This window comes from Drosophila obscura, unplaced genomic scaffold (genome assembly GCF_018151105.1).
Source record: "Drosophila obscura isolate BZ-5 IFL unplaced genomic scaffold, ASM1815110v1 contig_179, whole genome shotgun sequence".
In the NCBI taxonomy this organism is placed as follows: Eukaryota; Metazoa; Arthropoda; class Insecta; order Diptera; family Drosophilidae; genus Drosophila; species Drosophila obscura.
In genome coordinates this window covers 5,958,045-6,029,617 of record NW_024542766.1, presented here as the reverse complement: position 1 = coordinate 6,029,617, position 71,573 = coordinate 5,958,045, and the positions used below count along the sequence as shown (strand labels likewise).

Genomic DNA, 71,573 nt, shown 5'->3' with positions numbered 1-71,573 from the left:
CCGCCACCATTTTGTGGCATGTTGAAGTTTTGGCTGACATTTCTGCTGCTGCCTCTGCCTCTGCTGCTGCTGGTGCTTTGCGGTTGGCTGAACTATTTGCTGTTCTTTCGATTCTTTTGATACCCAAAGGGCTATGAGGAGTGCAGAGGGTATGCTGTTTGCCTTGAAGATCTTACCAACAGCAAGAAGTACCTTCAAAGCTGTCACTGATTCCCAAATATATCGTAGATTATTTTCTTTTCTTAATCAAAAAGTAACTAAGCCTTGGAAATGCTGTCACTTTTTCCATTTAAAAAATAAATAAATCTTCGATTAAATTGGAGCGTTAAATTTACAAATTTACTAAAAATCATGGATAAACCAGTGGTTCATGGTCGCGTTATTAAAATACTTGGCCGCACTGGCTCTCAGGGTCAGTGTACACAGGTCAGAGTGGAGTTTCTGGGCGAGCAAAATCGTCAGATAATACGCAATGTGAAGGGACCCATACGCGTGGGTGACATTCTCACACTTTTGGAGTCGGAACGCGAAGCCAGAAGGCTTCGCTAGAAGAGCACAATGCAGCAGATGCCCTGGCAGGCTTCAAATGTATTTAAAGGTAATTTCGAGTGACTAAAACACACACAAAAGAAATCTCCGCTAATGGAATTTTCCAAACACTTTTTAGATATCTTTGGCGCCTCGGGCAATACAAAAACCATAAAACAAATGCGGAAATCGATAATTAAAGACACCGATTAAGTATGTCTCCCAGTAAGAGATAGTCAAAGATTATCATATTTAAATGATTGTTTTATTACTCTCATAATTCATAGTGCTCCATCATAAAGAATTAAAAATGATTGATTAATTCAATTAAATTTTAATAATTGTTTTTGTTTTTGCGGCGAAGATAACTTGCTGATAACTTTGCTGATAAGACAGCAGGGCAATGCACGTTTTTTGCACCTATGGGAATAAAGTATTTAATTATCTTATCTACCAGATTGAAGAACTCTTTATTATATAAATTTTATTGGCAATACAATTAATGGGTTTCTTAGAAAAATTATGATAAGAAATATATATTTAAAGCTTAAATTGAAGGGCATTCGGTAGTCAGTCGTCAGTCGTCAGTGGTTTATAATGCAGTCAATGTGGTGGATCTACGGGTTGTTAGTGTTTTTTCTATGCAAAAGCAGCACGGGACTAGCAGATGTCGAAGTGGTAATGTTTCGAGTGTGTTCTCCTGAATTAAGAAATAGCTAAGAAAAAAAGTCTACTTACAGCGTGTCATCAACGAAACGGACAGTACTGATATTCAAAAATTATATTTGGATAATCCGTATAGCCACTGTCCTAACGATCCCAGTGCCCATGGTATATATACCGTACAGGTAGGGGAACTAGATCCCTTCCAAGTGTCCTGCGATGCAAAGATGGCGGGTCCTGGCTGGACTGTGATCGCACGTCGAACCAACAAGAAGCTACATTTCTTCCGCGACTGGGAGGAGTACAAGAGAGGATTTGGTGACATCACAGGCGACTTCTTCATAGGATTGGTTAGGCTGCATGCCATTACTAAGTCACAGACCCAAGAGCTATACGTACACCTGGAGGATTTCGAGGGGAACACGAGATATGCCCAGTACGATGAGTTCCACATCGAAAGTGAAAATGAATCCTATCGAATGTCCAAGTTGGGCGCCTTTACTGGCGATGCGGGTGATTCAATGACTTATCACAAGAATGAAAATTTTTCCACCTACGACAGGGACAACGATAATAATAGCGGTAACTGTGCAGTTGAACGCATGGGCGCCTGGTGGTACGACAGTTGCACGAGCAGGTATGTCTGTATATTAAAATAATGATTTAATAATAATTTTAATCGCATAATTTCAGTAACCTTTTCGGCATGTATTTAAATGGTAACGTACCGTCAGGCATGGAAAAAAAGGGAATAAATTGGTACAGTTTTCGCGGAGATCGCTATTCACATAGAGCAATTCAAATGATGGTCCGACCAAAGTGCAATTGTTCTTAAAATAAATCAAATAAAATAAATATTGCATTACATTTTTGTTTTTTATTCTTCCTCATAGCTATACAAAGCAGACAAAAGTTTTCTTAATCCTTTCAGAGCGCAATAACCCTCAAGGAAAAAGTACTTGAATCAAATGTAGAAGCGAAGCACTGACAACCCGCGTATCCTCTGTAATCTCTTTCTGAACATTGCTTGCCACCTCATTATTGTCTGTTTCCCACGCAATTCCATCACTCTGACAGACAGACAGACAGACAGACAGACAGACAGACTGCTGTGCGAATGTCAACGAACTGGCAATTTTTTATAATTTGCCAAGTGAAAAGGAAGGTTTCCCTTTTTGGATTTTACAGAAAACAAATTCATTAAAGCGCAGTCGCCCAAGAACAACGGAACATATGAAGAGTAACGATCCCAAACACAACAATTGACAGTGACAAAGGGGCAGAGAAACAGAGAGACAGAGAGAGAGACATAATGGAGGGAGATGGTAGATGGTAGATGTGGGTGGAGATGCCGCCAGACAGCGGCAAGGCAGAATTTTCTAATAAATCTGCGAGCACTTTTTACTCCAAAACAACTGAGAATTTAATTAAAACTAAGCTCTTCATTTGACGACCACGACAACCGTCCGCCCTTATCCATCCCCCCAATCCATGCCGCCACCCCCCGACCAACCTTCATCTGGGGTCAGTGGGCGTGGCAATTGGCAAAGCAGCTGCAACAGCTGTTGCTGGGGCTACAAAAAGATACAATACAAAGGAAAAGCAAAGCAAAGAAGGAAAAACTTTCGCTTTTCATGGAGTTGGCAAACGCAGAAAATTGTGGGAATTTTTAATGAGTCTCCTCTCCATCTTGGGCACTGGCAGTGGGACACTGGGGATGAATGTTCTTGGGCACTGCCAGCCAGTGGCCCATCCATATGCTAATGATTATTGTCATCATCTTTCAGCATTTAGTTATTCATTATTTGAAATATGTAGGGCTTGTCTCCTTCTGGGCAGGCAGCACCCAAAAAAATTAACGTCAAATAATATGTTTCCATTATGATTTTGTCTTTATCTTTGTCTTTGTCTCTGGTTCGGTTCGGTTCGGTTATCTCTGTGCTTCTCCCTCATTTGGCCATTTAATTAATTTCACTTCATTTTGTTATTAATGCACCCCAAATTATGCTACTCACTTTTTCTCTCTCTCTCTCTCTCCCTCTCCTGTTTTTCCTCTTCTCACGCCATTTTTGCGGTTAAATGACCAGGGAACGGTAGAAAATTGTAGGAGATTATGCATGAAAATTTCGGTGTGTTTTTTCTTGCTTATTTTTTGAAAAGTTTTGCGTTTTTGGGGTCTGGCTGGAAAAAGTTAGCGGTTGTTAAGGAAATTATCCAGAAATTTTTCATGTTTTGAGGTAAGCTTGTACGCAATTTAATTTTTTCTTTTTCGATTTAAGTTCGGAAAAATAGGTCCTTAAAATGTAGGTCAGATCTCGAAGTTGGCCATCTCTAGCCAAAGGATTTGCATAGCAAACACAAAGAACATCACAAAATAAAAATTAACAACACGCAGCGACATGCACACCAATGCAAAGCAGTTCCAGCAGAGCATCCAGCAGAGGATCCGTCAGCAAGGCAGAGAAGCAACAGCGAAGCTCGTTTAGCGGGCAGATGCAAAGCGCAGCGGCGACAAAAATTACGCACCAAAGCGTCAAGCTGGCAGAGGATCGTCCAGCATAGCAGAGGTCACAGACAGAGAAACGACGAAAACGAACAGCAGCGTAATTGTCACGAAGAAGGAAGAGAAAGCCAGCAGCGAAGCTATGCCAAGCGGGCAGAGGCAGAGAGCCGAAGCGCCTAGAGCAGAGCAGAGTAGCAGTACACGAAGATTGAGCAGAAGCACCAAGTACAGGCAGCGACGTCAGCTCATACGCGGGCAGAGACTGATCTGGAGTCAGCAGCCAGAGCGAGAGGAAAGAACGGAAAATTAAAAACTTATCTTTATATAGTTTTTAGAGGATTTTCTAAAGATATAAAGCAGAATATAATTTGCATTCCATTAACATTAAGTTATAAAATGTTAAAATCACAAAACTCCTACAACAAATCCATTAGAAAACCATTATTGCTCCCATTTCACATGGGAGCACTCAGTTAGAGCAAATTGGCCTACAGCCTGCACGCCAAAACCCCTGCAAAAGATTCCAAAATAGCAGCCATGACGACCAGAATACAAAACCCAAAACAATCCGTGCAGCCATCGCCATCGCCATAGAGGACAAAGGACCATACTATGTAGAGGGGGGCGTGCCAACGCCCATGTTATGGTTGGGCATCGATGTCAGCAACAATTTGCCCACCCACAACCAAAGCGAATTCGCAGCGTGACTTTTACTCCCCCCGCTTGTCGCGCCCAGTGGCGTGTCGAATAAATTTTATTTAAATAAATAATTTTTCCATTAACCGCAAACATGGATTTTGGTGCAATTGCATAAATGGAATGTAATAAATGAAGTGCAGTTGCAGTGCAACGAGTTGGTCCAGGGGTCAGGGTTTAGAGCAGGAGGAGCAGGAGGAGGAGTAGCAGTAGGGCAGGTCCCTTTTTGGTCCTTTGTCGTTGTTGTTGCGGTTGATGGCGTGTTGACGCGGTCGCTTTTGGTATTCCGATTTCCAGGTTGCATTGTTGTTGTGTTCCGCATCTACGCTTCAGTTCCGCCATAAATTCCGCCCACTCCCGCCCCCCAATAGTATTTTTTTTTTTATTTTTTGCTGTACTGGAAATTAGTTTGTAATTTGTTTAGTTTACACAGAAAATGGCCGCACAATGCATTTACATATTGCACATTATGTTGTTGCGGTTGCATTGTTGCCGTTGCCATTGCCGTTGCAGTTGCACTTCCATTTGTGCCCAGTTGTTGTCGTTGCTTTGGGCCATAAAGAGCATAAACTATCGGCGGTGGGACATGGGTTGTTAAATTGTTAATGCCGACTTTTAGGCCTCCGATGGCTGCCTTGCCCCGGTATCTATCTGATCTGCATGACTGTCTGACTATGGGGTTTAGTCTATTTAATTAATTAGCTGATTTTGTGGCACAGAGAGAGAGAGAGAGGAGATGGTTGCACTTGTGTTAAATAATAATAAAATGTGAATATGCCTAGAATATGCCACTAGATTAAATTGATTCCAAGTAATTGATTCTATATTCCACTAGATTGAAAGTAATAGTTTTTGATTCAATTTTCATTGTTTGAGGCGAGTTTCCCCGGGATTATTTAAAGATCTTCCCACTCTGTTTGCTTCTATTTTCAATAATGACTGCATAAACAAGTCAAAACTTTCTCTTTCTAGTCTAAATCATTTCCAAATTAGTTGATAAAAGATGCCTCTTCGCGAACACCATTCCACCCTCCCACTTTTACTCATTTTTGATTTATATTTCTATTTATATCTCGAAGATCTTCTCCTACATTTCTCTTCCGTCATTGCCTCGCTGCAGATACATATATTTCTCATTCATTCATTAATTCGAAAAATTATAAACCACAAAAGTTTTCCTCAAACTTTGCCACTCATCACTGAATCTGCCAATGCAAGAAGTTTTTGTGTTTATTTCAGAATTCACTCAAAGTTTTTGTGCCACAGTTATCCAAACAACATCCACCACAAGCGACGACTTCCTAGTTCCATTGCCCTGCCTGCGTGCGGATGGATGTGGATGGGGGTGTGGGTGTATGGGGGTCTGACTCTGACTCTCTCTCTGGTATCCATTTGACAATTCAATAGAAAACTGACCGACCTCACGCAGAAATAGCAGCCACAGCCAAAGAGCCGTAGAGCCATAGAGCCACACAGCCACAGAGGCGCAAACCATTCCATAAACAAAGTGATTTCAATTGAAAAATTATACAAAAATAAGAGAGAAATACCAAAGGCTGAGATGCGAAGATTTAGATACTCTAAGACAAAGATCTTTCCTATACATAGGGCTTCGTTCTTCCAAAGGTTCTGTACAACGTTTCTAAGAAAAAACTCTGAGTATATCTCTTGATGCTCCTCAAACTCGACATACCCTCTCCTAGAGTAGCCCTAAAACATTATCACTGGTTGAGGCATTTCCACAAATTTCATGCTCGAAAGAAATGTCTTTCAAGCAATCGTAAACAAAACAAAATTTAGCTTAAAGGCAGAGCTCTCCAGCAACGGGGGCTCTCTGTCGGGTTCTCCACCCACTTGAAGCCATCGTCGCCTCATTGCCGACATCCTGCGTGTAGCATATTTTTTATTTGTATTATTCTATTTTCTGTTATTATCGAAACGTGCAGTGACAATTTGTTCATCGAATTTATGGGCCATTGTGCAATAGAAGCCAATCTGAAACGATGCGACACGATAGTCCGACAGCTTCAAGAAATATTTTAATAATTTTATACGATTTTTACAGCGTCACGTTCGAAAAGCGTTTTCAGCGAATGGAAGACAGAGAGAGAGAGAGAGAGCGAGAGAGAGAACTTTTCCTTCTGGTCGCTTTTTATGAATTTCTAATTAGACAATTTCCAACGCACATTTCTGACACCTCTTCTGTCTCGAACGGGTTAAGACACCACGGAAAAGTCGTAAAGCCCGCAAGGCCCATTGAGGCGCACCGTTTTTACGACATTTTTATTTAATTGCAAAAAATATAAGCATTAAATGCCATCGACATTTTACGACAGCTGTCGACCATTTAGAGCGAGACGCATCACTCTCTGGCCCCTAAAGTGTTGGCCAAGTCATTACATTACAAGCTTTACTGTAATAATATTTAAATTTTTCGTTGAGAATTTCACAGTCTTCAAGGCAAAACGGAAGTTGAAATTGAACATCTTTTGATGATTAATGTGGATGGGGAATGTTGCAAGAAACTTCACTTTTTGATGGGTAGAAAATTTCCGATTTTTTTCCGATTTTTTTAATTGATATTTCCCTGACCAAATATTACCCTTTTTATCTCCTTTTGTTTCTACTAATTTCCTTTGAAATTTCCTAACCGAAATTCTCCACCAACAGTTTACCGCAAATTTTTGGCTGGCTTTCAGCTAATGGCTTCTGATGCTGAGCGGCTGCTGTTCATCATGCCGCTCATGCATTTGAAGTTTTGACAGTTGACTGTCATTATTCCATCCCCAGTCACAGCTTCACGTAACCGACCTCCACCACCCCCACCCCCACCCCCTCGTGGCATTCGCAGTCAAATTTTGCAGTGCGTTTGCGTTTTACGTTAACATTTCGCCGCCTTGCATACTAAACAAATCCTCCAAAATGGCACCCAAAAAAGTGGACTGGGTGGACTGGCTTCAATTGTTGCCTGTTGCCTCCTGATGCCACATCTCTGCTGCTGCTTCTGCTGGTGCTGCTGCTGCTGCTACTGCTGCTGCTTTTGCTCTTGCAACAAAACCACAAAATGGACAAAATGTGTTCAATTTCAGGCCTGTGATTTTTCAATAGACAACTGGATGAGGGTTGTGCTATGGGTGGGGAATTGGATTTGGGGTTGGGACTAGGGGGACTGGGGGGTCAACTGGCATCTGCTTTGGCGAATTAACATTGATGCCGTGCCTGGCCCGAGCCATCATTTTGTTTGTTGGCCGGCTCTGCTCTCTCCTGCTGACTGGATGACTGGTTGGTTGGTTGGTTGGTTGGTTGGCTGCCTGGCTGGCTGGATGGCTGGCTGCCTGGATGCCGGAGCCTGGTCGTAGGATCTGACGTGCAAACGTTCCCGTAGAACGTTCATTAGCACGCACGTCGGCGCCATTTTGCAAACGCATTTCCGCTGCAGCTGTACGTGCAGTCGTGCAACGTTTACCGTTAGTGGTCCAAACGAGAGAGATGTGCGCGTTACTGGGCGAATCAAAGAGATGTGTAGGCGATGGATATCGCTTGAAAAACGATGGTAAAATCCCGAAAATAAGTCGGACTATCATACTGGTAAGTCCCTGCATTTTAAATCGATACAAAAATTAATCGAAGTATAATCGATAGCATTTAAATAATCGACAATCACAAAAATTACTTTTCATAGATATTTCCGTTAAAATAGCGATATGTTTCGTTTAAAATACCGATAAATTATCGATCAAATATTCGATAGCTGTTGAGAACCTCGCAAATTATAGACTTATTAAATGGGGCAAGAATTTCTACTGATTTAACCATGAATTATAATTAATCTTCGGCTAAAAACGGCCGAAAGCCAGAGGGACATCGTCGTGACTCACATGCCCATCTCCATTCATTTGCACAATAACTGTTTTCCGGCAGTTATCCTGTTAAGGCCAGGTAAATGTTATAGCTGCTCTATTTTTCCTCCTCTGTTTTTTTTTTTTTGCCTCCTCCCATCATCATTTTTGCGACTGCCGGGCCTGGCCCCATTCAAAAGGCATTTTTAATTGGCGATGTGTACAGCAGCTTAACGCTCTACGGATAGCAGCCGGATAGCCGGCTGGCAGTGCCGGCCGTGTTCAGGAACAGACGACCTCACCGTACCGTAGCCGTTCGTTCAGTAGATGCAACAGTTTTCGCATCGGCATCAGCATCAGCATCAGAATCGAAGCGAATCGAATCGAAATCCAAAAGCCAAAAACCAGAGAGCCCGAGCCAGGGCCAGAGCCAGAGCCGGAGTGCAGTCTAGTCGATAATTGGTAACGCGTCACGTGTAATGCTCTCAAAAGCCAAAAATGGAATTTCTAATTAAGTTTTACAGGGATTTAATATCGACCATCTCTGCTGCAGTTTCCATTACAGTTAGCCTTCTGCTTCCTGCTGCTTCCCCTCCACTGCACACCGCTCTTCAGCAACAGCTACAGCCATGTCGCCCTCCAGCTACTAGTGTGTACGAAATTTTGGTCAATTAACACATCAACGAGCTTAGGAACAGAAGCCCAGAACAGAGCCACAACCCCAGTCAAATAGCCGGAACACAAAAAAAAAAAAAGAAACGAGAAAAACGGCAACGGAAAGGGTGAGAAGAGAAGGGAAGAGAATTTGACTTACTTTCTGGAACATTTTGCTGCTGTTTCTGTGCTGTTTCTGCTGCTGATGCGCTTGAGGGATTAGCAAGTAGTCGAAACGAGCATTGGCTATAAAAGGGAGAGAACTGAGTTCCGAGTTGAAGTTGCAAGATAGAAAACATGGGCTGTAGCTGTATATAGCTGTATAGCTTTGTGGCCAAGAGATGTCTGTCTACCTAAAGGATGAAGGCTGAAGGCTGAAGGCTGAAGCTGGCATCACTCCACCCCACTTGATGAGTAGAAAATTGCTTTTAAAAATCTGATCTGCAGCAAAGTTCATTCATTGGAGAGTGTTTTTGCTGTAGCAACTATGCCTGTCAGTCAGCTATGTGTGTTGAGTCTCCAAATTGGTTTAGGATTAGCAAGAAAAAAAAATAGGTAAGTTTAGTGCAGCGTTTAGATCCAGTTCTTTCCAGAGAGTTATTAAATGGATTTTCTACTCATTTGTTCTTCTCTGGCGCAAAACTTTTTGCCCTCTCTATGCAACAGATACCTGCCCAATGGCGGGCGGGCAGGCAGACAGGCAGGCAGGCAATACAGTCAATATGCATATAAAGAATCCATATCATACACAGACAGGCAGCAGTTGCCTGTCGATGCCAAAGTTAAGACAACCTTACAGCCAAAGCTGGCAACCCGTCACTCACTCACATTCATCCCATCCATTCCAGCCATTCATTTCATTCATTCAGTGGCTCATGCGCTCGCTCTCTCTCTCTCGCTCGCTCTTCGGTCTGTGCCTGGGCCCATCATTTGCCAGAGCCCTCGAAGCAGTAACAATTGATATGCGTGTACGTGAGGCGAATGGCGAATGCTGCAGGGGCAACACCATCATTCGAGGAGGCAATTGATTTGATGTAAGCGGAAGGTAGCAACAGTTCGGGTGCGGAGGCAAACTTCTGGAAACTTCTGAAGTTGGCACGCGTTAAAGTCAGCTCTCCCAGAGATGTTTGTTGTTAAAATGTATCAGTGGGCTGGCGGATAAAACTTCGTTAGTTTTGAGTTGGTATTAAAGATCGAGAGAGAGAGAGAGAGAGAGAGAGGGTGGCAGGAATAAGAGTGGATGAAATATAATTGCTGATGAAGATGGGTAAAAGTCATTTCACTTATGGGACATCTGTACACGTTTTTAGCGTAAAAAAAGAAAAGTTAGAACTAAAAGAAGACTTACAGCTGTATAGGAAATTCTACGCGCAATGTACAGGAAATGGGAAAATGTCTCTCTCTATCTCTCTCTCTCTCTTTTAGTCGCCTGGCCATGTCTATTCTTATCAATTAGCAATTTATCATTTATGCAAACAAACAGCCGAACACAACCGACAGCCGACAGCCGACTGCCGACTTCATTCAATAACTCTTCGCCGAACAAAACTGTTGCGCCTGCGCGCTGCTGCCTGTCTGTCGGAATGTTTGCCTGTCAGCGAGTGCAGAGCGTGTGGAGAGGGTAGAGAGGGTAGAGGAGAGTCCACAAATGGTTATGGCCAAGGGAATTTACACAAAAATGCAATCAGCCTGCAAGCAGATAAATATACAAATTGTCGTGGCAGCGGACAGACAGAGGGTCCAGAGTCCGGGACTGCAGAAGACTCTGTGTCTCTGTCGTCTTATCATGAATGAATATTTACACAGCCAGCAGCGACGTTCGAGCAGCAGAATTCGATAAATTTATCAGCCAGATATGCGATTAGCACAGCATTTGTTTGAACTTCATATTTAGCTGTCAGTTTCTGTTGAGTTGTGTTTGCCTGCCGCGACCCATGGCACAAAAACAAGACAAGATTGTGTCGCGGTATGGCATGGCATGGGATCGTTTGTTTGTTCAGGGAAGAAGCTACATACATATTTGTTTGTAGGATGAGGCATTGCTTCGAAAAATGTGCAAATGTTTGAACAATATCAAATCGATCGTTGTTTACCAGAGCATTCAATTATGGCATGGATGCACATTTTCATGGATTAAATCTTTACATTGGAAATCATTCAAGTTCTGACGGAAAGCGGAAACTTTAATTACCTTTCGAAGAAATATCATTCTTTAGTAATTCCGTTTTCTATTTGCCTTCCTGTCGCTAAATGTTGTTGGATTATCTGCTTTGCATTTAACAATGCAATTCCCATTTACTTTAAATTACAGTCTTTTTTTTCACTCACGCTTGTTGAATGATCCGTTCTTGCCAAATTCCACGCGTAACTAATCTGCGTACAGCATAAACAGAAGCTTCTGTGCAGAGAGTAAAAAAACTCTGTCTCCTGTGTCTCTCTTTCGACGATTAACCTTGAAACTGGCTTGCAGTGAGCATTGAAAACAAAAACAAATAATCTACGCAGCAAAATGCAAGTACCGTTGGTTACTGCTTGAGCTTCGTTCATGTGTGTTTTGCTGTGAGAGAGCGCGTGGTCAGCGATGAGAGTGCAAGAGCGCGTTTCAGTCGCAGCCTCTGCCGACTTTGTGTGTGTGTGTTGTTGTTGTTGGAAGAGTTGTGAGCAGTTTGTATTGCGTGCGAGAGGCAAAAGCTCGTGCAGGTAAAGCAGACCAGGATCGACAGAGAGAAAAAAGAAAGAAAGAGAGAAACATGGACAATTGCGATTGTGTTTGAAGAAGAAAACGAAAGTAAAAAAGTAAAAAAGAGCCTTCACAGCAAGACTGAAGAATATTCAGAACCTAGATTCACATTCTCTTATCTAGAATTTAATACGGAGCAAACGGATCTATGCACCTACAAGTTGTTGTTCTTTAGTCAACCCATACATACGCTTTAACTCTTGATGTACCGCCCTGCAGCAAACAGATCATGTGTCCCCTTGTCCATGTACATATTTATCCCCGCGCGTAAAGCCTTTGGTAAGCATAACCCAGGGCTATAAATGGCTTTAAACTAAATCCATATTTACCCGTTCAGTAGCTGCGCTCTTCCATAAAAACAAATTCCACCATTTATACTCACTCTCCATAGATCCAAACTCCGCTCACATCGATGGAAGAAACCCTTTCCGATCACAGCTTATGAGGTCACGCACACATTGGAAACGCTGTATGGATTAAGCAGATTAGCAGCGGAAACACTCGAAAAAAATATTCATGGCAGCTCTATTGAAAACTGTGTCACCAAGTCAGAAAAAACATTCGAAAGTAACGCGACACACGAGTATCGGCTGTATCGCCGCCCCCCTGGAGGCAAACAGCCAGCCCCCCTTCCCCAGCCACAAAGTGCGCTCCGACCAATCAATCAAAAAGCGAGGCAGGCGAGAGACCATAAACCGATACCATCTACAAGTGCCGCCCCCACCCCCACTCACTCACTCTCATACCACGTTCCACTACCCCTACCACTACCCCCTGCCGCTAACCAGTGCAGACTCTATCGTAGAGGAGAGTTTTATATCGCGCAAACAAACCGAAGTGAAGCGTTCCCATAAATCATCGACAAGATCGGCATTCTCTTCGCTCTTCCCCAATGGAAAATCTCAACGGGTCTAAAGCCCAACAACCATAATGCCACATTATGACAAGTTGCGGCGCGTTACGCACGCGGCGAATGTATCTCTATCTTCCACGCTAGCATCTTGTATCTCATGGCTCCCATCTTCCATGTGTCGTGAGTGTGTGTGAATATCTTGATTAATGTGAGCGGCAATTATTGGAAATTCATCAGCGTCAGCGTGTGCCGCCAGGCAGACAAACTCAACGAAAAAAATTTGTATAAAATTTATTTACTTGTGAAAATGTGAAAACTCAAGGAAAGTAAAAACACAAATCAACAGTTAAAACAGTTTGCTCTTTTGTTTTGTTTCGCTTAAATTTCGTCTGTTCCGCTAACAGATTGTTAAGGGGAAAGGGGAAAAAGTCTTATACAAAGAGAAATTTGTGTGTGAAGAGAGTGCAACAGAGAAAAAGAGATAATGGAGTTGCAAAATGTTTGTTAATTTGGAGTTGCACCGAGTGTTGTGGTTTGGAGTGCTGCCCAAAAATATACCGGCAACACAAAGGGGACAAAGGATGAGTTCAAATAAATAGGAATAAAATATAAAAAAATAAATAAAAAATATTCCCAAATATGCAAAAACAATAAACTAAAACTAAAATAGTTTAAAATTGGCAAGGCATGAAGGGTACCTGAAACTCCAAAGAGAGAACTTCAATTACCAAATGGAACCCACAAAAGAGAGCCAAGCAACTTCAAAGAGAGCGAGCACGATAACGAAAAAACTCAACGAAACGCCGCTCTTTAATGCTCTCAACTATCTCTCTCTCTCTTTCTCTGTCCACTCTTCTACCCACACCATTTGGCTCTCTTAGGTTCCACACTTACAGCACCAATACACACACAGAGCAATTGCCGTTCGTTCGGTTTTTACATGCCACATGCCACACCACACACTGGCTTGGTCGTGCTGCTGCCGCTGCCGCTGACATCGTCGTCGTCGTCGTGGATACGGGACTCCTTTGCGGGTTTACATCGCTCGTTCCATTCAATCGCTCGTCAACCTTCGCTCGGCGCGTTACAAGAATCGAAAGCCACCGACCGACCGAACGGGCGAACCCTCCACTCCAAAACACACACACAATCCTCAGGCCCAGAGAGCCAGCCGCTCAGTCGACGTCGACGTCGCTGACGCAAGCAGCGAAGAACGGGCCGCGGTCTAGAGTCGCGCCGGGTTTCAGACTCATCCCAGCGCCCGTGGCAACAACAACGCTTCTTGCAGTGTCGTCGCGTACGCTAAATACGAATATATATCTCGGGGGTTCACATCATCATCGCATCGTAGTTTCGGTAAAAACGGCGAAGATCGCGCGCGCGCTTATCGCGAGAAATTGCAACGAATCGGTGGCAAGAATATCGAAATAAATAAAGTGTTTAAAATGCGGCAACTGTGCTTTTGGCGTCGCCATCAATGCGGGGCAAAGTGTGTGTAAAATGTGCCACATAGAAGGCCACAAGCCCTAACATATGCAAACACCTGAGAACCCAGAGATTCAAAAGATAGCAACATCTTTCAAGTGCGGTGCATCGTGTGCAGTGATTTTGCATTTATTTTGCATTTAAAATTTTCGAGTGTTTTAGTGCAAAAAGGGGAACATCAAATCCCAACATAAATTGTGCAAGCAAAACTAAGGATTACAATCAGCAGATATTCTTACAATTTAACAAAAAAGATAATACATTTATCTTTTAACAGAAATAACAGAAATTTAAAGGTGAGTCGCAGAAGCAAAGAAAATGGGCGGATAGAACGTTGTGGCAGATGGAAGAAAAGTCTGCAAATTGAACACCAAACAAATGGAGAAAACTCAGAGGAAACTGCAGTGACATATTCCTGAGAATATCTCTCAGATTACCCTCTCATTACATCTCAATCAATCTCTGCAGAAATCAATTAAAAACAATTGTTTGCTTGTGTAGCAATCAAAACCCAACAGCAATTATGTAAATAAACCAGAATGAAATCACAAAGTGAAAAAGATAAATAAACAATTGCATAAATAAAAGCGAGTATCGGGTGCATAAATAAGGCAAGCAAATAATCAATTAGGAAACGGCAAAGACGCAACGGAAACAAGTTTCTTTATCAAATTGGCTTAAATTTATTAAGCAAAGATTGCGCATTAAAAGCAGCAACAGAAAGCTGGCTACAAATGTTTTTTGGCTGCTGGTTTTCAAAATGAAACAGAACTTTGAGTCACATTTTTTGTGCTGAAAGAAAACAGAAGGAAAAACAGCAGGAATAGTAAATGGAGTAATAGGTAATGGGGTTTTTTACTGCAAAATATATTTCGGATAAGAACTCAACTTGCAAATGTTTTTGGAAAATAAGCGGGGAAGTATTTGTTTTATTCTTGCAAAAGAACAAAGCAAAAGTGATATAAATAAGTGGGGAAACATTTTCTTTTAGCAGAAAGTGGAAGAGTTAAAGGTTGTGTGGTCTAAAAAATAAATAAATCCAAATTCAGCGATAGACTTTTGTGGAGTTCTTGCGGAAGAGTTAAAGAAATTGGCACAACTTTCGCATAATAAAACAAAAATAGTTGCAAACAATTTTCTACAATAGATAAGAAACTTCAATCTGCAAAAGATTTTATGGAATTATTAATAACAAATAATAACAAATGAAATTACGCAAAGAATTCTGCCCTAAACATTTCTCAAAAAGAAAAAATAGGAAAATAAATAGAATATTTTTTTAGGGAAATCCTCCAAAGTGAAAACAATGTCGCTACACGATTAAAAAATGTGTAAACATCGGATGTTTGTGCCCCACAACAGACTAGATATATCTACAGCGGGTGCATGCCACCACAAAGGTTAAATCTTATCGCATGGCATTCCCCACATTACCCACCGCATAACTAACCCATTTTTCCCTATGTTTTCCTCTCCGCACCCCACCAAAAACATTAATTAAACACAAATTAAGAAAAAGTCAAACTGTCAACATCTCGGGCTAATCAAAATAACCTGCTGTATCTTATAGATACGAGATACAAAGCGGCAGCCTGCGCCTCATCAGCAGAGCAGGTCATAAAAATGCTAGAAAAAAAAGAAAGAAAAGAAAAGAAAAAGAATATCTTCCAGCATTTCTCTTGTGTATGTTTTTGTGTGTGTGTGTGTGTGTGTGTGTGTGTGTGTGTGGAGTGGAGTGGAGAAAGATCTTTCCCCCGAAAGATACGAGATTGTTATCTGCCAGTTGCAGTTCTTTGGCAACTTAACAGTTCTGTGGCGTCTCTTTCTCTCTCTCTCCATCTCCCTCTGTACCCGAAGTATTTCATAATTTCCACAGTTGTTTTTTCTTGCGCGATTCGAGAGGTAATTAAAATTCCACCCAGATATCATTCTTTATTCTTCATTCTTCGCTGCTGTTGTAAATAACTTTAATGAGTCTCCCTCCCTCAGCCCCCGCGCACTTTACACTTCACTCACTTTGAAAATTGTTTAGAAACTGAATTGAGAGATTGAGGCATGCGGCATGTGGCATGAGGCAGCCGCCAGATACTTGTTCGTTCATCTGCAAAGATGCAGTGCCGCAATCGCGCGAGCGGCGCATGCATAATTAATTTCGTGTAAAAATCATAATTACACCAATTAAAATTTGTGTAAACAAGTTGGCGAAGCCTCCAAAAGGGGGGAAGTCCGCACTGCCTCAAGCGGCATTTGGGGCGCCCCTCAATAATTATTATAAAATCTTGAAACCAACAAAAAAAAAAAAACCAACAACTCCATTCTTATGAGTCCAAGTTGTTGTGGGTCGTTTGTGTCGGCAGCCAGTTAAGCTTTAATTTGTGGCTTATTCATCTATTCGGCATGTATGTATGAATATTTCATTTGGCCTGATGATTGATTGATTTAATTATACTGCTATACAAAATTCTTTAGCCAAAAATTGAAGCTACATAATAATTCAATTTTTGCAAGAGGATTTTGATTAGAAGAAAATAGTTTCCAAATGAAACAATGCCGGATTTTTGGCTTTGTATTAAATGCTTCTTTTTATGGCTGATTAATTTATTTTAAATTGAAAGCAAGGAATAAAGAAGTATTTTTGATAGAGAAGCAAATTTTCAATTTGATTAAATGTGTTGTCAAAAGCAATTTCTATTTATAATTTGATTAAACGAAAGTTTAGTCTTAGTTTCGTTTGTAGTTTTGTGCTAAAAAAATACTTGCTTAAATGCCCAAGTTTTCCATTAAGCCAAGTGCGAATAGTATTAACTAAAAAAATATACATTTTCCGTACAAATTTAGATAGAAATTCGTATATTTCTTATAATTTCTCCAACATAATGAATTGCTCCTCCTCCGTCTGTAGCCTCATTTCTGTGGCTGCTCTGGCACTGGCTCCATTTTTTTTCTCAGTCTCTGGCACTGACGAAAACCACAATCAACAAAATTTATACCTGTCAAGAAATGTACCACTCTTTCCACTCGACAAAAAAAAAATGTCATTCTCGACTGCATTCACAGCATGGTGTGGCAATGTGGCAGGGGGCAGTGGTGCGACTACTGGTTCGACAACATTGCCTTGTGTCTCCTCCCACATGCCGCAAGCAGTGGCTGCTGGCAGTGTTGCTGTGTTGCCACCGAATTGTTGGCCCCTGGCTGGGGCACCTTCCTACTACTCCTACTCCTCCACGTCTTCTAATTAATTAGCATCTAACTAAGAATAATGTTTCCTGTGGCCCCAGCTCCCCAGCTCCCCAGCTCCCTCCTTCGTTGTGGCAGTGGCAGGAGTCGACTGTCATAACTTGGCCGCAAGTTTATTTGTTTGACTCAAAAAAAAAATACAGAGCGAGAGACCGCAGCGGCAACACACAGATACTGTGTCAAAGCGGGTGCACAAGCAAAAGATACAGTGGCAAAGCCACAGCCACAGCTACAGCTACAGATACATCTAAAGATACGCAGGCGGTGCACACAAAACCGCACAGGTGCCACAATTTGCCTCAAAGACCTTCTCGGCCGGCACTCGAGAGCCATGTGCCACAAGGTGAAATAATTTTTTGGACCTCTGCCTGCTGCTGCCTTCAGTTTTTCCTCATTTTTTTTTAGTTATTTTTATTTTCTTCTTTGGGGTTTTTCTGGTATTTTGTTGCTGTTTTTATTCTGTTTTTTTTTTTATTTTTGTGTTAAATTGTAAAATAATTTTGAGCCGTGCGGCTGCTTTTGTACTTGTGAAAAAAAAGAAGAAAAAAGATGTGCCTCAAGTGGTGGCGCCCCTGAAAACGTAGCCCGAAATGTGTCTATGTGTCTGTGTGTTATTCGCTTTAAAAGTAGCCCGAAATGTATCTGTATCTGCCACTTGGCATGTTGTTGAGAAGTTTTTTTGTTGTGTTTGTATTTTCTCATGTAACGACTTGGCGCCAGGTCCCCACATTTTTATATGGTGGCAACAACATGCTTAGAAGCTTGAGGTTTTCAACGGTTTTTCTTCTGTACTTTTTCATTCCATTTTCCCCCCGCTGCCGCTGCCACCACGGCGCTTAATTAGTTTGAGGAAAGAAAAGCGGCAGAAACTGGCGGGGAAAAGCGTCGGGAAAAAGTGGAGAAATGCAAGGAAAAGCTGTGTGTTAAAGTATCTCAAATATTTCAAGCTGTCAAGAAGTTCGAATGGAAGAACAAATAAGTCGAAAAAAAAAACCAGAAGAAAAATCCAAAAAAGTAGCAGGAGGAAAAATCATTTAAAATTAAATGCAGGAAAAATCCCCCAAAACAATTTACAATGAAATGTGATTTCCAATAAATCTATCTGCGCTTCCGTATCCCTATCTTGCACACATCTTTTTTGTATCTTTTCCCCAGCACAATCTCAGATCTCTAGCAACCGCAAAACCCAGGGAACCCTTTCTTATTCCCAAGGCAAAGACCACACAAAAACACATTAAGATTTCCTGCTTGGCTTCCTTGACCCTCATCGCGCAGCCTTCTTCCGCCTCCCTGCCACAGATACTCTTTATGTAAATGTGTGTGTGTGCGCGCGCCTTGGAGTGGCCCCTAGATGCGACCTATTATGGCGACGATTTCGTTGAGCTAATTAACTCCCGGTTACAGTTCACTGCGCAAAATTGCGATCAGGGAAAGAAACAAAAACAACAAAAATCTCCCGAGACTCGTCCGCACACAAAACATATTAAATTTGTTGCATGCCCCCTCAGAACGGAAATGAATCGTCGTCGCCGCTGCTGCCGCCGCAATGATGACGACGACTTCCCGCATTTGCCTGCTCTGCTCTGCTCTGCTCTCTTTTGTCTGATCTACACACACAGAATGCATTGAAGCAAGTCGCTGCGACTGCTTACAGCCAGAAATTAGTGGACTTCGAGGCATCATCATTTTTACGCATCACAAGACAATGGGGCATCATTAGCCCCGATCTGAACGCTCAGGGTCGGTGAGCCAAGCCCCCCAGACACAGACCGAGGCACAGACCCAACCAAAAAGCCCTGCCCAGCCCAGCAAATCCATCAAAAATGCGGGAAGATTTTTTGTTGTATATCAAATTTGGTTTGGTAATTAAGTTCTAAGTTGCCAAACTGCACAGGAAAGACGGGGGCTGCATGCCACACATATGCATTTGCCTGAATCATTAATCAAAGGTCGCATCGCACTCCTCCACTCCTCTTCTGCGGCTGACAAAGTTCTGTCATACATGCAATGTAATTCTTCAGCAGTCAACACGTTTAGTTTATTCGACGGGACAGGAGATACAACAAACAAAATGTGTTCCCATTTAGTCACTCGAATAAACCCATGCCCATTTCCATTCCCCTTCCCTGCTTGATTCCCTGGGGCATGCCACACACACACACACACACAGAGAGACACACGCCAGGTGTCGAAAATGTGTGTCATACGCTGGGGAGTCCACTCTAAAGAGGTTTCCACTGCGTGAAGCAGGGTTTCCCCAGATAGATAGAGGGTTTCCACTGCTGCCAGGACGATTTCCACTGCAGAACGGATGGAGGATTTTCCTTTCCACTGGCGAGGGTTGCTGCTTGCCTTTCAAATGGACAACATGTTTGCGTAATTAGAGCATCTGATGCTCCGGCTGAACTGGCTGTTGTTTTTTTTTTTTAGAGAGCGGGTTAAGTGCCAAATGTTGTGAGGCGAGTTGAAAGGGGTTAAGACAGGAATTGGTGCGGCAAACGAGCTGGAAAATGGGTTTTTAAAGGAAGAACCACTCAGGAAAGTAGTTGGGCAAGCTACAAGATATTCCAGGCAATGTTTTTGTATAAAAGAAGAGGCTGAACTGGTACTCTAATGAATATAAAACTCTAATATTCCATACCCTGATAGTTTTCCTAGACCATAACATGATTCTACCTCACAAAGTTTTAGTTTGCTGTACGAAAAGGTATCTTAAGATACTTCCTGGAATGTTTTTGAATGAACGCAGAAGCTGTAATCATAATATACTACATTTAAGTGAATGTTAAAGCATTAAACAATATTCCCTGATAGTTTTACTGCATTTAAATTCGATTCTGCTTTGCAAAGATTTACTTTTTAGTTACAAAAATTATTTTTAGATACTGCCAGCTCAATTTTTGCTAGAAAAAGAGGTTTATATTATACTCTAATGAATCTGAGGTCTTAATATAATCATTTCTAATAGTTTTTAATAATGAATAGATTTTTCCTCGTTGATTTTCTTAAATTTTAAAAATTAAAAAATTAAAATTAAAATTATTACAAGCATTATTAGATATTTCCAGCTATCTTTTTGGGCGTAAGAACAGTTTGAAATACTAATTTTGTTCCTTGTATTCCATAAACATCTAATAATCCCTCTAATAATCAATTACCCTCCTAGTTTTCCCCTATCAAAGCCTTCTTATTCTCCCCCTTAATCCGCTACAATCAAAACTCTATTTTACTCGTACTTCAAATCCAAGTAAGCCCCGCCACCCGCTGTAAATGACTTTGGCAACTCATTCGTTTAATGTCCATTACCTCCATTGGAGTCTCTTTCGGTTTAAGCCCTGAAGCTAATAAAAAGCTTTTGTGGACTTCCTGCAACAACAGCAGCAGTAGCAGGGGGCAGCGGGCAGGGGGGTGGCACAAACAGCAGCCCCAAAAAAAAAAACAAGCGTTTTCCAGCGTTTTATGACCACAAAACCCGCAAAAGCGCAGCCAAAACGAAACCCGAATGAAGCCCGGAATGAAACGTTTTTTTTTTTTTCTTTATTTTCTTTTGTTTTTCATCAGGCCGCCTGGCTGGTTCCGGGTGCCATTAAAAGAACCGCTCCACCAAATGGGGCAACGTATGACACAATTGTTTGGGTTGCAAGTAGCAACAGAAAACAGAAAGAAAAAACATGCAAGCATTTTCAATAAGCAACAAATGACGCACACGTGCAACAATGTTGCAGGCAGAGTCTCTAGTCGCTGCAACTATAAATCTTCAAGCTATTAATACTAACTGTAATTTGTGAGTGATGGCAGCGCCATTTGTTTAAATGTTTGGCACCACAAAAAAAAAAACAAAAAAAAAACACAAAAAAATAAAATGATGGCAGAGAGACTGTAGAGAGCAGCTTCACTCACTCACCTGCAGTTAGTTTCCATCTGTGTCTTTGTTGTTTCTTTCACTTACAGTGCGCGTCATAAAAATTAATCAAGCGTTGCTAATTTGTCTGCTGCTGCTGCTGCAAGAGAGGGAGAGAGAGGGAGCGAATGCCATGAAATGCCATAAAAACAATGAACCCGCGTCCAAGTCGCAGCTGCAATTGCAGCCCCAACCCTTTTTTAATGCCCAAAAATCAATAGAGTGAGGGGGGGAGAGAGAGGTGGAGAGAGAGGGGTGGCGAGAGAGGGGGTGGAGAGTGAGCTTGAGAGAGAGAGACGAGTCGTCCCCGTCCCACACAACATGTGATGCGATGTCCTGGGCCCCGCTACGCTCCGTTGATCGGCCTAACGACTGTCCTGTCTGTCTGTCTGCCTGTCCCCCTCCTCCTGAAAGTTCCATCTGTGTGCTGGCATGCCCCCTTCCAGCCTTTCTTTTGTGTGTGTGCCGCTGCTGCCGCTGCCGCTGCCGCTGAAGCCGCCGCTGCTGCCTTCCTGTCAATCAGCGCTTTGTTGTTGCCCCGAGTTGTGGCAGCCACTTACTACCGCCTCTGCCTCATTGTCAATGTCGCTGGGCTGTCATGCTCCTCCATTCCCTTACCCAAAAAATATTCTGTGTTTTTTTTTTTTTGAAAACATTTTTACATATTTTGTTGGCAAAGAAGAAGCCACAAGCCACAAGCCAAGCCAAGCCACTCGGCCCCGCTTATAATTCATAAAAATTCCAGTGCAGAAGGGCCACACACGACGACGAGCAGCGATTGTGGCTGGGCTGCCACATGGATGATGACAAACGCACAGACAAAGCGGGCAACAGGATGCTCCTGCCGTGTGGCAGTTCCTTCAATTGACGTTGGAGATGAGTGGCCAGACAGTGGGTGATGAGGGAAGAGATCCACTTTGATGCTCCACACTGCCCTTGGACCCCCCCACCCACACACACACACACAAAGCCCCTGGGGGATCTCCTTTCAACTTTTTCGGGTTTTCAACTGGAGGCTGGGGATTCGGGTTTTTCGTTGGTTTCGTTTCAGATTTACTTCTTTTTTTTTTTGGGGATTTATAATTCTTTATAAGCAGAGTTTTAAAGAAGAATATATTCTGATTTATTTCGTCTGTAATTTAAAAACCTTTGTCTTGAATTCTTTCGTATAAATTGAAGAAAAATAAAGAATAGGAAGATAAAGGCGGTTTAAATAGGTTTATTCTGAGATGTCTGTTTAACAATTAAAACCATAAGTTCTTAAGAATATTATTAAGACGTAATTGTAGTCGTTTTTCCGTATTAAATACTCAAATTTCAGTGAATTTCTTTTGAATGTTTTGCCTCACTTCCTGTTTTCCGAAGAATTGTTTATGTATTTGGTGGAAACTTGATTCGTGCAACACTTTTCCCATTGTATAATTGATATTTTCGCTGCAAGATCGTTTAGTTCCGCTGCCATTCCCCCTGTTAATGTATTTCTCTTGATATTTGCCGAATATTTCTTTGAAAAATCTTCAAAATATCATGGAAACCTCCACCATACCCTGCTCTTGCTCCTTCAACTTTTTTGCTTCCGCCTCGCTCTCCCTGACATTCCCTTGCGCTATATCATTCCTCTATTCTTCATCCTCCATAGATGTACCTCCCTTCCCTTCTTTGGACTTGTGGCTGTCAATATCCTTGCGCTTCCTCGTTTCCCCACTTCCTGTTTGTCTATCAGACATGTGACGACTGTCATTCTGCCACTTCAGAGGGCTTGCTCCCGCTCCCCCCACTCACTGCTCGCGCACTTTATCCTCTCATGTTCCTAGCATTTTGACTCCCACACACAACCTCTGCCCCCCTGCCAAGCACACACACACACACACACCTCGTTAGGCCCGAGAACCCCTTTCTGGAGAGCCCCACCACTTATCATGCATAAAAGTCTAGAATTTGCCGCATTCTTTTCACAAAAAACTCGACTAATTTGATCCCCAGGCGCTGCTTGAGCCTGTCCCCAGGACACGGGACTCTCTCTCTGCTCCTTCCCCCCCTTGCGCTTTCCCCACCGCTTTCCACTCCAGTGCCTCGCTGTGATTTCCTCAGCTTACCAAAGCGTGAAACATTTTTTCGCAACCTTGCGACCTCACACGCCCCTCCCCCCTCATTCGCTCCCAGACGCGCTACTCCCCCGTCCGCTGCCCCCCGCTCTTGCTCCTGCTTCCACATAGAAATTCAATATTGCTTCTCTATGTCTATGCTAATGAATGGCTCGCCAAGGAGAGCCACCAGCAGCAGAAGGGAGCGACGAAATAGGACTAAAAGAGAGTAAAAGAGAAGACGCTCCACTGCTTGAAAGAGAGTGGGTGGGAGAGGGGGTGTACCAGGGGGTCTTCTCTTTTGCGCTGCTTTTATTTATTTTTCTGGCTTCCTGTTTCGGGAGCTCTTCTGTCTCTTTTTGGCTTTCAACTGTTCTTCCGATACCCTACAAAAAAGAGCTTAAACGATTTTTGAAAGGTGTTTGCAGAAGCACTTAAAATATATCCAAAATAGACCTACATAGGTATGTACATACATATACTATAAATATGTATATTAGGCTAGTTATCTGTTACTAATATACAACCTCAGCTAACTCCAGATTACACCTATTATTTTTAAGTAACTATAAAAAAAATAAAAACACCTTATATAATATACAATAGATGTTTCTAAGTTTCAATTTTGCACTTTTTTTGAATGTATTTACCCAACAATTTGTATTTCTTTTCGTGGTAGAACCCCAACTACTAAAATGAGTTATAAATTTTACGAACGGGGGGGGCCCGGCATGGCCCAGCCTAAAGATATTGTACATTCATATGTCAGCGAGTGGTGCAGCAGGCTGCTGCTCTGATTTTTGAATTTTTTTGTTATATTCTCGCATGTATTTTTATATTTTCTATTCGCTCTCATCAAGGCGCAGCAATTTGCCTGTGGTTCTCATCTCTCGCGATCGTTGTCATTTTTTTCCCTCACGAGCATCGCTTCTAGCACGCAAAAACCATTCTCGCGATTCCTTAACTATCCTTCAGTAGTATCCCTCAGCTCCCAACAACACTGCACCAAACACACAGTCGACAGAGGCTGCGCTCCTCTTTCAGTCCACCCACGCGCTCTCTCTCTCTCTTTCTCTCATTCAGCCCAAGCAGTATCCAACGGTACTTAGACTTTGCTGCTTAAATTAAATATTTGTTTTTGTTTTCCAATGCTCATTGCAAGCCAGTTTCAAGATTAATCACCAAAAAAGAGAGAAAGACACAAAGTGTGATCAGAGGCAGTTTTTTTTCCTGTCCAAAAACTTTATTTCCCCATAAAAAAAAACTAACATAATGGCAAGTGATTTTCTTTGTTGAATTTGATCAAAATGTAACCACAAACTACTTTAGAAATATTTATACGACTATTTAAAATATATTTTAGAGACTACCAAAATGTTCTACTTCATTTTGCCTTTTTTGCTCGCTTTTAATTTCGAACTTTAATGATTTCCAGTCCCAATTGATCAGCAAGGAATCGCTACATCATATATGATACATATGTATTAGTACTGTAGAATACATATATTTAATGCATTTTTAGGTATCCAAAGCTTCGTTCTATTTTTGGGCATTTTTTGTGTCCTCTTTTTCGTCCTGTTTTTGCTGCCTTTTTTTGCGGTTTGACGCAGCAACTAAAAGTATGCAACACTCTTTTTTTCGCATGTTGCTTTTTGCATATTTAATGGTCTCTCGCTCCTCCTTCCGAGCTCTCTCCCCATTCAGTCGCAAGGACAGACAAAATGGCGGCATTTGCCTTTTTTTTTTTGGGGCAGCACACCCCAAACCCCCCAACTTGTCCCTGTGGTTAGGCGTTGATTTGTGGGCGCTTCGTTTGTTTGTTTGTTTCCTCCTCGTCTCGTGTCTATTTGTGGTTTTGTGTGGGGGGGGGGGTGTCGGGCGGGCGGGCGCTCCTAGTCCTACTCCACTGATGTGACTTTAATGAACTTGGGGCTCGGTCTCCTCGCCTGTCGAAAATCAATATGTAGAGGCTTTAACTGGCTTAAAGTACTGCCCAGAGCCAGGAGACCGAATTGACGGGAACAGAGACAGAGAGTCGGAGAGTCGGAGAGTTTTTCCTGCAGTGTCTCCGAGGCCTGTCACAAATACTAGACAAACACATTGAGGGTGTGGGCGAGGAGTTTGATGGGTCCTGCTTTTTATGCCACAGACAGTAAAAAGTTTTCAACTGCTGAATGCCATGCAAAATTTTGTTCTATTGAAACTTTAAAGAAAAGGGAAAAGGAATGCTGCTGCTGCCCCAACCCACCTCGTACATGACTCAATATCGATGATGATTTCTGGTTAACCATTGTTCCCCGGTAGAGATTTGAAAGTCAAGGTTTCTGTCTGGCTGTCTGTCTATCAGTCTCTGCTTCTCTGCTTCTCTGCCTCTCTGTCTCTGCTTCTCTGCCTCTGCCTCTCTGTCTGTGTCTCCTGTCTGTGTCTGTGTCTCTTCTCTTTCATTAGGAAATCTCTATTGTATTCCATTATACCGCGCAACTAAATCCCGTGTTCTTTTCTGTCTTTCTGGTGGACAGCAACCCATTATTAAATCATCAAAAGTGTTGGCCATCAAATGTGACAATGGAGTTGGAACAGACAGGACAGGAGAGCCAGCCCAGGACAGCCTTTCCACCCACAGAGACGTTGGGTCTGTGTTCTCCCACAGTTCCTCCTTCTGCAGCTGTAGGGTTGCTCCTACTACAGGCTATGGGCTGGGGACTCCTATAGCTATGGGCTGGGGACTCCTATAGCTATGGCTTACCCCTTCTTCAGGCCATGGTTTGCCCCTCCTTCAGGCTATGGTTTGCCCCTTCTTCAGGCGATGGTAGCTGCTCCTTCTGCAGCTTTGGTGCTCGCTCTCTCTCTCTTTGCTCTTGGGAGTTGTTGCTTCTGTGTGTTGCCCTTCCGTTTTTGCCAACAAAGTTGCCTCCTGCAATGATGGTGCCACTGCCGCTGCTGCTGCTGCTCCTCCTGTCTGGCGTTGTCATTTGATTTGATTACAACTGAGGGGGAAATTCGAGTCGTCACTGTAGCTGTAGCTGTAGCTGTAACTGTGCAGCTGTCTGTCTGCGGGAGTTGATGGATTATATGACGTTGCCTGTCGACTGTCGTCTGTGGGTTTTACTGGGGGGCTCTGCGTTTGAGGCACCTACCCGCATGTTCGTTTGGCTTTAAGCTTACAACTCCCGCCCCACACCACACCACACTCTCTGCTGCCCTAACTAACTGCAATCGCAGCCAATTTGTCTAGTAGTTCGTTCCAGCAGCAACAGCAGCAGCAGCTCCAACCCTATTTAAATGCTTGGCTTGGCTTGGCTTGGCTTGACTGTCTCTTGCTTGATTAGCGCCGCTGAATTGACAGAAATTGTCACTAGTAGTGGAGTGGAGTGTGGTGGGGTGGAGTCCCCTCCACAATTTGCGTCACTTGTTTTGTGTTGCATTGCAGATGTTGCATTTAAGCCTCGCCATCACCCCCAACAACATTCATTCCCTTGCACTCCACTCCCAGTCCCACTCCCCAATCCAAATACGAATCTGTATCTGTATCTGAATCTGTGAATCCGCATCCAAGCGAATCCCTAGCTGCTGCTGCTGCTGCTGCTGCTGCTGCTGCTGTTGATGTTGATGTCGATGTCGAGCCACGTCAATTGCTTAATTGATCAATTTAATTTGACACTCATTCAAACACTCGACGCGTTGCCAGTGCTCTCACACAGAGCGCAGTGCCCAGAGGCCTGCCTGCCACTGCCTGCCACTGGATACAAGATAAATATCTTTTGCTCCCGATTTTCCACAGCAGCGGCAGAGCCGGCAGTGTGGCAGTCAACTCGCTTTTTGTATTTCGATTTATGCAAATTGTGTCTCAACTTGGGCCATGTGGCCTACTATATATATACATATGTGCATATAGTATATCTATATATGTCTGTTGCTCTGCTTTGGATCTGCTTGCTCCAGATTCCCAGATTCCATTTAAAATTGTGTGTGTGCCTCATCAATTAATCAATTTTGTGGCATGGCTGCATGGCTGGAATTTTTGTTGTTATTCCTCTCCGATTTTATTTTAGTTTGTTGTTGTTTTTTTTTTCGAGTTAATCAGGAAGTGCGTCCGCCCCCCAACCCACCCAAAAAACCAAACAGTTAAAATTTTCAAAGCGGCGCACAGGCTGCAATTTGTTTTAGTTTTTCGAGAGAGAGAGAGAGAGCGAGCGAGCGAGTTCCCCAAATTACGGGTTTTAAACATAGGAAAGTTCTCTCTCTCTCTGTACAGAAGGGTGTTGCATGGAGCATGGGGCATGGGGCATGATGGTAGGGTTCTGTGGCGTGGGGGCTTCCCTCTGTGTGTGTGTGTGTGTGAATGTGTTGACATTTAAAATGGGAAACTTTTTTGATTGATGGCTGCCACTGGTTGATGGCGCGTCCACCAGCGCCAGTTAGCTAAATTGGTCGTCGGATTTGTGGGTGTCTCTCTGTGTGTGTGTGTGTGTGTGTGAGGGGGGGTTTTCGGGAAGGAAAATTAAAGATTTAGTTTACATTTAAGAGTGTGTGAAGTGCGTACGATTACGAGTACGTATGGCAGTGATTAAGTGAGATTTAAGTGGCGATGCCAAGAGCAGAGATATCACAAAAATCTCGTGTAATCGGGGGCATGTCGGTATTTATATATTGAGACAAACCCATCAACACTGTTTTTTTAGATAATTATCTGGCTGGGTATACCTAATCGATATATTATCTAAAATTAGCATGCAGTTATCGATAATTGTAGTTACTGTATATTGTTTCGCCAGATTAGAAATCGATTATATTTAATAAACTTTTTCGATAAATCGATAAAGGCTATCGAACTTCAGCACAGTTATCGATAGCTATCGATTATTTTCTATATTGATTTGTATAATAAATATATCAATGAATCAATATCAATAAACCATATATATCGACATTTAATCGAACTTCAGCACAGTTATCGATAGCTATCGATTATTTGCATATTGATAAATTCGATCTTTTCCGTACAAATTCCAATATGAAAGCAATAAAATGCCTTGCCGTGAATAATTATGCTCCCACCATTCCATTAGTCCATGTCTTTCAATTGCAAAAACCCCCGTGCCCCCTTCCCCATCCCGAAATGCTCATCCAAGCCAGCCAACCCGACCATTATATCACAATTCACAATCGCACACAACTTTGGCGCTGTTGCGTCCAATGATCACTGGGAATTGCATCGAAAACTGCACTAAAACTCCGCCCCAGTGCCGCAGTGCCGCAGTGTTGCATGCCACACCGATCCACTCGAGCATTAGCACTACTCGTACTCGGCCATTAGGCGATAAATCTCTTTATGACAACCATTAAAAATTGTGGGGCCGAAGCAGCAAAGGCAGAAGTAAGCAAGCAAGCAAGCAAGCAAGGAAGAAATTGCACCGGCTGGACGTTGCGGACGTTTGGCTAATGCCACTCTTTTAGAGCCAATTGAGCGTGTAATTAACTAACTGTACATTTCAATTTATGAAATATTCGCGTACGAAAAATGCAGCCAAACAAACAGAGGAACAGCGGCAGAAGCAGAGACAGAATCAGTAGAAGTTGCCCCCAAGAAGCAGGCAAAAACCCGCCAGAGGCTAGAGGCGTGGTTATCAAAGCATCGCCGCCAGGTGCAGCAGCAGCTGGCATGTGGCGAGGCGAGTCCGAGGCGAGTGTCACTATTAATTTAACCTAGATTGTGTGGCAGGTTGCAGCAGCACCAGCAGCAGCAGCAGCAGCAGCAGCAGCAAGTTGAAACTATGACAGCCAGCATTTCTCTGGTATTTTCTAATTTGTTGGCCGGCCTGCCTGCCTGCCTGCCGTACTAGATCCGGAGTCCACTCGATAGGGCTGCGCTGGTTCCCCTGGACGTTGAGAGATGAGCAATTAAGCGCTGAGTTATTGACAAGACTCACTCCACTCCCACAGGGGGGGAGAGCAGAGACACACACACACACACGCATGAGGGGGAGTCTGTATCCGTATCTCAACTGCTGCAGCAGCAGCTGCGTGACAAATTGCCTCATGACGTAGACAATTTTTTGCATGTCCAGTACATGCCACAGAGACATTCTCAACGAAAAGGGAAAAGGATAAAGCAAAGGCAGATACATTCAAGAACCTGGAACCACATTTATTAGATACGAATCAGGCACACAGGGAGGACGAAGACACACGGCAGTGTGTGGCATGCATCTTGTAATACGAGTGGTATCCATTACAGCAGAATGGGGCGCACTCTGTGCCACCTGGCAAACTGTACAATGGACAAATGGAGTGTGCGCTGATCCAAAAGTGTGGATATGGAAGCCACAACCCCCCCCCCACAGCCCACACACACCATACCCTTCTCTCTCTCTCTGTGTGCTCGCTATCCTTTTGGTGTGGCGACTCCTACGCTCCCTTTTTCGCTTCTAATTAGTTTTACTTAAGGGTAGCCTCTGCTGCCGCTGCCGCTGCTCTGCCAAAGCCGTCGCCTGCCGCCTGCAACTCATTAAAATTAAAAGACATCAAAAGAAATTTGCAAACTAAACAGAAACGTAGGGTCCTCGGGATGATGTCCTTTTTGCCAGCTCACTGGCTGTGCCAGGCAGTGGCAGGGGCAGGGGCAGGCACTGGGTGTCCTGCGACACTCACGTTCATCATCTGGCGCTACCTTTTGCCCTTTTTTTTTTTATATTTTGTTTTGTGCCGCACGCTTTACATAAACTAAATACATTTCTTGGTGGAGGCTGCCTGCCTGCCTGCCTGCCTGCAGCAGATTTTGCTCTTAAATTGCTCCAACAGCTGGCGGCAATGGGGCAGTGGCAGTGGCAGTGGGCAGGGGGCGGGCAGGGTGTCTCTGGGTGTCTCTGGGTGTTCTGGTTTTTCCTTTTTTCGCCCAGCCAGCGTTAAATTAAAGCGGAAACGGGCTTAGACATCGGTGAATGGGATAACCAGCAGTGGCAAGCAGCAAGCAGTGTGGCAGGCAGTGTATGGCTGGCAGGGGGCAGGCAGAACATGTTTGCTTTTGCCCGCTTTCTATGGCATCTCTCTGGGCTCTCTCTGGGCTCTCCACATGTCTGACTCTTGCAGCAAAAATTGTTGCAAAATAATGTTAAATGAAAAGCACAAAGTCATCCTGCAAGCCAGTGAGCTGCAGTGGGGAGGTTGGGGCAGGCGCAGGGGCAGGGGCTGCCACATTGTGCTGCCTGCTCTCGTCGTCGTCATCGTCGTCGTCACGCACATTCACTTTGCATTCATTCAAGTCAAAATCGTAGAAGAGCCAAGAAAAAGTCAAATGGGAGACGACGAGAGAAGAGATTTTTGCTGGTTGCCTTTTTTTTTTTTTTGCTTTACTTTGCTTGGCCATCAATTGAGTTTCCGATTCAGCAGCAGCAGCAGCAGCAACAGCACTCGAGTGATGCTTTCTAATTGAAGAGACAACAGTCAGAGATTGAGAGATTGAAAGAATGACAACTGACAGATAGACAGACTGACGGAGAGAAGATTGAAGGTTAACAGACAGGTTTAAAGGTCACAAAATTTGAGTCAATAATTAATTGAATTTAACTAACATAATTTTTCTTATATTTCTTTACAGATCTCTCTCTCTACTCTACTCTACTCTGCTCTTCTCTCGCCGCAAAATGAAGCATAGCAGTAAAATGTTCTCCCGCCAGTGCCTTTCCCCCACCAAATCCACAATATCATCAACCTGCCCCACAACAGTCAATGCCACAGTCAATGCCAGCAGATGCCCCTTGGCCCTAATGATTGCCATTGGCTGCTGCTGCTTGCTGCTCAATACGCCAACCATTCAGGCATTCGATATTGGTGAGTACTAGGTCTTATATATATATATATATATATTCATACGAATCAATCAAGAGATATATCTGCGTTGCCCTCTGAGGGTGACTGAGGGGGTGGGTTCGTGCACGACTCTTGGCTTTTGCTTAAAATTTATTTTAATTGACATTGAAAGCCAATTTTTATGTGGCTCATCATTTTCCTACCGCCAGGCGGACAGGCGGCACAGTTGGCGGCCCCCAGCGCCATGGGGTGCCCGCTCACAGAAAACTGGACATGTTGCAAGGCAGCAGGCAGGCAGGCAGGCAGCAGGCAGGCAGGCAGCAGCAAACCAGCAACCAGCAGGCATCATCCATGCATTCATACCCCATAAGGAGTCATGGATTGCCTGCCTAGCATCTGCTTGCGCCCATCTCCTGCTCCCATCTCCTGCTCATTAATAGGCATATTGACATTTTTATGTCGTCTTTAAAGTAAAAGGAAAAGAGGGAAAAAGAGGGAAAAAGCTTCGCTTCTTCCTTTCAGTACACAGTAGTACTCGTAGCAGTCTCGAGAGTGGGCTTTAATGAAGCCATAGCGCAGACATGTGGCTTAGGATTATGGCCAATTTCAATGGCCATGGCATGTCAGCGGTTCATAAATTTTCGATATGATATGGTCGAGAGGCTTCAAGGCAAGGCTTCCTTGCCTTTCCTTTCCTTTCCGTTTACTCCTCTGGCGACATCGAGACATCGAATGGACGGCACAAAAGCCCCAGCAGACGTCGCAAAACTCATAAGTAGGGGGCATCCAAGAATGGGGCATACATAAACAGTGGAGGCATTCAACTGAAAGTACTACTTTGTATGTTAGTCGCAGATTATTGATTTTCGCAGCCAAATTCAATTAGAATAATTATGCCAGAAATGACAATAAAATGGGGGAAAAATCGGAAAAGTTAAGCATGTGTAACTCCCCTCCCTTCCCTTTTTATTTCTCCCTTTAACTGAGGCAAATAAACTTCCTGAAAAGTCACATATAGAAAGCCATTTCAACTTCCAACTTCATCGGTTCATGGGCATCTGTCACAATGGTCGATTTCTTCTTTCTTTTCTTGCCTTGAAACATATTTTCTGCCATAATATTTATAGTTAATCAAGCAACACAAATACATAAATACAAATTTATAAGCATGTTCATTTTGTACGTACTGCCAGGCAGCCTCCAAACCCCCCTAAACTCAATATAAAACCCTAGACCAATGTTGTTGCCTTTTGCAATATTTGCTATTCCCCCATTCACCATTCCCCCTTTACGTAAAGCAAACACACAATCCCTAGCAGAACTCTGGGCTGGGCTGTGCTCCTTATTCTGGCTGTTGTTGTTGTTGGGGCTAGACACATCTCGGAGCGAGAGTTGAGTTAGCAAAACATGCAACAATTTTCCAAATGAATGCACTTGCAATATGCAGTCCAGAGTCAGAGTCACAGAGCCCCCAAAGTCAGAGTCAGCATAGTCAGAGTCGAAGTCTCTCAGTATGTGGAGAACCTTCTCCTAGACTGGGGAGGAGTGTGGCTTCTGACCTCACTCACAACCTGGGAACCGACCCACACAGGCAGGCAGTCAGGCAGTCAGGCACTTCGCCACACATTAGCATTGCCAGCTATCAAATCCAATCAAGTGCGAATGCACCGCTCCAGATGCTGGGCACTAGAAATGCACCAGCACCAGAGATGAGAAATAAATTTTGCAAAATACCATTAAATACTAAAGATTGTTGGGTGAGAGAAGAGGCATAGAGGAATACCATGCCAAATGCTTGCCATGTGAATTTGTAGTATTTTTATTTTACCAAAAAAAGGGTTATTATTCTACACAAAAAAATGTCTTAAATTAAAAAACTTTTCTAAAAAAAAAATACCAAAAGCAACTGCTCATTAATGAACAAAAAGTATTTCTTCAATACAATATTTTGGCTCTAGCGAAAAAGTAAATATTAAATATAAATATTAAATACCAAGAACGAAAAATAAAAAAAATTTAATTCTTTAATTTGAATAATTTAATAAATAATAATAAATATAATAAACAATTATAAAACAAAAAAAGTAATATAAAAAAAATATATATGTACATACATATATACAACATAAAATACCAAGAAAATACCAGCTTCCTGCCTTGTTCCATTTCTTGTAAAAAGTCAGAAAATACTGTATAGTTTCCAAAAAAAATACCCAATATATCAGCTCAACCGCGAACTAGATTTCTCTCAATAAACTCCTCCACAAGCTCCAATCGAGTTGGTTGGATGCTTGATTCCATGGCTCCCCTCCTGCTACGCTTCAGTACGTACACCTCCGCCTGCCCCTGATTTGGCTCCCCACCCCTCTGCACACCTCGTGCCATGTGTTTATTTATAAACTTCTAAACGAATGCACGCACCTCTGGCTCCCTGGCTGGCTGCTGGCTGGTGCCTGATGCCTGATGCTGGGTAGGAGATCAAAAAGTGGGATTGGTCGATGCGCCCGCTGGGCCGGGGCAACAAAAGTCATGTCAAATCAGTGTTGATTCTGGCGAAAATGTCAGCAGGCGACTGTCAGACCTAAGTACGAGAGAGGATGGGTGAGGAGATGGTTCTGGGGGTCTGGGGTCTGAGGGTCTGGACTGGGGATATCTTCAAAGGCAGAAGGCAAAATGCAGAAAGCAGGATGCCTCACTCTCTGCCAAATGCAATTGGTAGGCAATAAATTAAGTAAAGTAGTTGACGGTTCTGCCTGCCAGTACAGGTCCAGGTCCAGGAACCTGGACCAGGAGTTGACTTTGGCAATGATTAAGTGTTTGGTTTATTTAAAATGAGTATAGAGATGCCATTCATAAGTCGAAGGAGAGCGCACCAGAGATCTGCCTGGGAAAGCGATAGGGGCCCTCTGAAATACGCCTCCTCCCTCCTCCACTCTCTGCCACAGAACCAGAAAAGCAAATGTCAAAAAAGTCAAATTGACGCTCGACTTATTTTGATAGATTCGATGGGCGTTGCGTTGCGTTGCATCGGGCCAGATTGTTGGAGACTGCCAAGTGCATTCTATATTTATATGGATGGATGGATGGATGGCTGATGCCTCCGCCCAAACATCATCATTAATTAAAGTTTTTTCATAAAAATTTAAATTTAAAAAATATTTCTCTCGCTTCTTATTTTCTTTCTTTCAGCCACATGCAATGTGCCTTTGGGCATGGAGTCGGGAGCCATAACAGATGCTCAAATCACAGCAAGCTCGGCCCATGACACGGGCTTTGTTGGTCCTCAACATGCAAGGTAAGTGTTCCAGTCCCCCAGTGAGACTTCATGGGAGTGAGAGGTGAAAGGGGTTTCCAGATAAGATTGCAAGTCGGTTGAAAGGTTACAGAGGTTGTTCGGGTTAAGGGAAAATGCTTTTCTTGAGGCTGAGAACTGCATACAAAAAGCTACAATAAAAAGCAGACTGCTGGAGCCATGGAAAGTGGTTTTTGGGTTTAAAAATTGAACTGAAAGCTGAAGGCAGTCTAAATGGATGATTTAATGCCACAAAAAATGTACTCTGCGAAATGATAATTTTTTTAAATGTATTTCTTTTACATTTCTAATAAAAAAAAAGTTAATTAAAAATGTAAATTAAATTAAAAATTATATTAAAAAAAATCAATTAATTTTTTTTTTTATATTAATTTTGGCTGTAATAATTGGTCAGTTGTAATGATTTGAGTTAAATAAATATAAATTTGGGTCATCTTTTATTCTACCAAATTTTTAGTTCTTTTTTTTAACTTTATTGGTTTTAATAATCATTTAATCTTAATGATTTTGAGCATAGCCATAAAAAGTGTTTCTAAAAACAATAACACAACGTTTCAGTTTCAGTTTCGTAAACTTAAAGCTAAAGGCAACACAACATTTTTTAGCACGAAATACCAACCCAAAATTCGATATACAAACCCTTTTCGAAGCAAAAATGAAACCAGAAGAAGGCATAGAAAACCCGTTGCTCCCAGCATATTGATAACGGCTAAAGATCTGCTTTGTAGATTACACCCCCAGGCCTGCCCTGCGCTGCCCTCCCCAACCACTCTTTATACAGCTTCCAGCTCCTCATTATCCATTTAACCCAAAGCTGCCCCACGACGACGACGACGACGACGACGCGAGGCTTATCTACAATGGCTGCCGCTTGTGCTCTCTCTGTGGCGGCGTGTTCATTTAATTGCTAATTTTATAGACAACTTCATTAGAGGCCGATAAGACGGGGGAAGTCAATAAAATCGAAAAAACTTTTTTTGGCCACCCCAGCCCAGCCCCCCCCCCCGACTGTCTCCATAGAGTGGGAAATTTATGTTATGACACAAACAGTTGGTTCATCAACAAATACACAAATGCCAGGGAAAAAACAAAAGCAAACAAAACAAATACGAGACAAGACGAGACGAGTATTTTGCATATCTTGTGAGCAGAGTGTAGAAAATATTTTGGTGTTCGGCTAGCGCCTTTTAAGCCGATAAAAGATCTTTAGCTGATGCTAGCAACAGAGTGGAGTGGAGTGGAATGAAATGGTCTCTGGCAACCGTTTAATGGTTTTGACAGTCAGATGATGATGATGATGAAGATGTTATCTTTGACTGCAGCAAGCGACAGCAGCAGCAGCAGCAGCAGCAGCCCTTCCAGCGAGCTAATTAAATGCAATTTGAGAAATGCACAAAACTGGTTTTTCCCCACTCCACACAAAAAGTTTTGTTTTATTTGATTTTCTTGCTAGCTTTTGTTTATGAGTTTTTAGTGGGGGTTTTTTTTTTTTTGCTGGCAGGGCAGGAAGTACGCTTACGATTGGTACGATTGGAGGAGAGAGATGTGTGTGTGTGGCAATTGAAACGGAAGTTTTGCAAGCATCCTACAGCCAATTGATTGATGACACCCATACTGCGGCAGGGGGAGTGGGGCACCCTGTAATTAGTATAAAATATCAGAGAGATGCAAACACACACACACACACATAGACATGTCAATTTCCCCGCATTGAGTTATGTGGCAGAAATCAAACCTGTAAGTTGATTTCGCATTTCCCTCGGTGTTTTTTTTTTTTTTCGCTTTGGTTTTGTGTAATAATTTTTCTGGTCTGCTGTCTGAGTTTATGGACATGCAGCACTTAAAAAACACTCAAGTGGTATGACTCTGACTGACAGAACCGCACAAAGAACCACACAGAGCACCACAAATCGACAGAGAGAAACGACAGTGGAGTAGGTGGAGCTGGAGCTGGAGCTGCAGGCATCATTAACCCTTTACGGCGAGCAGTGGGCTGGGGCTGGGGAGGGGGGGGCTGCACTAAAGTAAAGCCACAAAAACGACGCGTGATGAGCACGTTGCAGATAAACAAAATACATTTTCTGTGTCTGTCTGTCTGTTTGTCTGTCTGCTGAGATTAACTGGAATTTGTACTAAAAAGATTTCTCAACCCAAAGACAAAAGGGAGGCAAACATCATCAAAAAATTGAATGACGCGGGGGGGTATGGGCATGGGCATGGGCATGGGCATTTGATGTGCCCCAAGATGCGGGCCCACAAGTAGAAGTCTCTGATTTTGTTGCTGTTGTTGTTGTTGTTGTTTAGCCAATGGCATTGAACTGAATCACCTGGCGGAAAAGAGAGGCGCTTTTTGTCGTGGATCTGGATGGGTCTGAGGTTGGATTTCTGTCTGTCTTTTGTCTCTCTGTCTCTGCGAATGAATGCTGGGTAGAGAGTTTGCTGCTGCTGCCTCTGCTGCCTCTCTGCTGCTGCTGCTCCTGCCTCTGCTGCTGCTGCCTCTGCTGCTGCTGCTGCTGCCTCTGCTGCTGCTGCTCCTGCCTCTGCCTCTGCTGCTGCTGCTTCTGTGGCAGATTGACAGGCCATGGCAATGTATGCTGTGGCCTGGTAGTTGCGATTTCTGCCAGAGCGCGAGGTTAAGTGACTGCAGAGTTAATGGTTAATGGTCAGTGGCAGTGGCAGCGGAGGAAATATATTCATTATGTTTTAGGCTTTTAAATCAAGTCTTCTGCTTCTGCTTGTTCTTCTACACTTTTAGGGCAAACTAATTAAAGATACTTTGCCCGAGTAATGCAGTGCAAGTTTTGCTTGCCGCTCTGTTGAAAGTTCCTTTAACCACACAGCGATAGAGAGAGGCGCCACAGAAAACTCTACACTCAACTTGAAAGTTTCTTCCTTTGTCTTTCCCTTCAAACTCAGCGTCCAATCAGGCGAACTGCAATTTGCTTAGCCCACCGCCCACCCCCCCGAAAAAGTTCCAGAGAGAGGGCTAACCAGGAAAGTTCAAAAGTGCAGGCAGCATTATAATTTGTGAAGCGCTGCCGTGCACTTACCTAAACCAAAAAGAGAGACTCAGACCCAGACTCAGACCCAGACCCATAGAGAGAGAGAGAGAGACTTCAGGCAGCAAAAGAAAAAACTACTCCATGAAGTAATTCATTACGGGAATAGACAGTGGCAGAAGGAGAGACAGGCAGAGAGACAGGCAGAGAGAGCGCCGCCACAACATCTAATTATTCCTCACAAAAAAAAAAAAACACCCTAGGGATAGGGCATAGCCCAAGATCTGGGCATGAACGGGTAGCTATTGAATTACAAAGATTAGTTTAATGACAGTTGGCGCTGTTTGATTTTCATTTACCTCATGGCCTGCCAGCCAGCCCAGACGCTGCTCCTCCATTGCGCCCCATTAAATTTACAACCTTTTACATATTAAAAGCAAAAAAAAAAAGAATACTGAGAGCAGGCAGAGGGGCTGGCTGGCTGCTGCTTCTCTTGATTAGATGCGGCATTCCCCTGTAGCCACACAAGAGGCGGCAGCAGCAGTTAGTCCATCAGAGTCCATCACTGAAATGAACGACCAGAGCCGAATGGCCGTCGAGCAGATTGTTAACTTTGGCAATAACAATAATTAAAGTCATGTTGAAATGCACATAACTGAGGATATTAGCATTTTAAATGATGTTTTATGCCGGGCGCTCTTCCCTCTTCTTTGTGCGCCCAAGCCTGCAGCATATTTGCTACCAAAACAAATTGAAGGAGCAGCGCAATTTTATGAAGATTAAATTGACCTTTTTTTCTGGTCCTTTCCCCCACTTCAATTTTGTTCGCATGCACCTGAAAATAATTGCAGTTTGGTAATGAAGATTGGCTGATATTTCAGTTACTAGACATCTTTTAGCATAAAGTTGGCCAAGTAATAGTCAAGGATTTAAACCGTCACCGCCCCGCCCCCCTGCAGTTTCAATAATGTCTCAATCCATTTTGTAGCCTCACATGGCACACACATGGCGCAGGGACATGCAAAATTAATAACTAAATTCCAGCATAGAAAAAAAAAAAAAAAGAAAGAGGTAAGGAAAAAAAAAGAAAGAAGTAAGGAAAAGAAAAAAACATTAAAAAATCTACAACGTAGATGCGAATTCAATAAACCCGCTGGCAGGGGGCAGGCAGGCAGCAGCAGCAGCAGCAGCCACCAAATGAAGCAATTTGTGACGACAGGAGGGAGGCCTGCCAGTAGCCAGGAGCGATGTCGGGAGCCAGGAGTCCAGGTCTAGGCCTAGAGAGCGGCCCATGAATAATGGCCAGGCATTAAACCAGGCAGCCAGTCAGCGCAGCCAGGCCAACAGCAGACCCCAAAATGCAATCAAGCATGTAAAACTTAATTGAAATATAAACCAAAAAAGAAAAAAAAACAGAGAGCGCCCCGTACAGGAGGCATTTGTAGCAGTGGTTAACAAACATATCAATGCGGCTAACAGCTAGAAATTGATTAAAGTTTTAGCCAGGGATTGGGAACTGAGACTGAGACTGGGGCTTGGGGTTTGGGATATAACTTAAATTAATCCTTAATTACATGGACAACATCCTGCTGTGTGTGTGTGTGTGATGTCTAAAACCGCAAACAGCTTAACGAACGTAGACGAGCTGCCAGACGTTGGCTGTCCCCCCCGCAACCCCCACAGCACCACAAAATGTCCATGGTTTGGTGGTGGTGGTGGCTGGAGACTGCCGTCTCCTCGCCGTGTGGTGCCGAAAACGCTTAATGTCAATTAATTTATAAGAGAAGAAAAAACATTTCCCCCGTCAAGGTTGGTTGGGGCGGTGCGGCATGCAACTGGTTTTCGCTACCGTTCAAGTGGACGCCTAATTAATAAAGTCTTCTCTCTCTCCATCTTTTTGGCAGACTGAAAACCGATAATAATGGCGGTGCCTGGTGCCCCAAGCATATGGTATCGAATGCGCTCAAGGAGTATCTGCAAATCGATCTGCTGCAGACGCATGTGATAACCGCCGTACGCACCCAGGGCAGATTTGGCAAGGGCCAGGGCCAGGAGTATACCGAGGCCTATGTCCTCGAGTATTGGCGTCCGGGCTTTGACAAATGGCAACGCTGGAAGAACTCTCAAGGCAAGGAGGTAAGTAAAAGAAAAACCCCCAGCACCCCCCCAAAGGATCTACCACAGAGCTAATACATTAAACACTCCTTTTTCCCATCCTTATACAGATATTGCCGGGGAACATCAACACTTATAGCGAGGTGGAGAACGCCCTGCAGCCGATTATATTTGCCTCAAAGATACGCATCTATCCGTATGGCCAGTACGATCGTACAGTGTGTCTGCGTGCCGAGATCGTTGGCTGTCCCTGGGAAGGTAAGCGCGACAGAGAATTGAAGCGAGTGCGATAAAAATACGACATGAGCAATGGGATAAGTGTGGAGAGCGGCTAACAGAGTTTTAGTGTCAGTTGCTAATTTATCAAGCGACAGGACAGGCGGCGGCCGAGGAGGAGCGGCAGCAGCGGCTACAGCCAAAAGCGGCTTAAGTGTTCTTCGTTCTGTCTGTCGGTCTGTCTGTCTGGCTGTCTTCACATTAGCATGGCATTTGCAACAGATAGAGTAAGCGAGATTGAAGCCTCTTCCATGTAAGGGGTATGGCTGTGTGGCAGTGTGGCAGTGTGGCATGTAGCTGCAGCGCAGCAGTGCACTGTATTTGGTCTGTGCTTTCAGGGTACTCTAAATAACTGAAATTCAAGGCATACCCATACCAATAAAACTAAGCAAAAAGTGGGCGTAAATACTCCTCCTCCTGCTGCTGTTGCTGCTGCTCCTCCTGCTGCTGCTGCTGCTCCTGCTGCTGCTCCTGCTACAATCATAAAGATATTTCCCTGAAAATTCTAGTAACTGCTTCCCAGTTTAGCTGGAATTTTCCCCCCAACCCCACACCCCCCACGAGTGCAGTGTACGCAATAATGCAATCCAGAACTGCGCCTATATTTACAGAACCAAGGAGGCTTCTCCTCGTAGTATTGGCGGAACCAAACTGTAGCGCATTTTTCTCTCTCTTGGCTTGGCTTTTGTTGGGTTTTCTTTTTAGCAGGCCATGTGTGTGTGTGTGTGTGGGGAGCAGAGTGTGTGTGTGTGTGTGTGTGGGGTGTAAAGTGAAGTGAATGTGTGTACTTGAAAAATATCGCGTGCAGACATTGGAAAAACATAGCCGCAAAATCGAAATCCCAGACGACGACAAGTCCAAAAAGGCAGCCAGCTAAATAAAAACAGCAAAGCACAACACAAACCTGGTCTTGTCGATGTTTGCACGCAATTGTCAAGTAGTGCACGGAGTCGACAGTACACAAAGTCTGGACAAACAAATTTTTCTATAATTTCCAGAGAGAGAGAGAGAGGCGCAGAGGCAGACTGCCACAGAGGAGTGGAGTGGAGTGGAGCCCACAGAGCCTAATGACAATTTGTAGTGCTGCCTGTGTAACCCTAGGGAAAAGGCGCGCAACTTGAAAATTATTCCGTAAATTAACGCAACGTTTCCAACGGGGCAGCGCGGGAGCGGGCAGCTCCCACTGATAAGTGGCGCCATTTGGCTACAAAAACTATGCATACGCCCGCCCCCCCACGCCCCACCCGCCCACTTTTTTGGGTGGCATGAGAATTTGAGGTTGGCAGACATGCAATCCAAGCGAATCGCCTCTGACCGCTCCACACACACACACACACACACACATTTTGCGGCCATGTCATTTGATTTGCTGCTTGCCCCATGGGGAGGGCAAGACTGGTTGGAGGGGGGGTGGGGGGCAGGCACATTTCATATGCAAATTAAACAAGATAAGATGGGGCGGGGGGCGGGTAAATGGGTCTGCAAACAGAGAACATCAGAGTGGTGTGGAGTGGAGCCAAAGGAGGGTCTAGACAAGTGCCAGACATTTGTCGGCGGTTGGGGGAAAGCAAGAAAAAGGGTGGGGTGGCTGGGGGGCTTGGCAAGAAAATCAATAAATTGTTCCTTCATTTTATTGTATCTGTGTCGATTTCATTTCGATTTTTATGTGCCCAAAGATGCATCATAATTGTTTATTAAATTGTGGCCATAAATTTGTGGTAGCAAACATTTTGAATGCAAATCGAATGCTCGCTGCCGCACCTACGACGATTCGAACGGCCGCACCCAGAATTTGTTGTTGTTGCTTGCTGCCTGCCTGCCTGCCTGGAAGCGCCACACACACAAACAAAATGGGAGTAGTCGGAGTCCCCCGCCAGCTTGGTCACGTCATGGCCCAGAGATTATCTCGAAACTTTGATTTTCCCCCCGACCCAACCACAAAAAAAAAGGCGACACTAAACACAGATTTGTTACAAAGCTTAGCCCTTCGCTTAGCAGCCATCGAACTGAAATTGGAATCAGAATTGGTTTGGGCATTGGAACTGGGAACTGGGGAACTGGGGGAACTTGGAGCTTGGGTTGGTTTTGCTGCAGTGCATTATAAATGCAACAACTGATTAGCGTTAAGCTGGCGATTTATGGGCCACCCATAACCCATTACCCCATTACCCTATTCGTGGCTATATAATTTATGGATCTTTTAAAGGGCATTAGGTTTGAGAGGTGGTTGGTTTCTGCTGTTTTCTGGTGGCTGTTGAAATTTGAAGCTCACTGAAGAAGTTGCTGAGGGTCTGGGTGTTTGAATTTTGTGCGTGTGTGCGTGTGTGTGGGTACGACAGGTGGGTGTAGCTAAAGATTATGCGACTCTCAAGTGGGAGAGAAGTTTAGAAAAGAGTTTGAGATCTTAAATTTCATTGCTGCCTAGTGAAGGCAGCCAGGCGAAAGCTATTTAAATTATTTAAAAATTACAAAAGAAAAGGCCCTAACTAAATACCTTAATGAGTTTCTTTATTATTCTGTATGTAATAATTGTCCGATTTTGATGAATTTTTGTAGATAAATAGATCATGGAAATTTATACAAATAAACCAAGTTTCAGCTTAATAACTTGCAAATTGTAAACACCACAACTTTTTTCTTTACTCAAACACTAACAATAAAAGGGTTCCGATTATAACGATTTTTGGTAAATAGTTAGATAAAAGCTGTCTATAATTATTTAACAATTTTAAGCTTCATAGCTTAAAAATTGCAGAATATAAAGATTGCAGATTAAAGGTTTATAGGAGCCTAAAAATGATGAAAATATTTTTAACATATGTAAAATATCCAAAGGCCTACTCGTAAAATGTAAAATTCGACAAAATTTCATTTCCTCCTAAAGCTCTTTTATTTTTTGGGTAATTTCTTGCTGAAATAACAAAAACCCTTGGCAGCTAGCGACTTTCTTTATGTCTAAAGGGTAAAGCTCTTTCCTGTTCCCACTCTTCACTGTCATCCCCTTTCTGTAGCTCTCCCTCTGCAGTTCACTGCGAGACCCACTCATCCATCCATCTTATATCCTCAATTTGACTCATCAACGTTGTCGTTGTCGTCGTTGGGTTGCGTGACGTTGTTCCCCCCCCCCAAAAAAAAAAGGGAAGGAAAATTACATTTTATATATTGCAGTTTCAGTGTATCCGCCCCCGCCATTTGCCATCTTCCACGCACTTAAACAAGGACTTGTTCCTTACTTTTTGTTGCTGTTGTTTTTTTTTTTTGCTCATTTTTTCGGCAGTATTATCCTCCTGTTAAACCCCCCCAAGCAACAATCTGCTGCTGCTGCTGCTGCTGCTGCTGCTGGGGCGACACGCAAATAAGAATCGCATGCAAGCACGCGAATAACAAGGCAGAGGCAGACACAGACAGACAGACAGACAGAAGGAGTAGGGGGCAGCCCCAGTCAAGGGAGGAGCAGCACAAGTCGAAGTATGGGGCAGCCCCAGCTAAAGGAGGGACAGTCCCAGCTAAAGCAGGCGCAGCAGAACTTCCCCCCTTCCTTGGGTCCCCACCCCCTGCTGCTGTCTTTCTGCTCATATGTGGACATTGCGTGAATGTCGCGTTGTGTGTGCCGCGCGGCGGCAACAACAGTGAACCGCGCCGCGCGTTGCCTTAAATGTCTTGGCAGTTAATTAAATATACAATTTCTTTGTGTGTGTGTGTGTGTGTTTCATGGCGTGTCCACAGTACACAGTCCACAGTCCAGTGTCCTGTGTCCTTCTATATAATTCTTGTAATTAAATGAATGCCTTGAATAATAATTAATATTTTTATTGCCACACAGACACACACACAGTCCTCATGTATGATCAATAACTGTCATTTCCTACCTGAACGAACATCATTATCTATTGCTACCTATAATTATGTGTAATTATGTGATTTTTTTTTTTGGTAATTATTGGAAAATTCCTTCCACCTTCCATTTGTTGTCCTGCCTGTCTGTCTTTCTGTAATGTATGTGGCCACGTGCCTGGATTGTGTAAATAGAAATTCAAGTGAAATTAGTTAAACGTACCCCCCCACCGACCATTTTCCTTCCTGCTGCTGCTTGCTTTTCCTTGCTATAATTATATTGAGTGCCCTGGCAACCCCTAACTGCTGTTTTCTTGCTGTTTTCTGGTTTTTTTCCATACCAAATGTAATTGTTTTTGCAGTCGGGGGGGAATGAATGAACGTCCACACTGCCCACGTAGCTAATTAGTGTCAGGTGTTTGTTCTTTGCCCCCCCCAGCACCACACACACACTGTGTGCTAACCCCAATTGTATCTCCTTTAAGCGTGTTACCCAAAGTTAGCCCCAAAAAAAACCGCTCAAAACATTTTGTTTTCTGGCTGTGAGTCAGTTCTGCTTTTTGGCTGCTTAAAACATTTGACTTTGACATTGAAAAACTATACACACCGAAAATCCACAATCCACAATCCACAACCCCCCACGAAACCCAATTTCCCACATTTTTCCCCGCACTCTGAAAATTTTGTGCTAAAAAAAAACCACAAAAACCAAATGGCAGACAGAGCGAAGCGAACCAAAGGAGCGTGGAGAGGAGAGGAGCGCAGTAGAGTGGCCACAAAACGAAATTATGTTTCAAAAGTAACTCAATATCCTGCTGCTGTCTCTCTCTCTCTTACACCCTCTCTCTCACTCACTCTCCCACTCTCTCATTCCCCCTCTCTCTGTTGAAAAGTTCCGCCCGCCTTTGGCTTAGGGGAAGCATTGAAAACTTTAAATTTTTACCGCAGTTTAAAAACCATACCACAAAAACCCATCCATCCCATCCATTCCTCTGCCTCCCCTATCCACCTAAATAGGGGGCTGCACACACATTGTCAGTCGTTTGTCTGCATCACGTGACACGCTACGTGACGTGACATGACGTGTGTGCATGTCCCCCCGTGCCCACCGTGCCACTCTCCACCGCCTAACCCGTCTCTCCCCACACCTTGCTTCTCATGTTACGCTATTTTTGGGGTTTTACGTTTGGTTTTTGGTATCACTTCCACGAATCGCTTTTGCCTGTTCGAGTTCGAGTATTTAAAATTTCCGTTTTCTTTGCAGAGGGCATCGTCTCGTACAGCATTCCAAAGGGCGTGCAACGCGGCATGGAAGTGGATCTCTCCGACAAGACATACGATGGCAATGAGCAGGGCGATCGGTATGTGGATGGTCTGGGCCAGCTGGTGGACGGACAGAAGGGCAAGGATAACTTCCGCACGGATATCCATGGATTTGGCAAGGGTAAGTAATCGAAAATTCCTTTTTGGTGGGTATTCCTTTAATTAGCCGTCATTTGGGGCACTTAAACCAGTTAGAGAGGCAAATACTGAAAGCATAGTTCTCCGTTTCTTAAAGTTTTCGCTGTTAAAAGTTTGAAAAGAGAGGGAAAAAAATATCGCTTCTCTGGGAGAGCTCTTCCATAGATTGGTACTTCCTTAGACATACCTTTTAATCGCGTAAATCCCTACAAATAAATCCTTTCTGCATTTTAAGAATATTATCAACATTATTCAGTTATGCTTTTTAATTCTTAAATCGCTTTTACAATCGCAGATCGGCCCTTGAGCGATATTTTTATGCATAAAATACATTAAATCCTATTCATTATTGTTTTATATTTTTAATTTCCCAAAACACTTTCTAGTTCTAATTCTCATAAATAGTTTTCCCGCCTTTAGCTTTCTAGTAATCCGCTCAGTAGATTTCCGCTAGATTTTCCTCTGCATCCTGCAGCTTCCTGCATTGAAACGAAACTTTTTGGCGCCTAAATGGCTTCCCTCTGCCAGCCCCTAAAAGGCAATAACTTTCGCCATATACCAAGTCCACAGCTCCTAACTCATGGTAAAGCCAACCCCCCCTCCGTGCACCAACACACAAAGATTTATGGCAATAGAAAAAACTGATTAACATCAAATAATTACAAAAGTTGCACCGACAGAAAAAGCATAAGGCAAAGTCTGACCTACGCCCCATTCTCCCCGCCCGCCTGCACCCATACTGAAAGCTCACTTCATTGAACAGCGGGTGGCAGTGGTGGTGGCGGGAGGGGGCAAGAGATTCCTGGAAAACTTTTTGGCTTTTCGCAAATAATTTGCCTGCCACACACACACACAAACACACAATAAACGAGGAATAAATAATACTCTGGGAGCCGTAAGTTTTTCGGACTAGAACTACGACTATTTGGCTGGGGCTATGGCAGCAAAAACTTGCACGGATATGCCACCCCGAATGAGAGAGAGAGTGAGCACTGCTCCACAGTCTGCTCTCTCTCTCTCTCTGTGGATATTCCCCTCGTGCTGCCCGCTCTGCTGGCATTTTCCTGCCTGTAAAAATGTAAACATTATGCATATTTGATAATTTATGGCAACACTGGCATTCATTTCCGCCCCAGCGGCTGCACTGCCGCCGCCTGCAAAAAAGTTGCCGAGGAATTTTCGCAATGCTCCGCAAGTTTATTTTTTGCCATTTCGCACATTTTCACTGGCCCCGTCGGGCGACCGGCGACCGGGGGCACTGTCGTCGCTGGTGGCACCTCCTCTGATCCTCCCCTGTTTGCCATAGTTTTGGCAAATGGCCAATAATCGAAAATTATTGAAAACTTTACGCAGGAGTAAAGTTTCGGTCAGACAATTAGACATGCAGTCGCTGTGCCCCGTATCTCCACGAAGCCTTCCCTTGGGTGGGTAGTTGCTGTACCCAGAAGTCTCCCCCTGATAGTTGCTGTTCCCCCCGCCCATCGCTGGCATTCGAGACATCGTCGAGACAGTAGCCCCCATAAAATGAGAGTTCGCATTGCATCATGACAAAAGTTTTCCCTTTATTTTTCGGGAATTATTTGCTCGTTTTATTTGTTGTTTTTTTTTTTGTTTTTTGTTTGCTTGCTTATTTGCATTGTAAGTGGAAATCAATACGAGAATTTGAATGGTGGGTTTCCTCTTTCCCTTCCCTCCCATCTATTGATTGCCCCCCCCTAAGACCATCACACACAAACCTCTTTCTTCTCCTGCCCTCCTGCTGCTGCTGCTGCTGCTTGTCGTATAATTTCTGGTTACAGCTTGTTTGCTGGGTGGACCTTATAGCCATATAACCATTCGTAGTGGCACTGGCAGCAGTTAATATTGCATGACTTATGCATAGCGGAGACCCCCTCTCTCTCTCTCTCTCTCTCTAAGCCCCCCACGTAGGTCTCCAGCTGAAATTAGGGCCATGCAAACAAAGGCAACAGCAGCCCAGCACACACACACAGGGGAAAAAAATGGCTTAAATGTCGCATTGGCCATAATTTCTAGTTATGTGGGGGGGTGAGACCCTAACTCCCCACCCCCAACTCCCAACCCCCCACCCCCTGCTAGACCTTCGTGAGCATTTATTTGCTTTTTGTGTGTGGGGGGGAGCCCAGAAAACTTCACCCCCTACAAACCGAGAGCCACAGCAAAAAGCTTAAATAGCTTTACATGTCAGTCCTTTTTTTTGGGGTTTGGTCTATTGATTTTCAGCTACCGCCCCCCGCATTTGCCGCTCTGCCTACATTTCTGATGGTTTTTTATTTGTTTCGTCTTCTTGCAGGTTATGAATGGATTGGCTGGCGGAATGATACGCCCGGTCTGATGGGCAAACCGGTTGAAATTGTCTTTGAATTCGATACGGTACGCAATTTCAGTGCCATCGTCCTGCACACAAACAATATGTTCGCCAAGGATGTTCAGGTGAGTGTCCCATAACCCCAAAACAGCGCCCAAAAAAGGGGTGTGCAAGTGGCGCATTAAGGTTGGGGGATTTTTAAGTGATTTAAGCGATTTTGTGGCACGGTTCAGTAAGCGCAAGAAGCGTCTATATATTATGCTTGAAAATTCATCGATTTACTGCGCATATTGAACCCAGAGAAATCCTTTTCCTTGACATATCTGCGCCTGAAATTATTGATTCTTTAGCGCCTTTATTTATTTCATTTCTTTAACCCTTTTTCTCTCTCTCTCTCTCTCTGTCTTTAGGTCTTTGTTCATGCCAAAGTCTTCTTTAGCATCGGTGGACGTTACTTCTCTGGCGAGCCCGTTCAGTTCTCGTATATGCCCGATACCATTATGGATCATGCCAGAGATGTGACCATTAAGCTGCATCATCGTGTGGGCAAATATTTGAAAATCAATTTGTATTTTGCCGTCAAATGGATAATGCTATCGGAGATCAGTTTTATATCCGGTAAGTACACTCCACACACACTTGTATTCGTACACTCCGTACGTGATGTACTCGAATGAAAATGAATAAAAATTGCCAGAAAATTGCCAGGGAGCTGGAGCTGGAGCAGGAGAAGGGACAGGGACAGGGACAGGCAGAGGGACCTGAATCTGAATGCATTTTTCAGCTTCATTTCACTTTCGAGTGGAGGAAAATGCAATGCATTACACTTAACAGACGGGGGATAAAACATTTTTCCAACATTTTGGCTAACAACAATGGGCAGCAGGCTGGCAGGGGGAGACAGCAGCAGGCTGGCAGGGGGAGACAGCAGCAGGCTGACTGACTGGAGGGGTAGACAGCAGCAGGCAGGCAGAAGGGGGGGAGAAAAACAGTCGAGAGATAAGTGAAGCAGAGAAAAGAAAATCCCTCTCAATGGAGAGTGTCTGTCCCTCCTTTTGCTGGCTGCTGGCTTAGGGGTAGCATACACCCCCCCCAGCCCACAGCATCAGCCTCTGGGAGGGTGCAATGCCAGTGCAATGCCTGGCATTTTTCCTGGCATGTCCTGATTAAATTGTACCAAGTGCAAGGCTCAATCCCAGGCAACATGTTTAGACAATATTTTCATGGCACATTTGCCATCGGTACGGCAGAGTGCAACCCCCCGAAGCACAAATTGCTCTAAAGCGGGCGATCCGGCTATAGATCCTCGGGTTTTGGCAGCGGTCACTGAACTGCCAGTCCAGTGATCATTTATATTCATTCCAGAGTTTTTCGGGGTTTTTACCCACCCCCAAAAACGCAGCCAAATCGAAGCGTAAATCTAGGGAAATCCCAACACCCATGTGCAGCGGCAGTAGGTGTGAAAATCCGACTAGGGTATAGATTTCCATGGATAGTTCGTCCATCCATGGGAGTTTGATTGATGAGTCAAATAGAGCGTGCCGCATGAATGGGGATTTCCTTTCCGGCATATTACTATTTTTTTTTTCCGGCCAGATGGTTTTAGGGGATTTAGGGCCCTGCGACGCCGCTTGCCAGAGAGGGGTGGCATTTTCTAATAGTTTTAAATGCCTAAAGGAAGTTGACCCATAAATCGAATGCTAGTGAGATTTTTATAGTTCAATTAGGAATAAGCAGAGAGAGAGAGAGAGAAACAGATTGAAAACGCGAACAGAAACGGAAAAGAAAGCCATGCCATGTCATACCTGAGGAGCTTCATAAGGAAACCAATTTATGAAGGGGAAGAGGGAAGTGATCTGGAAGCAGATCTTTTGAAACTAAAAAATCCCATAAGAGGATCTTTTGAAAGTAAATAAAGGAACGGAGAACAGAGAACAGAGCTGGCATGATGCATGGGTTTTATATTGAGTGGGATATGCCCCGAAGGATTTACTGAGGGGCAGCAAACTTAATTCAGAAATTGAAAGATCATTCCAACACAATCATCCTTTTATCCCACAAGCAAAAACTGACGATCCCCTTGAGCCAAAAATTTACTGAGAAACAATCACTTGAAGATCCGTAATCCTGCCAGGCATTACGCAGCACAATACTAACCCAAGGATAGCCAAAAAAAAAAAAAATAAAAGCAAAAACCACAATACCAAAACGGAAAAAAATAAAGAAAAAAGTTTCATGCTGCGCGTTCTGTGGGGCAGGGGCAGCAATTACATGATGCACCAGAAACAGCATTTGTCACGCACACAAAAAAGCGACAGCAACGAGAGAGAGAGAGACGCCAGAGATGGTATGGGATGATCTTTATAGGTTGCAGGCAGTACGTTACCTCCCAGTGGCAGCCAGCTGTTTTTTTTTAACATGCCACTCAAGCAAAGGCCTCAAAGAACTAGCGTAAGGGGGTGTGGTAGGGTGGGGTGGGGGGGGTAGGATAGGGTGTAAACAAAAGAGCGAAACGCACGTATCTTTCGAGTGTTTCATACGAATGCGTATATATTTTTATCAGGCACTGTATACAGCCGAGAGATTTAACCCCAATTTGTGAAGATTTTGCTTGCGGTGATTTGCTGTCGCTGGAGTTAGTATATTTAAAGGTTTTTGGCTCTAAAAATACAAAAGAAAACCATGAAAACAAAGAGCCAGAGAACGAGCGAGAGAGGGAGAGGGAGGGAGAGAGAGAGACCCTGGGGACACACAAAGAGAATTAGTTATAAAAGAAAGAGCAGGCATGCGATGAGAGGGAACAAATAACAGAAAGGGATATGCGGCATATTTGCCATTATTTCTTGGTCCTGCCTGCCTCCCTCTGTGTCTGTGTGTGTGATAAATGTGGCACGAAATATTTTAATTATTTTAAACGTTTTATGACGACCACAGAGAGGTTAGAGGGGGAGAGGGAGAGCGTGGCAAGGAGATGCTAGAGATATTTCCCCCTTTTATGGCACAAGTAGGGAAGCGCACAGGAAAAAACACAAGCGACAAGCAGGACAATGGCAATGTCGAAACAAAAGCCCAGCAGGAACCACACAGCGAAACTTCACACAGGGGATGGGCATGAGGATGGGGGGGGGGGTGGCATGGCATGGTATGGTATGGCATGCCTTGAGAGTAGACTGCCCCGTCTAAGGAGCCCAAGCGACATAACTCAAAACAGCAGCCAGAGCCCTTACTACTCCTCCGTGGACTGCTCCTGTGCTGCTTCTGTACTGCTTCTGTATTCCTCCTCCTGTACTCCTCCGCTGTACTTTTCCACTCAGTCAGCCATGGGACGAGGACGAGAACTTCACACAGTAATTACGCCATTTACTGTCCTGTAGAAAACGGGGTCACCCACTCAAGGAAACGCTTTTTTTGGGCAGCAACAGCAGCCAAGCCCAGCGTAGCGCAGCCCTGGGGGCGTACAAAAAAACAAACCTCTCGCCCTCACATTCTTCGAAGAGAGCGAGAGCGAGAGGATGAAACATTTCTGCTTTGTTATGCCCTCAAGATGTTGGCGAGATAAATGACAACACTTCTGGGGCCACAGCAGCAGCATTACCATCACCATCATCATCATTGCCATATGCTGTATTCTGTTGGTAGTTGGGTGGAGCGATTCCAGAGCGTAAAACATAAGCCTGGGCCATGGTATTATTTAGAGATCAAAGGAAACTCCTGAACAGGTGCCACGTCCGCGCAGGGTCTAAGCTAATAATCAGGCCTAAGCCTTAGGAATTATGGAACGCCGGGAGTTATTAACCAACGCTAAGATAACTGAGCCTCGGGGGTTGATGGAGCAATGAAAATTGATGGAATGGATAGATATGATGGATTAGAAATAATTAAGAAACGGAAGTATGGTGTGCGGGCAATTAGAAGGATGGTGGACCCAAAGAACTCGAGATATAAAAGAGATACAACTTTGATGTTTATGGGTGAAGAAAGTAGAAGAAACTTAAGCAGAAATATTCAGTGGGAGAGTGTTCTACGGGTGCTCTAGTCCATTATAACCCATGGTAACTCATGATATATGGCACATACGACTTTGCTGTTTATGTGGCAGAAAAGTTAGAGGAATATATGCAGAATTTTAAAATGAGAGATGAGCTAGGAGTTCTCTAAGCTATTATAACCCATGATAACTCATGATATATGGCAGCTACGACTTTGGTTTTCTTGTGGCAAGCAAGTTGGAAAAAAAGTAAGCAGAAATATATGCTGCAAGATATTCCAAGATTACTCTAAGCTATTATAGCCCATAGTAACTCATGATATAGTGGTGCTATACGTACCACTTTTCTACTATTATAAAGCTCATAGATTGCCCAACTGTTAACTAAAGTGAGGCATAAGCAAAAGTTAATTAAACTCAAGATATCATATGATATATGTTTAGGTGCCAGCCCAGAGTTACGCCAATCAAAACGCACTCCAAGCATAACATTCATAATGAAACAACAAGATATATGTAGGGTTTCCTCACGCATATATTAAACCATTTCAAAATCATTAGGAAAAAACAAAACCCAAAATAAATATTCATAAGACACGAGGGAGAGAGAGAGTAAGGAAGAGCGAGTGACGCCCCTTAAAAAAAAAAAACAAATCAAATCAAACATCTGCACACAAGACCTTTTTTTTCCAGCGACCCAAAAGTTGACAGGAAATGAACACGTTAGAGGTCATATATATTGTACGAAAACGAAAAGAAAAGCGTGTCGAAGGCGAAACAATTTAAAGCAGAACGAAAGGTGTAAAGAAAGGGACTCTGCCAGCAAAGAAAGGCGAAGGGAAAGAGACAGAGACAGAGAGCGAAGAAAAACTAATCATTGAAGCGCAGCTGTGCGCGGCAGCGTCGTGGTCGGTGGTGGCGGCAAAACTTCTAAAGATGGAAATGAAATGAACTTCCAACCCAACCCAATCTACTCGTAACTCGTTCTGTGTCTCATTTTGCTTTTCCATTTCCCCTCTGTATTTTTTTGCAGTGCCCGCCATGGGAAATTTCACAGACGAACAGGAGCAGCGCAACAGTAATTCGCCCAGCCAGGCGCAGGATACACGCGAATATCCATTGCAGAGCAACGACTATCAGCACAATCATGGCACAAATAAAATGAATGTCGGCGCCACTGGTGCTGGCACAGGAGGCGGCAACACTGGCAACGCTGGTGGCATATCCACATCCGACTCCAAGTACAGCAATGGACCGCAATGTAAGTGTGTGTGTGTGTGTGCCAGCATTGGCCAGCATTAAATTCAATTTAAACACAAAAAAAAAGGCAAAAGAAAAAGCCTTTTTGCTAATTATTTAGTTGAACAATATTTACATTTAATTTCATTTCGTGTCGCGCACTTTGTTCATTTAAAATTTCAATTTTCTCTTTCTCTCTCTCTCTTTGTCTCTCTTTAGTAATTGCACCACGGCCCATTGATCAGGAGCCGAACGATGCGAATTTCATTGGCGTTGTCATTGTTGTCCTAACAACGATAATTATCCTTTTGGTGGCCATCATCCTGTTCATCGTATCGCGCACCAAACGCGCCCGCGGCAGCAACGTACTCGATGCATTCCAATACAGCTTCAATCCGAACACCCTCGGCGGCAATGTGGATAAGCATCGACCCAATGGCAATAGCATTAAGGTGAGCGAGAGCAGCAGCAGCAGCAGCATCAAATAGTGGGAGAGTCCGGGTGTGGGTCGTACTGTATGGATCATTGGCAAATTCCTTGCCTTGCATCGAAAATTCCACATAATTGTTCAATGTAGCGTGGAGTTTCCACATTGCTTACGTTTCTACGTGCGAGTCTGCTGCTGCCCCTGCCCCTGCTGCTTCCGGCATTTATTTAATAGAACTTTTCAATGGGCTGGCAGGCTGGCAGGCAGGCAGGCAGGCAGCAGTGGACTCTGGGCTTCTGCTGTTGATTTGTGGGGGTCAGCGCAGAAAAAAAAAAAATACTTTAAAGTTTCGTACAAAACAGAAGGTGGCAAGAAAATTGGATTAAAGAAGTTTTCCGCCTCAAGTGGAGGGCAGTGTGTGGAAAAACTTGAAACTTGTAACACGAAACGAAAGAACTATTCAAGTAGAAAGATTTGCAAGGCAACAGGCTAAAGGAGGATTTGTTTTGGTGTAAATCTACCAATTAATCGAACACTTTACTGGCATATCGATTGTTTTCGCGTTTTTTTGGGGTTAAATTATATCTAGAAATTAAGTGCTGGCAGGCTTGCTCTTTCCTTAACAACTAAACCTTTATTATTCTTTCTTCCATTGCAGGCCAGTGTCGATGACAGTGATTCCATTGGCAAGAACAGCCTCTACCACGAGCCCTTCAATGTCAACATGTACACGAGCGGTGTGAATGGCTACGCAGCGGTTAATGATTTACAATGCAACATGACGCCAGACTATACAGGTGTGTACCGCCACAGTGAACCCTCAGACCTCAGACAGCCAAAAACCGCGCTAAATCCTCGCTCGCGTCCCACATTTCCGTTCCGTGCCCGGAACTAATGCAAATAAATTTTTGTGTGACAATTTCCCCAACGACTAAAGGCAACTTCTTTTTTTTTTTCATGTCTCTCTCCCTCACACAGATGTACCGGAAGGTGGCTACGCGGTGCCCCACATGCAGGACTATATGCCCTCGACAAAAATGGCCAACTCCGGCGTCGGTGTGGGCGTGGGCATGGGCGGTGGCTATGTGAATGTGAGGAGAACACCGCCACCACCGCTGAGCAGCATATTCCCCAGGCCGCCAACTGTGCCGCCGCCGCCCATGGAGAAGTATTATGCCACCACGGCCATTTTTAAGCCCATCAAGGGCGCTGGCTCTGGCCTGAGCAGCGGTGGCAACACCAGCAACACAAACACTGTGAGCAGCGGCGGTGGCAAGAGCAGCCACAGCCACAGCAGCAGCAGCGCCAACCAGCAGCAGCAGCAGCAGCAGCAGGAGCATAACAATGGCATCTACGACGATGGCATGGGCACCATGAACTCCCAGTCGACGGCACCGATGATCAATCCGTACAGCAGTGGACAGAGTTCGGCGGCCGCTGCAGCCGCCGCTGCTGCGGAGTTTCAGCGTGCCAGAACCTACAATTTCCGCAGCTATCCCGATAATCTCTAGTTCGAAGCCTCCTTGAAGTTGGCAGCTCGCTCGAATGTGGCACCAGCCGCCGCCACCGCCGCCGCTCCCGTCGCCAGCACCAGCACCATGCCGAAGAAGCCGCAACATTTGAGCCTGGCCAGCAGCACGGCCAACAGCAGCAACAACAGCAAGCCCAAGTACAGTCTGACCCTGCACAATAGCAGCAATAGCAAGTATGCCACATGCAACAAGAATAACCCACAGGCAACAACAACAGCAACAACAGGAACAACAACACTGCGCGACAATCATCATCAGAGGCAGCACCTCAAGGCATTGCGGCTGACACGGGATGCAGCACCCGGCGGGGATGCGGACTACAAGCGACCCACCATGACGGGGCTGACGGGCCTGTCGCCCGGCGAGGATCTGGTGGGTGTCCATCAGAACAGGACGCTGGCTGCCATGAAGCCCTTGGCTTTGGCGGCTGTCAATGGAGAAGCTTCAACTAATCTAACAAAATCGATGGGACTGGGAATGGGTATAGGGATGGGGAATGGAATAGGAAATGGAAATGGAAATGGAATGGCGAACGGTGTTATGAGAACACAAAACAACAGGCTGTGGTATCATTGATGAAAACCCCATTATTAAATGGATTTGAGGTGAGTAAAAAACTAATAAATAAATCAAATATTATAGTTGGCTAACAAAATAAATTAAATCTTTTGCAAAAAGTACTGTACTCTAAAAATTAAAGAAAAAATTATAAAATATCATTTGGAATATTAGATTAATTTTTATATTTTCCTATCTTTATTTTTTGATTTTTCTGTTTGAAATAATTGTCTGATCTTGTTGATTCTTGGTAGATAAATAACTAATGCAACTCAGAGTTATTTTTCTGCAGAGTTTCATTTTAATATACGAATATATAATACTCTTTTTGGCATTCTCAAGACTAACCTCCAGCCCTTACGTTCTGCTCTTTCAATTTACAGCGCTGAAACTCTACACGAAAATCCAACAAACCAGCAAGTAAACGTTACAAAGTCAAGTACAGAAAAATGGAGCGTGCATCCCACATACAGGGGTCAAAGGCTGATGCAGCAGACAGCCAGCACAAAGCGTCGAAAACAATTAAACCCACTGAGCTAAACAGAAACGAAAAACAGAAACGTAAAGAAACGTAAAGAAACGAAACGAAATGAATACGTTAATCATCAAGACCTACCTACAAAAATCATAAGTGTAGTGTTAATGTCGATGTCGATGTCGAGGAGCAATGCCAACGAAATAGGTAAAGGAATGGTATGGTAAAATAAAAATACCCTGTAAATATAAATAGGAAACGGTAGTGAGCAACAAACCCCCCCACACATTGCATAGAGCTGAATTTTAAAACAACAAAATGCGCATCGTAGGACAAAAAGAAAAAAGAAAAATAAAAATCAAGAAGAAAAAAATCACTCGAATGATAAATGAAATATAAATGAATAATGAATATATAAAAACGAATTTAAGGTCTAGCATTTAGCGACATTCATTAATTTGTTTATAAAACGAAAAGCAGCAGAAAGAAAATATTTTATTGTAATGGATTAAAAATGATTAAAAAAAATGACTCAAAAAAAAAAAATAAACTAGCGTATAAAAAAATAAAAAAGTTCAACTGATTTTTAGTACCTTTTCGAAAGCAACCAAAACAAAAACAAAAAAAGGAAAAACACACACACAACACTGAAAGAAAACACTGCAAAAAAATACCACAAGAACAACTGTCAAACCTGTAAACCTTAACCCTCTGACTGTAACTATCTATATATATGTATGCCCCTTCAGCCCCGCCCCACTCAAACACCCACTGTAAATTTCTGTGTATAAAACTTATAGAGAGAGAGCGAGAGAGATGTCGTCGAAACAAAATTATGTAGTGAGAAAAGAGGTCAAGAGATACAGATGGGATATATGTATGTATGATGTACGATGATGATAGGATGATGTATGATGTATGTATGATGATAAAAAAAAAATTGTAACGGAATTTAACGGACCAAGAGAGCAGAGCGTGTGCAGAGCGACGTTGCCCAAAAACCCAAGTAAAATGAAGTTTTCATCAATGATTTGTGATTCAAGAAGAATATATATTCAAGCTACTTATAGAAACGATTGAGATGCGATTGAAACGATGGAAGATTCAGTTCTAAATGCTAACATTTAATTTATTCTAACCCGCAAAAAAAAAAAAAACCAAACAACAAATGACTCTGACTATAAAAACAAAACAAAAACGAAAGCACTATTTAAATATTTAAAACAAAACAAAACAAAAACGAAAACACACTCAAACACACAGACACACATACACACACACAAATCGTATATATTATAATTAAATATTAATGAATAATCATGTATATGTTCCTTTTTAGTTTAATGCGCATACTCGTATAAGTATTCACCAAGGAAAACAAACGTACTAAGAGTTAATAAGAATAGTAGCTTCGTAGTAGCAGCAGCAGCAGCAGTAACAAAAAAAATTACAGGCAACATTACATAGAAAGTGTTGGAAAATAGTATTTAAAAGAAAACACACACACAAAAAACACAGGCACACAGGCAACATTACATCACACTGCAACAAACAACCACAACAAAAAGAGTAGTAGAAAAATAGTAAAAAAAAAAAACAAACACAAAACACTCAAAGATAACGAACGACACTCCACACAGCAGCAGCAGCAGCAGCAGCAGCAACAGCAACAGCAAAAACAAAATATTCAAAATGTTTGTGCAACATTTTTCGAGAAAGAGTTTTTAAAAGTAAACAACAAACAAAAAAATACATTACCCAAGCTAAAAGTTAAGCAAAACAACAATATTTAAAGATATTTAAAAAATAATATTAGGCTCTGAAAAATAATTGTCTATTCCTCAAATGACTTTCTGCACAACTTCTTTGACTTTCCAAACGAATTTCCATTTGCACACTCAAACCCCCAAACACACAAACAACACACACACACACTGTTAGGCACTGTGTAACACTGCAGCAACACGACCCCCCCCCCAACCAACGTACTACAGACACACACTCTCATGCAAAAAACAAATCACGAAACCTACCTACAAGACTTGTATAAATTATGGATATATAAATAATAAAAAACGTAAAAAGCTAAATTAAACGATTTAGAGATTAAGTTAAAATTACATTTTGTAAAAATTAATAAGAGTACACTGTAAAAAAAAAAAAGATACTAATGTAATGAGTGGTGTTATCCTTTAATTTTGGTTTGGGAATTATGGCAAAAAAAAAGTTATATCGTACTAGTAATCCCATACACAGGAATATTGTTCGTTCTTTTGCGGTGCGCATGAGAGCTTGTCCCCTGATTTCCAGATTTCTAGTTTAATTTTTAAATTAATTTACATTTAAATGCATTTATTATGTGTACATTTTTCGAAGGCAAATATATAGTATTCAATTATTTAAACAGCAACAACAGCAGCACGCATTTGTTTTGTATTTTTCTTACACATTAATTATGGAACAGCAAACGGGGTAAATATTTTGCAATTGTTTTGCAGAGATATTCCAGCAGGGTGGCAGGATTCCCCCCAAAAGGGTTGGATGGCATGGCGTGGTTAAAATGTAGTTATAATTTATATAAAACAAAATGCTTAACACTATAAATAAATGCTAAATGAATTAACAATAAATATAAATTGAAATATCTAAAAATAATTAAGCGAAATAGAACAAAAAAGCAGTTAAACTAATTGGAAAACGAGTTATAATTCTTGACAAACACACATTAAAAGAGAAAACAATAAAAAAAGAATAAACTAAAATTTTAGAAATGAAAAATTGGATTTTTCTTGGAATAAAAAAATGGTTTGCAGATATTTCGGGCTATGAAAGCGAGATATGAAGGTGCCTAGAATTCCGATATTTACGATACCTCGAGGAAAGTATTCCATCTAAATGATTCATACAACAAAATTAAATAGAGAAGATATTTTCGAGACCTTTCGAGCCTTTGATAGATCTTCCATAGATTGCCATTGTGAAAGAGCAATCCGCCACATCTCAGGATCTCTACAGCACCATCATTTCTGCAGCTCATCTTGAAATTTGTTTACAGCCTGGCACTGGCAGCAGGGGAACTACTACGAGTACTACTGACATTTCCCAAGACATGTCTTTTGTGTATTTTCTTTTGCCTGAGGAGTGCTCGATGTCAATGGGGTTTTCATCGCCTGGGACTGGGACTGGGCCTGGGACTGGAACTCTCAATACTTCAAAGCAATCGAAGATACAATACATTGTCAAGGCTGTGGATATTTTTAAGCCACTGAATAAACAGAAATACTTGCCCAAAGATAAACAAAGACTACCTCTAAGTAAACAAGCCACTGCCGCTGGGGTACACATTATCCGAAAGGGCGGGGCGTACGGGGGTACCAGATCGAAATGCACCGTCCTTTGGGACCTGGCTTGGTCCAGGAAGTTAAACATAAGTTCCTGTTTATATAGTCAGCCTGAGGCCATGAGGTCGTTCCCGTGGGGCATTAATCAGAGCACTTGCGACGTGCCTCCCCCCCCCCACCAGTCGCTGCTGCTGCATTCAATGGATCAATGACCGTTCCATCTGACATCTGCTTTAATTCCATGCCAATTTCCATTTTCGATTATACCCCAATTGAAAGCAAAAATCGACGAATAACATGATTACATTCCACACCGCAAATCGATGGAGAGAGCGCCTGTCGTGGCGGTGGCAGTGCTTTTTGGGTTAACATTTAAATCAAATAATATAATATAATAAAATAAAATAATAAAACATTTTCAATCCCGACGGGGGAAACAGCGCAAATACTTTGCCAGTCTTTTAATTGACACTTTCGATTGTTTGGCAGCCCCATTCGTTGGCGCTGCTTCAAATCAATGAATGACTCAATGGAATGAATGGATAAATGCCTGACGCACTGACTGACAGCCGCATGCCTTCCCTTCCCTTCCCATCCCATCGCCTGTCAAACATATCGCTCTGAAAATTAGTTGAAAGCCAAAGGGGAGCGGATGGCATGCTCTGACGCTGGGGAAAATGCGTGAAAAGTTCGTCCCAATTTGTCTGTCGCATTGTCTGTCAACTCTGTCATTTTTTCGGGGTATCCCCAACCCCCCCGCTCCAAACCAAAAAGCCGTGTGTTAAGCGATTTTATTTGATTTTATTTCGCCCACACTTATTTACTTTTTCATTGCACTTTTCATGGCTGTCTCCCGTGCTAGCTCCCTCCTGCCCTCGCCGTTTGCTGTTCACTTTGCAGGCTTTCGGCTTTCAATTTGTAACACTCTTCGTCGTTTGTCGCTTGTCGCTTGTCGTCCCACTGTGTCCCACTGAATGACTTTATTTATCGCATTATTTGACAAAAAAAAAACATTTGCCAAAAAAGGGTTTGACCCGCCGCTGCCCCTTTACCCTTTGGGCGTGAAAGTGTGTGAGTCTGTGTGTGTGTGTGTATTTTGGACAGTTAATGGAACCTTTTGGCTGTCATCCATCTATGGGATGTGCCTCTTACTCTCTGCCATTCCATGGGCTGTGCTCTCTTGTGTCTTCTGTGTCCTCTCACTTTTTTTTTGCAGAGGGCGTGAAGCGTTGCTAAAAACGCGTGAAATAATTATAGATAAAAATTAACAAAACTGTTGGCGAAATTCCCAAAGGGTTTCAACTAAAATTGTTGGCAAAAGAAGCGCATCGAAAGGGTGGGCTAAAGTGGTGGGCTGAACGGTCGGCAAAAGGTGTGAGGCAAATTGATTTCAAGGGTTATTATGGTGTTAAATGAGACATCTGTTGGGTAATTCATAAACTGACGGGTCTTTGATGGAATTGTTTCTATGGTTGCGATCTCTCTGGAGACTTTGATGGGCAATGCGCTGAATATATCACAGATTTGAATGGGGAAAAGGGGCAAAGGTTATACAAAGCGATAAAAGGGACATCTCTAATAAAGGCCTTGAATGCCGTGTTAATATGGCTTTCTATACTCAAAGACAGATCTTGAACAACAATTGAAATAAATGCAAAAGAGAATTTGTCACTAAAAAAAAGGCCTTATTATAATTATTATTATTATTATTATTATTATTAATATGGTTAATTTTATTATTATTATTCTTATTTTCCTATATTTTCCCTTATTCCAATATTTTTTTGCAAACAATCTTTAATGAAATTAAACTTAATTCTAAAGGATCATTTATTGTCCACAAAAAAAAAGGAAAAAGTTGAATGAGATCTCCAAAGACTTAGTCTAGCCACGAGTAGATGACCTATTAATGCATCAAAGTGCTAAACTAATTTCTTGATTCTTGAAAATATATTTTTAATCTTAGCAAAGTTCTAACACATTTGATGGCAGATAAAAGCCTTAGGATAGAGCAAAAGTCTTTCATCAAGCGTCTTTAAGCCAGCTTTACTTTTTCCCATTCCCAAACTCCAATACACCAGCAAGAAAATCTCCTTCAAATGTGTGTGTGTGTGTCTCCACAATGGGAAAATACAACAACCTCTAATCTGCAAAGAGTAAAAGCAAACCAACTGTAAAATGTATCTAAATAAAGGCATGTTGGTAGGGTAGGGTGGGGTAGGGTGTGTCATGTGTCCTGTGGCCGCCTCTGGGCAATGATTTTTGCACATTTAGCAGTGTTGTAAAACTAAATAATGGATTAGTAAAACCCCAAAGACTGCAATGAAAATATTAACACTGAACAAAGGATTCCCCCCGCCACCCAACTGGTGGCAAGGACTAGAGGGTGGGGCAGGGAGTAGCATCAGCAATTAACACACTCGAATCCAAGAGTTATGCAAGCAGCACGCAGCACTTTGATAGTTAGATAAACAAACAAACACACACACACACAACACACTCCTTAAACAGGATATAGACAAAGGAAGCCGGCAAGGACGTGCCCCAGGAAGGAGCTCAGGCAGCTGATAAGCTCTCCAGATAGTATAGTATCCCCCGCTCCACCCACCATGGTGGAATGCAATTCAATGCCGATGGAAATGCAAGGTAACATGCAAATTGACAGACAGGACGTTTGTCAGGACATAGGCAAACACAAACAAGTTTAGGGCAAAAGTAGCAATAAAAGTCGAAGCGCTGCATACACTATTTAGATTTAATCCGTTTTATAGGGATCTAAAACTGATCAAAGTTGGAAAAACTTCAAGGAAAATAATGAAATTTAAAGCATTTTTAGACACAGATATTCTAGTTCTATTTCTAAAAAAAAATATTCGTAGCTCTGCAAATTGTTCCCCTGCGAACCCTACGTTATGGTGATCTGATATTCAAGGTTTCCACTTATAAATTTTCATATAACCATACAGATGGATTTTTTGGAAATTTACAGGCAGAAAGAAAAGCTTAAGCATAGAAACAGAAAAACAGTTAGATAAAAAGGGTTCAATTCACTCTTGTGTTTTTTCTGCTCATTAATCTACAACCTTAAGAGATCTATAGCCGTTAGGCTTTAGTTATCTTCTCTACAACACAAACCATACATAAAAATCTTAATACCCTCTCTTTGCAGAGTACAACAAAAGGGAGACACAGACACAGAGGTTGCCAAGAGCGAGAGCAGAGAGCGCAGGGAAATAGTCAACACATGAATTGCATTAGTTGCATTGGCCAATAGACGAAAGGACATACAGACCGACAGACAGACATACAGACAGACAGAACGACAGACACAGAGACACAGCCACACAGACGGACAGACGGACAAGAGAGACCGACAGCAGGACAAACAGCCGTACAAACTTGACATTTTACTTTGTTTTTAGGCGGTTCCGAATCGGAATTGTTTTTTGGGGTGGGGGGGAAACAACTTTCCTATGCAAATATATAGAGAGAGAGAGCAGACCAGAGAGTAGAGAGCAGAAAGAGGGTGGAGAGCATCCTCTTCCCGGGGGCCCATTGTGCTGTGGCGATGACTGAAACGATAAACTGTCAAATTGCTTCAATTTAACGCTTCATAGAAGACCCGTTTAGCCCTCGGGAGTGCATGGTCTGAGAGGATGGTAGAACTTTTTTCCAGAACAGAGAGCAGATCCGACAGATAGTTGGTCTCTGGCCTAAAATGACAGACTCTCTCTCTTCACTCAATGATTATGCGGTGTTTTTTTTTTTGTTGTTGTTTTACCTTCAGGTAACCCCCCCTCTGTACGCACCACCCATTGTTCGCATTTGTTCCATTGTTGTTCGAGCGAAATGCAGTTGATCCTTTACAAAAGTCAAAAAGGGTTTTTCGGATTTGTTTTACGCGCTTTGTGTTCGAAGGTGCATTGGTTGTCAAAAATTGGGCACAGCCTCAGTGCCGGGGGGTTCGGGGGTTCGGTGGTGCTGCTGTTCGGCTTTACAATTCCATTTGTCTGTCCTGCCTGACGTTTGTAATTATGAAATGCGAACCCGAACGGGAGAAAACCAAACGAAATCCAACGATCTGAGCTATTTAAGCGATTTGCTTTATGCGAAATCACAAGCAGAAAAGCAAACAAAAAATTTGCCAAAAATTATAACCCCTAGCAGGAACGAAGGCCATAGCGCTAGAGAAAGTATTTTTGGGGGAATTTTATAATGTAAGGGATTCGAATAGTGGATACTGTTGGGAGAGAGTGCAAGGATATTTCAAATAAAATATTTTCAAAAATGTTGGAATTCTTTTTTTCAAATGAATATAAAATTATATTTTATATATATTATATTATATAAAATTGCTGAAAATTATCAGAAAATATTCATATCTTTTTAAGAATTTTAGGACAATGAGATTTAATGGATTCAAAAAATGTGACTCACTTTTCTTTTTTGTTGTTGTTTATAAATTGATGAAGATCGTTTCTAAAAATAAAAATAAAATAGATTAGAAGAGATTTTACAACATTATAGAAGAAGAATTCTTATAGAATATGAAAGTTTAAAAAAAAAGAAAAAAAAAAAGTTGAAAAATCTGAAAAATAATGACTTAAAAGATATTTAAAGAGGAGGCTCTTTTAAACTCAGAAATTTTCTAAGTAGAGATATTATCTTTAGAGAAAAAACACGCCAAATAGAATCTCCAGTGTAACCATCTCTCTGCCATCGCATATATCGCTAATAAAACATCAGTAAAATTACATTTATCCCAATAGACATAAATCTCTTCGTATTCTATAGTTTAGCCTAACACTCCACTCTGCACATCGACTCTAACCATTCCCACATATCCGGCTAATGGGTATCACAAACAAGGCACAGGTCGCACATGTCGTTGACTGTCGAATGTCTGGCGAATGTCTGTCCTTCCGTCTGGAAAATCTGCTACTCTGTTACCATTCGCTACCATTCGCAGCTTGCCGAAAAATTCATTCATTCATTCATTCATTTCGTTTCGTTACGTTTATCCCTTTTATGGGTTGTTTGGGGATTTTCATTATTACAATGACATCGTAGTAGCAGTCGTCAGTAGCAGTACGCGTAGTCGCATTCGCAGATTCGGATGTTCGGATGTTCGGAAGGGCATGGCATTGTCCCAGCTACTTTTCCCTTGTCCATGTTTATTTATAACTTGCAATTGTAATTAGGATTACTTTTTACTTATTTGCACAGTTGTTGGAGTGCCTCTTCCTCAGCCTCTGCCTTGCTTCCAAGGACCAAAAGGACGCACAGGGCACAAGGAATGCGCCGACGGCATAAAAAACATATTTCTGCATTTTTACGTCGCAGGCTTTCCTTTCGAAATGGCCCTGCCGGGTATTAAAGTATTTGTCCAGACGGCTTAGTGAGGAGTAACAGTCCTCCCCACACCCCGCAGCGGGCTACACGACTACCGAGGAGGAGTAGTCCTGTATCTAGTTAATAGGATGCTTATGATGATACTTTGATAATGGCACAACAGAACAGTACCAGCTGATGTTGTGGATTTGCGAGAAGGAAAAAGATTTGCACAGAATGACAGAAGGCAACAAAAAAATGTCTGAAAATGGAAAAGTAGGATGGGCGGGAAGGAAATGGGATGGAATATAAAGAAACACAGGGAGGGACGAGTTGTTTGAGGTATTATTTCTATGGTAACTATATGATTTATACCATCTACTGTTCGGAGTTCGATTTTAGGATCTTTTGGTGTACTATTAGAATTAAAATTCAATAGATATTCGTACAACAAAGATATATTTGAATATTTTGCAGCTGTAATGGTCGAACTTTTAAATAAAATATAAATCATAGGATTAAATCTAATAGTCCAAATAGTTCAGACAGTCCTATAATTATAGATTATAATCTTTCTACAAAAATAAATAAAATATATTTTTTGGGTAAGTAAACAAAAGGTTTGACAATATCGATCGTGGGACTATAATTATGGTTGATCTTCAAAAGCTTTAGGACTACACTCATAAAGTTTTATTTATGCAAAAAATTCTTCTTTGGCTGGAATAAAATATAGGACTATCAGCAAAATAGAATTGAGAATTTTTTCATTTTCACTGTAATAATTTTTTTTTTTGAAATTTTCTTTTTTAAAGCCTTTCCTGCTGTTTTATCCTGAGGAAACTGCCAAAAAATCGTTCATAAAATGTTACCCTGTATCCCGTACCCTTCTCCCTTTAGACTGCATCAACATCTAAATACTCAGCCATGGTTTGGTCTCTACTCAAGAATTCTTACCCAACTCCATCCCCCCCGATTTTGTTGTATATTCCCACTAATTCTTTCCCTCTGATTCCACGTTAATTTTCTGCCCACTCATTTGACTTTTCGGTTCGTGACTTTTCTCTGGTATTGTTGTCCCCAAACCCAAAATGCCAATCACAGTCGTCAGAAACGAGTATTTGCCAAAAGAAAAAAAAAAAACAAAAAGAAAAAAAACATAGACGAACGGCTAAAAGGAAAAGTCATTTGGGTAATAAATAATTAGAAGCCATTGTGGGCAGGCGAGGCACGAAGATTGTTGCTTTGGGTAGGAGAAGGAAGGGCCAAAGCCAAATGCGCTAATCATGCGCTTAACCCACGAATTTATCACACACACCATCCACATCGAACAGAGAGCGAGAGAGAGAGAAATTTCAATTACTTAGAAAAAAAAAACGATGCATGGCAGCATCCCAAAAAGATCCACTGGGAAAACTGCGCCAAATCCTAAAAAATGATGGCAAATAGTGTGTGCCGTTATATGCCTCTGCCTGCCTGCCAGCCTGCCTGACTGCTCTTCGTGCGTGCTCAAAAACCGATCAGTGTGATTAATGAAGAGAGAGAAGTGGCACAGCCCAGAGCAGCGCAACCCCTTAAAAAACAACAAGAGAAATGGAGGCATGCCCCGTGTGGCAGGCAGGGGCAGGGAAATTAGTATGAGAAATTAACAAGTGCCAGCCATTGGTCATGTCGGCTTAGCGCGAAACAGAACACAGATTCCCCCCAGAGAGCGGCACACACACGTACACCCGTATTCCGTTTTTCGTATCCCGTTTCCCATATCCCGTGGGCGCAGGCCGCTGGCCGCACACGGCTAATTCCCCACCCCGCCCCCCTAAAATTTTCAGAGTTATTCGAAGTTGGGATCTCAGTTACAGGATTAGCATTCGAACAGCAGTAAAGTTCACAAAACGGAAGTGGTTTCTGGGTGACCTTTTCCTACCCACTGCGAAGAAGCAGGAGAAACGCAACTGATGTTGTTGTCCTTTGCATTGACATTCATTTTTTTACAAGGTTTTTATTTTTTTTGTGCTTCGGTTTTGGTTTTCACTTGCCAAATGTTTATCCTTCCTTCCGTCACATCCCTTGCTACTGCCCGTACCCCCACCCACCCTGCCCACACTCGAATGTTTGCTCTCCATTTGGTGTTGTCATTTGTTGTTTTTCCCGTGACGTTGCATCGTTGAAAGTTTTTTTCGGGGTTTTCCTTCACATCCCAAAATTTGATTCAATCCATTATTTTTATATTCCCTCCCCCCCCACCTTCACCCTCTAACCGTATTGCCTTTTGCATTTAATCGCATATAAATAAAAATTCCTTTTTTTCACATTCACATTTCGCTTTCCATTTCCATTTCGGTTTTCCCATTGTTTTCCCTCCTGTATCCTGTGTGTGTGTGTGTGTTTTTATTTTCACTGTTTGGTTCTTCACGCGCCCCGAACAAAACATCCCCTCCTCGAGGAATGGAATGGGAAGGGAGAGCAGCAGAGTAGCGTCCCAGGTGAATTTGTTTGATATATTGCGCAGTTATTGCACACAGGAAAATTCTTATTGTAGCCCGTCCCCCCACCCCCTCCACCCAACCAACCATCCAGGGGTCTCTGGGAATGCATCATGTGTGCGACGTATGTTGAAATTTCATGCGTTATTCCGCGTATTTGTTGTTGCAATTTGCTAAATTAATGTAATGCAATTTAATGGGGTGGTGTTCGATTCCATATGCGACAGAGAGAGAACGAGAGAGAGAGAGAGCGTACAGGTTAGGGGTAGAAATGAAGTGGTTTTGAGCGCATTATAGTTAGTAGTAATGGTTTTAGTTTGAGTAGTTTCAAGGGTGTTTTAAATGAGTTAAGTAATATCAATTATCAGGTCAGAGGGATAAGCTAAGAAAAGAAAAAGAACATTGAAAAATGAACAACCACAAAAAATGCAAAGCAGAACCCACGCCAACTCGGCAGAGGCTCGGCAGAGCCAAGAGCAGAAGCATCAGCAATGCTCGAAGAGCGGGCGACAGAACCAAAGCGCAGCCGAGAGAGCTAATGCAGCCAAGTCGACAGAGGATCGAACAGCGCAGCGGAGCTAGGGTAGCCGACAGGGAAACGAACACGAAAAGTGCAGCAGAGCTCAGCAGCGAAGCTACGCAGGTAGAGCCGAAACTACGCAGTTAGCGGCAGCCACGAAGCTAAGCCGAAAGCTAAGCGCAGAGCTGAAACAGCAGTCCACGAAGCTTCCGCAGAAGCACGCAAAGGCAGCGACAGCGCCGTTAGCACTCACCTACGTCACGCGGGCAGAGAATTGCACAGGGGTGGGGAGAAACATTTCCCTATAAATTGAAAAATCACTTCAGCTCAGCTATGTATGAAGAATAACAAAATAAAGTTTGCGTAATGCTTATAATATAACATTGTTATTATATATTATATTATAACAGGGTGTTCCCCAACTAAAACAAAATAAACTGAACACTTCTTTCCAACAGCTTTTTAGCTCAACTGAAGTTCCCAAAACAGCAGCCTAAGAACCCTTATATTTAGTGTTCTTTTAGTCAGCTCTTTCCACTAAACTTTTCAACCCTCCAATATCCAATTTCAAAGTTTACTTCATTAGCAATCACTGATATTCATACTTGATGCACAGTTCTCAATTATGAAGCTCTCAGTCCCCCCTACTTTTATTCTCATTATGAACCGCACTTATTGCCTCCAGCTGACTAACTCAATCAATCGATTGCCATTGACCACCACCGCTCTCACTCGTCAGGGGTTTGGGTTCCCAAGTAGAACATATGTCGCCAAAAAATACAACACACATAAAATAAACTTATTCGTGTATTTATTTATATATATATTTATTTCGCAGCATGTCCTGCCCATTGCTGTCCGCCCACAGAGTTTTTGGGCCAAAACAAATAAACGAAGAAGAAGAAGAAGCCAGCAAATTATGGCGAAATATCAAACACCCTCCCCTCCACAGCCCAGACGACGACATCCATTCGAGTTGATGGATCGGACGAGCGAACGAACGGTTTTCGGTTCGTGTTCCGTTTGATTCTGTGGCAACAATTAAGTTTCCACATGAGCGGCATTTAATGTGCAACTGATTTTCAACATCTGTTTTCATTTTGTGGATTTTCTCGTGCTGTTGCTGCTGCTGCTGCTGCCTCACGAAAATGCCCAAAAGGGCATTGAAAAGGAAATGATACAGACGACGTTTGGCTCCCCGTCCTTCTATATTTGGAATTGAAAAAGTGTCGGCGAACATAATTTTGATAGGTCTGCCGCGAGATCTGTGTGTGTGTGTGTGTGTGTGTGTGTGTGCGGAGGCTCCAGGAGCACGTGTGTTTAACGGGCACTTGCCACTTGCTTTGACCCCCTTCCCTTCCCCTTTCCATTCCTTTTTCCTTGCATTTTTTTGCCCTTCTTTACAGTGGCGTTAATTAGCCGCAGCCACTTGATGTCTGTGCCGCGTACACAGCTGCCGCTGCTGCTAGGGTTGGCCTTGCCACAGGCCTCGCCTCGCCACAGAAGTAGGGAATCATAAAAATTCCCCATCTCAAATTGTCTACATAACAAGATGGAAATTAAAGTGAAGGCAGTGAAGGGATTGCCATGGAGCACACCTTTTGGTTAGTGGCGGAGACAGGGTACATTAGCTTAGAGAGCATTGTTGGGGGGGTTCCCTGGAGACCCTCCAGCCAAGTTCATTTCATATTCGGTTTGCTTTCTTCAAAAACATTTATGAGGCGCGTTTCCAGCTGTCTTTTTTCAATGGAAAACCCTGCAGCCAAAAGAGAGACAGAGAGAGAGAGAGAGAGAGAGCGAGCTGGTCAGGGCTAATCCTTGAAGCATGTCAGACACTTCTTCCACATTCAAAGTGTCGTCTCGTATAGTTTCTTGCAAGAGGGGTAGCAGGGGAAATGGACACAGACATTTGTCGGTGCGACGGATCCGGAGACGACTCCGGGAGAAGGCGTTGTCGGGGCGACAAGTCGCCAAAACACTTTGGTTCCTCATTAAAATTCATCCACGCAGATTATTAACATTTGCATCTAATTTGCATTTGTAAGATACATGGCCGACAATTATGTGGCAATGCCGCAACATATCGAAGAGAGGGGCGAGTACTAGGCGAGGGGTTAGCCAAGAGACGACGGTCTGGGGTGTGTGTGTGTGAGCGTGTGGGGGGTTAAGGGTCCAAGTCGAAGTGGCAGTGGTTAGGGTAGGGGAGGCCGCTTCAATGTTCAACTTATTTATGCATACGTTTCCCACTGGCAAAATGTCGCCAAGAACCACACACACAGACACAGACCCCCACCCGGAGCCGACACACATTAGCAGTAGTTGCATAAATTATGCAGCAGAAAGGGGGAGGCATCAGGATTGCCACCGCTTGGCATGGGGGGGGGGGGGGGGGGATGGTGGTGTAGGTTCAACGAGGTTAAGTGTAATTAAATTATCAAATTATTGCCAAGTCTTAGGTTGCAGTTTATAATCTGTGCCAGAGGAGAGGCGAGCCAAAGCCATCCTACCAACGTCACTCTGTTTGTGCCATAAACAAGAATTAGGCAAAGTTTCAATTAGTTGCGGGCGGTCGTTAAGTGTAGCTACTTTTGGCCTCAAAATAAGCCAAAAACGAGACACCAATCGAACGGCATATACATACATACATAGTATGCATAAATTTCTGTGGCTACAACTTTAATCAAACTTAAATGCTTGATGTTGGAGCGTTTAACCACAGGTTTAACCAACAGTTGTGGTCTATTCTTAATGCCCCTCGAGAAACATTTAATAAACTGACATAACTTTCGGTGCGCGGTGCGGGGTGGGTAGTGTTTGGTTAAGGGTGCTATAACTGAATTATTGATACAACAATTATGTTGAGAAATTATTAGCAATCTAATGCTTGAGGTTTGTGGCCAAAGATATGTGCAAGGATATGATGTGTGTGTCCTCGTTTAAGTAGATTGCAAAATTCTTATGGGGGAGAATGCCAGCCAGCATTCAAAATCAATTAGATTGTGGTCGAAAGGTTGTCATTTTGGCAGTGGCAGGGGCTGCTTTCTATTCCCTAGTACAATCGTTGGTTACATATATTCCTACTGAGGTTCCCTATTTCCCCTCATAATCCCATTAACACCTTTCATTACCCGCCCAAGCAAGCACAAAAAGAGTTTTCCCCTTACCCCCCGTCAGCGATCAATTTGCAAATTGTTGCTCCCCCACGCTGCTGGCTGCTGGCTGCTAGCTGCTGGCTGCTGGAAAGTATTTTAAAACCATTTATTCCAAAAATTATTTTAAAACTCCAAACACGTAAGGCAGTCGGCAGGTCGAATCGAACCTTTAACCAACAAAAACAACAAGCGAAAACCCCACCTGAGCGCCTCGCTCTCTGGTGCCATAAAAAATTCATTTGACTTGAAAAAACTTTTTACCAGAGACAAGAAGTAACCGAGAAAAAAGAAAGAAACCCCAAAATGAACATGAGACGAAGGTGAGGTGGGGAAGCGGTCGAAATTGATATTAAGTCAGGTGGCGCGTGTCCATTACACGCATTGCAGCCAGAAAGGGAGAGGTTGATGAGAGAGAGAAACGAAATTAGGGATGGTAGCGTATTAGCTGATGGGAATCTCCGATAGGAGATCGCTGGAGATCATTAAAGAGTGTTTTTTTTTTATCGATATAAGTGCCTAAAGAAATAAATATGGCTCTAAAAATTAATGATAGAAAAATATGGGTTAAACATAATTTTAAAAAATCTATGTATATACATATATATTATTATATTATATACATATATAAATTTGTAGAAACAAATTTGTGTGTAAGCTCTCCGCAACGCGTGCACCAAATTGCATGCCGTTTTTTTTAATGATAGCTAGAGGAGGTGGAATGGTTTGCAGAAACAAATTTGTACTTTTCTATAAATACGTTCCTCAAGGTTCCTCATTAAAAATGAATTTAAAATTAATTTAATTTAAGATTCACAGGAATATACAAAGGAAAAATGGGTGTTAATCCGAATTAAATCATTCTTAAGGCACTCACGATTCACGAGCTATGCAATGGAATTTATTTGATCGTATAAAATCTGCTTTTGTTCATGTTTTTGCTATGTTTACTCCCACAAACTCTTACACTTTTTGCTCAGTGGAAAATAAAACATCTTTCTCGTATTTCTTAATTTTCTTGCTGCTGATGATCATTGCTGTGTGCGATCTCTACACTCACGATCAAAGCACACTCCCATCGCCAATCATGGCAAGACAAAGACAAAGCCATGGACATGGACACACACTCGTACTCCCGTACTCGTCTCGTATTCCACGGCCTAAACTGACAGTTTTGAGGCACGCTTCCTTCTACCCGCCTTGCCTGGTGCCTG

General features: G+C 42.9%; 4 protein-coding genes across 4 annotated transcripts; all 4 read left to right on the top strand.

Annotated features, from left to right (window-relative positions):
* Positions 1 to 246: 246 nt before the first annotated feature.
* On the top strand, positions 247 to 855 carry LOC111081714 (40S ribosomal protein S28-like). The gene is made up of 2 exons (XM_022377851.2): positions 247 to 598; positions 668 to 855. Exon 1 carries the CDS (start codon positions 352 to 354, stop codon positions 547 to 549), a length of 198 nt encoding a protein of 65 aa, XP_022233543.2. The 5' UTR covers positions 247 to 351; the 3' UTR covers positions 550 to 598; positions 668 to 855.
* A 254-nt stretch (positions 856 to 1,109) lies between these two features.
* On the top strand, positions 1,110 to 2,048 carry LOC111081713 (ficolin-1-like). The gene is made up of 3 exons (XM_041592325.1): positions 1,110 to 1,206; positions 1,269 to 1,828; positions 1,885 to 2,048. The coding sequence occupies exons 1-3, from the start codon at positions 1,126 to 1,128 to the stop codon at positions 2,024 to 2,026; spliced, it is 783 nt and encodes a 260-aa protein (XP_041448259.1). The 5' UTR covers positions 1,110 to 1,125; the 3' UTR covers positions 2,027 to 2,048.
* Positions 2,049 to 15,332: 13,284 nt separating this feature from the next.
* On the top strand, positions 15,333 to 54,481 carry LOC111074847. Its single transcript, XM_022367810.2, has 12 exons — positions 15,333 to 15,361; positions 30,781 to 31,013; positions 34,182 to 34,287; positions 39,209 to 39,440; positions 39,530 to 39,677; positions 44,794 to 44,973; positions 47,302 to 47,441; positions 47,727 to 47,934; positions 52,338 to 52,565; positions 52,763 to 52,995; positions 53,629 to 53,767; positions 53,949 to 54,481. Exons 1-12 carry the CDS (start codon positions 15,348 to 15,350, stop codon positions 54,479 to 54,481), a joined length of 2,394 nt encoding a protein of 797 aa, XP_022223502.2. The 5' UTR covers positions 15,333 to 15,347.
* An 87-nt stretch (positions 54,482 to 54,568) lies between these two features.
* On the top strand, positions 54,569 to 55,614 carry LOC121403938. The gene is made up of 2 exons (XM_041592257.1): positions 54,569 to 55,107; positions 55,444 to 55,614. Exon 1 carries the CDS (start codon positions 54,569 to 54,571, stop codon positions 55,076 to 55,078), a length of 510 nt encoding a protein of 169 aa, XP_041448191.1. The 3' UTR covers positions 55,079 to 55,107; positions 55,444 to 55,614.
* Positions 55,615 to 71,573: the final 15,959 nt, after the last annotated feature.

Coding starts and splice junctions, on each gene's coding strand:
- LOC111081714 (XM_022377851.2), top strand. CDS start 352: ATGGATAAACCAGTGGTTCATGGTCGCGTTATTAAAATACTTGGCCGC.
- LOC111081713 (XM_041592325.1), top strand. CDS start 1,126: ATGCAGTCAATGTGGTGGATCTACGGGTTGTTAGTGTTTTTTCTATGC. Junction 1,207..1,268: donor GACTAGCAGATGTCGAAGTG/GTAATGTTTCGA, acceptor GTCTACTTACAG/CGTGTCATCAACGAAACGGA. Junction 1,829..1,884: donor TACGACAGTTGCACGAGCAG/GTATGTCTGTAT, acceptor GCATAATTTCAG/TAACCTTTTCGGCATGTATT.
- LOC111074847 (XM_022367810.2), top strand. Junction 39,441..39,529: donor AGAACTCTCAAGGCAAGGAG/GTAAGTAAAAGA, acceptor ATCCTTATACAG/ATATTGCCGGGGAACATCAA. Junction 52,566..52,762: donor GTACAGCAATGGACCGCAAT/GTAAGTGTGTGT, acceptor GTCTCTCTTTAG/TAATTGCACCACGGCCCATT.
- LOC121403938 (XM_041592257.1), top strand. CDS start 54,569: ATGCCGAAGAAGCCGCAACATTTGAGCCTGGCCAGCAGCACGGCCAAC.